General features: G+C 43.8%; 1 protein-coding gene across 6 annotated transcripts; it reads right to left on the reverse strand.

Annotated features, from left to right (window-relative positions):
- Positions 1-14266: 14266 nt before the first annotated feature.
- Positions 14267-52182, reverse strand: tmem196 (transmembrane protein 196). Of its 6 annotated transcripts, none has more exons than XM_078535107.1 (4): positions 51921-52182; positions 48474-48530; positions 46649-46843; positions 14267-14958 (listed from the first exon to the last, which is right to left on the reverse strand). In XM_078535107.1, exons 1-4 carry the CDS (start codon positions 52170-52172, stop codon positions 14890-14892), a joined length of 573 nt encoding a protein of 190 aa, XP_078391233.1. In that variant the 5' UTR covers positions 52173-52182; the 3' UTR covers positions 14267-14889. The 6 variants fall into 6 exon arrangements, with proteins under 6 accessions (XP_078391233.1, XP_078391228.1, XP_078391259.1 ...); XM_078535102.1 differs by having other exon boundaries at positions 46649-46903; XM_078535133.1 differs by lacking the exon at positions 51921-52182 and adding an exon at positions 51462-51905.
- Positions 52183-72089: the final 19907 nt, after the last annotated feature.

Consider the following 72089-nt stretch of genomic DNA (forward strand, 5'->3'; position numbering starts at 1 on the left):
TTGCCAAAGATGTCATAAACAAAAGGTCAAAGGGGTGTTGATGGTGGTAGTACTGGCTAAAGGAGGTGCTAATGGTGAGATTAAGTATAGAAAGCAGAATGTGATAATTGCCAGGCAAGGGTAAGCACTCTGGAAAGAACAACGTGAGCAAGTGACAGATGGCCATTGTAAGGGTGGGGTGGGGGGAGGGGACAGTGGTGGGAAAAAAGATTGAAAATAGGCTAAAAGGTGGGGATAAAACAATGAATAAAAATGAAAATAAATTTAAAAATTAATAAAAATAAGTGAAAAAAAATAAAAATAAAAAAATAAAAATGAATATTGAGAAAAGGGGATAAAAAGGGATGAGGTTAGAGAAGAGAGTTCATGGTCTGAAGTTGTTGAACTCAACGTTAAGTCCGGAAGGCTGTAAAGTGCCTAATCGGAAGATGAGGTGCTGTTCCTCCAGTTTGTGTTGAGCTTCACTGGAACATTGCAGCAGGCCAAGGGCGGACATGTGGGCATGAGAGCAGGGTGGTGTGTTGAAATGGCAAATGACAGGGAGATCTGGGTCATGCTTGCGGACAGACCGAAGGTGTTCCACAAAGCTGTCACCCAGTCTGCATTTGGTCTCTCCAATGTAGACCGCATTAGGAGCAGCGAATGCAGTAGACCAAATTGAGGCAAGTGCAAGTGAAGCGCTGCTTCACTTGAAAGGAGTGTTTGGGCCCTTGGACGGTGAGAAAGGAGGAGGTAAAGGGGCAGGTGTTGCACCTTCTGCGATTGCATGGGAAGGTGCCATGGGAGGGGGCCAAGGTGTTGGGGGTGATGGAGGAATGGACCAGGGTGTCCCGAAGGGAACAGTCCCTACAGAATGCTGACGGTGGGAAGCGGGGTGGGGGGGGGGTGGTGGTGCGTGGGGGGTGAAAGGAAGATGTGTTTGGTGGTGGCATCGTGCTGGAGTTAGCGGAAGTGGCAGGGATGATCCTTTGGATGTGGAGGCTGGCAGGGTGAAAAGTGAGGACAAGTATGTTGCCTTTATCTTTGTAGAAAAATTCTTGTTAGGCAAAGGAATCAAAGGTTATTGGAGGTAGATGGGAATGTGGAATTCGAAACACAAACAGATCAGTTATGGTCTCATTGAATGACAGAGCAGACTCAAGGGGCAAAATGGCCTACTTCTGCTCCTATTTTGTATGTTCATATGTTTGTATAGGTCCTGGTTACCAGGGAAGATGGAGGGGACCAGGGCCAAGCTAAGGAGTTGGGTTTAACTAATGCTGACGTTGCTTATGCCATTGGTGGTGCACACTCCAAGCTGGCTTTGGGAGAATTCATATTAAAGTGGGGGTTGGAAGCGGGTTGCATTTCAGCCTGGGTTTTCCTCTGCACCCAGTCTCATGTGTGGATAGGTTTTTGGGGAGGGTGGAGGGGAGGAAGGGCATATGTGTATGTGTCCCTTCTCCAAGCATCCTTTGTATTTGTGTGTGGTCTCGGGGTTCTCTCTCTGTCTCACACACACACACTCACTCACTCTCACGCACATACGCAATCTCACACAGATGTTCGCTCTCATACACACACAAACTTACTCTCACACTCACTACTCTTATACACACTCACTCTCTCATACGCACTCACTCACTCTCACACAAACTCACTCACTCTCATACTCTCACACTGACCACACTCATACTCACTCACTCATGTGCACACTCTCTCACTCACTTACTCATGCTCACTCTCTCACTCACTCACAGACACTCACTCTCTCCCACACTCAGTCACTCTCAGCGGCCTGGGAGAGGGGGTGCAAACAGTCCTAATCACTGGGGTCAGTTCCTCTGGGGGGCCCGGGCTCACTGGCCAAGTGACATGTCAATCTGGATGGTCAGTGTCTAAAGCAGCCAATGCGGCACGTAGATCATCCTGATTGACAGGCTAATCGACCAATTGATTGCTGTTGTTCTGAATCATTGGTTGATTAGTAGGATGCACCAGATTCCTTTCCCACCTCATGGATTCCTGTTTGGGCCTGGTTGTCATGAAGTACTGTTTCTTTACTCTTTGGCCCTGGCTGGAGCACAAGCAGGTTGGTGAAAGTTGTTTTGAAGCAGGTATCCCTTACACAACCCCGCGGTCCCCATCCCCCACCTCTTTCCTCTGTAAAGTGAGGGCAAGTGGCTCTTGGGGCTCAAAGTACCTGTTTCAAATCCTCATTTCACTGGAATTAACTCCTGGGCCCCAGATACTTTTGAGATTTAAAGCTGGCTCTCTCTGCCTCCCCTCCCAGCTCCATGCGTCTGGCTGGTCTTGATGATGACACATGTCGGTTTGGGCAGCACTGGGTAAGAGAGCGGTGGCGGTGTGAGGTGGCCGGGCCAGGAAGCTCGAGGCTGCCAATTTTTGCCACAATCTGCCTTCAAGGTCCTTCCAGTTAGGTGGAGCTAAAGGTGGTAAATTGAGGTCTGGAAGTCTGATCACCATTGAGAGCTTTTCCTACCTTGTTGTGTGCTGGCTGTGTCAGCAAGTCCTTCTACCAGGTGTCTAATGACAATTTAATTTGGCACAGAATCTACTGCAAGAGAAAGGACTGGAAGCCCAAGGCTGTAGACATAAGTACTGAGAAGCTGAGTAGAATTTCAATGGCATACAGGACACTCCAGCAGGATTATGGATAAAAGGGTACAAATGCAAATGTGCAATCCTGGGCACAAGGGTAGTTGTTGAAACCCTTTAACAGTCATAAAATACATAAGATGTAGGAGCAAAAGTTTGGCCCATCGAGTCTGCTCCGCCATTCAATGAGATAATGGCTGATCTGATAATCTTCAACTCCACTTTCCTGCCTTTTCCCCATAACACTTGATTCCCTTACTGATTTAAAAACCTATCTATCTCGGCCTTGAATATACTTAACGACCCAGCCTCTACAGCCCTCTGCAGTAAAGAATTCCACAGATTAACTACCCTCTGAGAAAAGAAATTCCTCCTCATCACTGTTTTAAATGGACGCCCCCTTACTCTGAGATTGTGCCCTTGACGGCCCCACAAGGGGAAACAACCTCTCAGCATCTACTCTGTCAAGCCACCTAAGAATTTTATATGTTTCAATAAGGTCGCCTCTCATTCTTCTAAACACCTATGAGTTCAGGACCAACTGACTCAACCTCTCCTCATAAGAAAATCCTCCATCCCCAGGACCAACCTAGTGAACCTCCTCTGGACTGCTTCAAAGGCCAGCATATCTTTCCTTAGATAAGGGGACCAAAACTGTTCACAGTATTCTAGGTGTGGTCTAACTAGTGCCTTGTATAGTTTTAGCAAGGCTTTCTTATTTTTATACTTCATTCCCTTTGTAATAAAGACCAACATTCCATTTGCCTTACCTATTACCCGCTGAACTTGTATGCAAGCTTTTTGTGATTCGTGCACGAGGACCCCCAAATCCCTCTGTGCTGCAGCTTCCTGCAGTCTTTCTCCATTTAAATAATATTCAGCTCCTCTATTCTTCCTGCCAAGTGCATAACCTCACACTTTGCCACGTTATATTCCATCTGCCACATTTTGGCCCATTCACTTAATCTGTCTATATCCCTCTGTAGACTCTTTGTGTCATCCTCACCACTTGCCTTCCCACCTATTTTTGTGTCATCCGCAAACTTGGTGATAGTACATTCATTTCACTCATCCAATAATTGTGGCCCCAGTACTGATCCCTGTGACACTCCATTAGTTATAGGTTGCCATCCTGAAAATGCCCCCCGTCTCCCAACTCTGTGTCTTCTATTAGTTAGCCAGTTCATGCTAATATGCTACCCCCAATGCCATGGGCTCATATCTTATTAAGTAGCCTTATATGTGGTACCTTATTGAACGCCTATTGGAAATCCAAATATATTTCATCTACTGGTTCCCCTTTATCTATCCTGCTTGTTACTTCCTCAAAGAATTCCAATAAATTTGTCAGGCATGATTTCCCCTTCATGAAGCCATGCTGACTCTGTTTGATTATATTATGTATTTCTAAATGCTCTGCTATTACATCCTTTATAATAGACTCCAAAGATTAGCATCAAAGTTCAAAAAAACTGTGAAAGCTCTTGGAATTACTTGGATGGTTGTTTTTCGAAATAGAAATGGGAAAGAGCAGGCAGGGCCTGTAATTCTGTAAGAGGTAAAGTGCCGAGTACCTCACCCCTCCAGTCCTTCCCAACTCTCCTCCCTCGATGGTGTGTGGCCTCTGACTCTTGTGCCAGCGCTTCCCAAACCCCTCCAGCCACTACTCCTTGATGTTAATATGGAGTCCCACCACATTGCCATATCCAATGAAAAATTATTTCGCCTCCATCTCATTAATGTAATGAGTCAGGTTCCCGATAAATAATTGCTGACCGTCTGGGTATCGGATTGTGCAGCGTGTTTCTATATCCCCAGGGTTATTTTCACTGTGACCTGGCCTGGGGCTTTGTGGTGGCACACTCTGCTGTTTCTTAATACGCTGATCATGAGGACTTGAGGGTGGAATTTGTATTTCTGGCTTTGTCTCCTGTTGGGGCTGTGGTTTTGGGGCTTTGACAACATGAGGTGCAATTCCAGTGGTGGGGATGATTCCTCCTGACCTCACTTCTCCCTCAAAATTGAGTGCGAGACTGAGAACCCTGAGACAGAGTGAATTGGACACACACACACACACACACACACACACATATCCTGCTCCTCCCCTCTCCTCCTCCCTCCCCAAAAACCTATCCACATCTATCAGGGAGTAGAGGAAAACCCAGGTTGAAAGCCAATCTATTTCCGACCCCCACTTTCATATGAATTCCACCGAGGCCAGCTTTGAGTCTGCACCACCAGAGGTGAACACAATGTCGGTGTTAGTTAAACTCAACTCCTTAGCTCTTCCCTCCTCCTCCCCTGGTGACCAAGTCCTGGAGCCTAGTCTGTCTCTTTATAGCTCTGCTTCTTAAGTTAAAAGGCAAAAAAAAGTTTTATTACTTAGCTCTGCTGCTTGGCACTTTTTAATGATCATCTTCATTAATTAACAATTTTTAAAATTATCAATTTACTGCTTTGACATTGTTTTTTTTTGCTCAGCACGATGTGTATGTTTTCTTCATACCTTAACTTTAATTTTGAAATTCATATTTAATGTTGGCCAGATTTTCTAGTCCGGGCCTAAGTCCTGTGACGGGACAGGAACCGGAAGTGTTTCCTGCCCCAGAGCCTGGTGGGAATTCGCACTAAATTGCGCGATGCTGGGCTCATTAATTATGCAATTTCCTGACACATTGCGCAGCGTGGTAGGCTGGATGGTGCGGACCCCACCATCATATCCTGGCACCATATTTAAAAGGCATCCGATATCAACTTCTTTGTCGTGAACCAACTGTGGAAGGAGGTGATGGTCCAGCAATCCCAGGGAGCTCCGTCTCCCGGATTCAGCAACACTTCCCTCAATGCGCTGCTCAATGCAGTGGAGGCCAGGAGGGGTGTCCTGTATCCTGTAGGTGGAAGGAAAAGGCGGAGCCATGTGACCAACTCTGCATGGGAGGAAGTTGCTAGGGTGGTCTGTGCCCACAGCTTCCACAGGATGACCGTCCTACAGTGCTGGAAATGGAAGAATTACCTCATTCGCGGCACCAGGTTAAGTGAACCCTCAACTGCTGACAATCACCTCACTGAATGGTCGAAGGAACATGGGCCTCACTGGCAAGGGCACCATCATTGCAGCCCGTGCATAAAAGAGCTACTCAATGTGATAAAGTGATGCCTCGTAGCCCCACTGCAGTCCATCTAGTCTGAAGGTGGAGAGACCATTGCGATCCCTGTCCCTTTCACACGGAGAGCTAAGATGCTGTCTGAGGGAGGGCAGGCGGGAGCGGAGGGTGACAGTGTGGAGAAGGAGATTAAGCATGGAGGGCACCAGCAAGCACCGCCAATGACACGCCTCTGTGAAGCTTATCCTTCTGTCTGCATGGGCTCTCCGCTCTGGAGGGTGCTGCCCCAGAACCCTTGTGGACAACCTGCAGTGCATCAATCATATGGCACACAATCCAGTGAGTTATTTGTAAGCATGAGAAAGATGCCTGAAACCCAATTGCTCTCAACCCCCCTTTCTCTCTTTGCGCAGGAAAAGCTACAGCACAACAGGAAAGAGAGAGGGAAGATGGGAGGGGGCCCGTCTCAACTGAGGAACCTTACAGAATTCGAGGAGCAGGTACCCAAGCTGGCAGGCAAGGAACTGCACCAAGACTGTGCAGAGGAAGATGGTGGCGGGCAGCCCCCATCCAGTCAGGATGCATGCATTACATAGTCACATAGAAACCTAAAGCCATGCGTTCTTCCATGTTGGGGCAGCTCATGCAGTCGCTGTCTCTCACTTACAGGTGCTACTGACTCAGAAACAGCCAACAAAAATCAGTCACCAACTAATCTGAAAGTGGCTGATGATTTCTTTAAATAGGGGTAGAGAGGGGGGTGGGTCCTTCTTGCAGCTGAACCCATATTCTACTGTGCAAGGTTAAAAGAGGACATTAGTTGGAGTGTTGAGGTTAACAATGGCACCACTAGGTTTAAATCAGTGTTACATGCTGACTGGTATCATGATCTGCCTACTGTCCATGCCACTGGTGACATGCCCGACATCCATATTAACGACCTGCCTAGAAGGATGTCTGACACGGTCAGCACCAGCAATTCACAAATATAATTTTACCGCTGAGATACTGGGTGTCTTATTCATCTCCCACACTGGCACTGACCACCTGAGGTCAATACCTGTGTGAGGACTTGCAGGTCCGAGTGCAACCCCAGGACCCCGCGTATCTGTCCCTGGAGCTGCCTCTCCATGAGAGTCACCACTCTCTCAATGGAGGAGGTAGTGCGCTCGGCCATGAGGGTCAACGCAGTGCTCATGCTCCGCATGGACTCCTCCACAACAGAGATCATGGCATGCTTATCCTTATGGATCTCTGCCAGATCCTCCCGCACATCCTGCTGGACATCCAGAATCTGCTGCCTAATGGACACCTCCAGAGGCTCATCATCCGCCTTAGACTCTGCATTGTCCTGATCTCCGGCAGTCCTCCGACTGCCGGTGCCCTGGGCACTCTGCTTCCACCTGCACCTCAAGCGTGTGTGAAGTACCCTCACCGCTGTGCACCGACATTCTAGCCAAAGATCTAACACCCACCGAGGTGCTGGTATCTGCGCTGCTGCCTGGTTCAGAGAATGGGTGTGACGCAGGTGCAGCTGAAGCCCAGTGGTCCTCTGGCATCAGGGGTGGATCTTTGGGGTCCTACATTCGAGTGCGAGCTGGCGAATCTAAGGGAGGACAATGACATATCATTAGTTTAAGCCATCACACTGTCACTGTGCATGCTAGGGACCCTGGTGAGACAATGGAGATCTGCATCATTGTGTCATCGTCTTTCCGTAATCAATGGGGACTCCAGTTTTGAGGCTCCCATCAATGAAGGAACTACACAAGAATGTTTGCACCATCCAAAACACTCACCTCTTTGTACTGCACTCTTACTTTCATCTGGCACCCCAGCCTCTTTGTGACCAGCTGAACGAGGAGCATGGCACCTCTCCGGCTCCAAGGCCTCCTGCTCAAACCTGGTCAGGATTTGGAGGTTTGGGGGTCCTTCACCTCTCCGTGACCTCGCAATGTTGTTATGGCTCCTCTTCTCCTGTAAGGAAACAGGGGCATTGATTAGTCCACTCTCTACCTGCAGCGCCATTGCAGCCTGGCCAACCCCACCTGAGGAGCACCTTCCAGGGCACATCCGAGTCATGGCCCTCGAGCCGGAAGGCACTCAGTCTGAGCAGCCAGGGGGTCACCCCCTCGGCCAGCTTCGGCGTCATTGATAATTGGCACTCAGACTCTTAACACCCCTGAGCTCCGCGGAGGGATGGCCAGACCTTAACACTTCACCACACTGATCCATTCCAACATGGTACTCACCCTCCCTGAGCGCAGCAGGTCATTGAATCTTTTGCGACACTGCACCCATGTGCGCCGCACAATGTCGTGGCTGCTGACCGAGGCTGCCACCTCCTCCCAAGTTTTTTGGTCTGGTGTGATGGCCTCCTTCTTCCATCTCTGGGGTTGAGGGTGTCCATCCTGGCAGCCACCTCCTCCAACAGCACCGCGAGTCACTCATTTGAAAACCTGGGGGGCACCAAGTGGCCACGCAGCCTGCCCTCCGGCCTGGCCTCTTCATCCGTTGCTGAAGCCATAGCTTCACTCTGCAGAATGCTCAAGAAATGTTCTTCCCTGGCAGCCTTCAAGGAGCTGCCTGTGCAGTTTTTAAACAGCCAGCCGGGTCGCCATTGAATCTGGCACCCAGCAGGCCCCCACCCGGCCCTTCCTGGCCATTGGGAAGACACATTTCACGCTGGGTGGGCCTTCATTGGCCAGCCAGCATGAAATCATGGTCATGGGCCAATTGCGGGCGGGGTCCTGTTTCCCGACTGTTCCCGGGCCCGCCGATCTCGCACGCCCGCCAAGAGTAAAATTCAGGCCATGTATTCAGCTACACGGCTGACCACCTCCCACCCTCGACAACGTAATTTAAAGGGGTAGTCATTCATCCTTCAGATAGGGTGCTTTTGACTTATGATTGCTGGTGCAGAATTAGCGGGAGTGCTGTTTTCCATGTCATTGGAGGATATGCTCCATTAAGGATGGAAACCTGTAAGTAGTGGAATGCCACAGAGATCAGTGCTGGGGCCACAATTATTTACAATATATATTAATGACTTGGATGAGGGAAATAAGTGTACTATTACGAAGTTTGCAGATGACATAAAAATTGGTGGGAAGGCAAGTGGTGAGAATGACACAAAGAGGCTACAGAGGGATACAGAGAGGTTAAGTGAATGGGCAAAAACATGGCAGATGGAATATAATGTGGGAAAATGTGAGGTTATGCACTTTGGCAGGAAGAATAGAGGAGCTGAATATTATTTAAATGGAGAAAGACTGAAGAAAACTGCAGCACAGAGGGATTTGGGGATCCTCACGCATGAATCGCAAAAAGCTAGCATACAAGTTCAGCAAGTTGTAGGAAAGGCAAATGGAATGTTGGCCTTTATTCCAAAATAAATTGAGTATAAAAATACAGGAGTCTTGCTAAAACTATACAAGGCACTAATTAGACAACACTGAGAATACTGGAGTTTTGGTCCCCTTATCTAAGGAACGATATACTGGCATTGGAGACAGTCCAGAGAAGGTTCACTAGGTTGATCCTGGGTATGGAGGGATTTTCTTCTGAGAAGAGGTTGAATCAGTTGGGCCTGTACTCATTGGAGTTTAGAAGAATGAGAGGTGACCTTACTGAAACATTTAAGATTCTTCGACGGCTTGACAGCGTAGATACTGAGAGGTTGTTTTCCCTTCTGGGTGAGTCCACGACCAGAGGGCATAATCTCAGAGTGAGGCGTCGCCCATTTAAGACAGAGGTGAGGAGGAATTCTTCTCAGAGAGTTGTTAATCTGTGGAATTCTTTACTGCAGAGGGCTGTAGAGGTTGGGTCATTAAGTATATTCAAGGCTGAGATAGATTTTTAATCAGTAAGGGAATCAAGGGTTATGGGGAAAAGGCAGGGAAGTGGAGTTGAGGATTATCAGATCAGCCATGACCTCATTGAACGGCGGAGCAGACTTGATGGTCCGAATGGGCTACTTCTGCTCCTATGTCTTATGGTCTTTTGGAAGGGAGGAGTCATCTGGGACTGCTTTGCTCTGGTTAGGCTGTAGCTAGTTCAGATGCCAGCTCACCGGAGGTAGCTCTGCAGCTCATTCCCACACTTCAGTATGGACAACTGCAGTCTGGGCTGGCTAGCTGAAAGCCCATAGTAAGGGCCCTGATGGCATGGCAGTGGTGGGAGCATGAATATTGTCATCCTGAGTCAACAAAAGGTTTGTGTTCCATGATGCCATAGCCACTCCCCTGGGGTGGCACCTCATCAATCCTAGTAATTTTCTGGAGCACAGATTGCTGGACATCTATGAGACCCTGCTAGCTCCTTTGAGCACTGGTATCAGCAGCTAATATAGCAACAGTCTGACCCTGAATGGCAACAAGCTGGATCTTATGACCTCAGTCCCACCTTCTAACACTCAGGCATTGGGTGGCTCCTGCCTGTGCTGTAATGGAAGCTGAGACATCATTCACCAGATGCTGAATCACAGCTAGGTTCTTTTGGGCTGTCATGAAGTTGGTCATCACTTCCATGTTGGAAAGTATGGACTCCAAGTGCCAGATGGGACCTGGAGTCCTCTATGCTCCTTGACAATGACAACAGGCTGTCTGCAGACTGTTAAATACACAAAACATCTTGGTGTGCATGGTCAGCAACATTTTTTTTTACACCAGCTCATCAAAGTTCTCATCTAAGTCCTCTGTAAAAGAACTCATCCACAGCCTCTGGTGAGCTGTCACATGAACTATTCTTTCAGTCCGGCCTGGCTGCAGCCCACTTGTGCCCAGTGATTCACCACATGTTGATCCTGCATCTATTCTACCTCTAAGGTATGTGCAGTGCCAGTATCTGAGCTGTGAGTGTCAGATCAAGTGATGGTGCTTCTTTATCAGAGGTCTGGTGTTGCTCTGGCCCTGCATGATGATGCTGCCATGGGTATCTGAAAACAGAAATGCAGAATGGAGAGCTTTAGTCTTAATGTTAAGCTTAATGCATTAGGAAACTTGGAGCAAATGAATGCTAACAAGGATGCAAGCAATGTATGCTGCTAAATAACAGAATGTCATTGAGGAAGGGGAGAGGTCCAAGCATAGATCTTTGGAATAGTCCCGAAGTAATGGTGTGAGTAAGAAGTGCAAATATTGGAGATGCTATGGCCAGTATTATGAAATCATAGAATGGTTATAGTGCAGTAGGAGGTCAATTACACCTCCCCCGCACCCCCCCACCCCCAGTCCATTTTGGCTCTCTGCAAGAGCAACTCAGCTAGTCCCACTCCCTTCCCTGTAGTCTTGCAAAATTCCTTTCTAATACATAAAGTGTGGAACCAAGGGCAGTTCCACTGAGCTGGACATTGGTGGGAAAACTTTGAAAAAGGATAGTGTGGATCGAGTGTGTCAAAGGTTGCAGAGAGGTTGAGGAGGGATAGTGCATTACTTACATTGGCTATTCATTCAGGAGTCTTCTATCTGTTGGCTTTTTCAATGTAAGAGTAGCAAATATAATGTAACATTTGACATGTCTGAAAAGTTCAGCTGTATCTTTGTTGAGATTGTAAAACTAAGTTTTGCTATAATTTATAAAAAGAGATTAAACACTGTCTTTTAAGGACATCACATTTTTATAAAAATGTTTATCGTAAACTTCAATGTGCTTTATCTCCTTTCTACTTATTTCTACTACAAATTTTCATGCAAACATTGAATCCTGATCATATGTGGGGCGGGTGGTTGTCGGAGTTGTTACTGAATCTATAAGAAAGCTGAATTAACAAATTGTTTTCCCAGGTTACTTTAAAAGCTTGATCACTTCGATTGTTGATTAGTTTCTTGCCATCATACTTCTTGGTAATTCCACCAGATCAGTCCCGTCAGAGTGATTTTTAAAGATGGTAGTTGTAGTGCAGCTTCCTGCTAAACAATTCAAACCTGAAATTTGTTTACCGTTAAAAGGTATGTACTTGTTTACATTTTTTGGATGCACTGTTGAATTCTATGCATTAAAGCAAGGAATATCTGCACAAGGAAACTGAATTCTTCCTCCATCTTTGTCACCCAGTGGGAGCACCAAACTCTTTGGAAAACTAAGCCCAAAGTAAAGTTCTCTCTTATCTGCTTCAAGGAGATGCTTAAATCTTAATATGAGGCCATATTTTGCCATGAACAGCAAACAAAATGTACCAACTGTTTGTTAAACTTGTTTTTCGACATAGACTTTTTAGAAATGTTTACACTGCAAGTTGCTGTCAGCCAAATATCCAAAAAGTGCAGCATGCTCTATGGGGCATCTGGGACCTGTATAAACAGGGCAAGCAATTGGTTATCTACTTAGCCAATCAGATTGATGAATTGTTAATGATCAGTACAGCATCTCAACCAGGAAAGTTAGTTAAAATGTTAAACTCAATGCCATATCAGATATAGAAAGCAAAATAAAAATTGGGGAAATGGATTACGAGAGCGATTTTAAAAAAGACGAAGGAAAAGTAAAAACAAAATTATTTAACTAATTGTTACATTTTATTAGGACCCTAAAGAGAGCAAAATCGCAAATCCCTTTTGTGGGTTTTTGAAGGAATAAAAGACTTAATTTTCAGTATAGCACTGCTTGTCGACTATTATTTCTTTAGCCAAAAATCTAATTCAACAAGATGTGTAAAGCAACATTCTTCATCTAATTTTGCTGTAGTTTGAAATAATTTTTCAGCATCATCTGCATCAATCTATAATAACAGCACTTGTTTTTTGTCTACCTGGACTGTTTTGATCATTTAAGATGTGTATCTGTTGAGATTATTTGGTGAGTAGTGCTTAGTGTACACGGAAGCATGTGGGGCACAAGGAGGACTAGGGTGCGTATGCATGTGTGGCCACCAATGCTCGGTGGTGGTGGCAGCAGCAATATGGGATGCAGTTGAGAACAAAAACAACAGAAAGTAGGGGGGCCCAACAAACAAGTTCCCCTGACTGGAGAGAACATTTCCCTGGTGGAAATAGTGGAGATGGCATGGAACGATGGAATGGAATGGCATGGGAAGGAGGGGTGACATGAGAGGGGTGTTTTTACACATGGACAGCTTTATATAGCTTTTTCTAGACTGAGAGATTTTGATTCTGTTAATGTCTTTGATGAAAGAATAACTAGAAATCTTACATTTAAAGAATGCAGATACTAATTTGACCGTAAATGTTTTGAGGGTCTCTGGTAGTATTTGAATATATTTTTAAAATCTTTAACAACAATTAAAAACTGAAGGAGTCTCTCTCACTTGTAAAAAATAATTTTCAGTGCCAGAGCAGTTGTTTGCCAGCAATTAAAACTTACCATGCTGTTAAAAATGAACACTTTTTATTGGTGAATGTAGTCCATATCCATGAGGTCAGTATGGGGATCTTTACACAGTTGAATATATTTGAATGGGGAGCCAAACGGCATGATGTCATTTTCAGAAAGTTTACAGAAGAGCAGTGCATTTCAGACAGCAACCTCCAGATTTTTACATTTAACTTCACAAGTGTGGTCACCAGAAGTCTGATTTTTGCATCATAACAGTGAGCACTTTTAGCCTCACCATTATTTTCACAGCAAAATATGACCTTAGTAGATTCACAGGCAGCCCTTGAGCATTTTGACCAAGTGACTGCTCTTCTATGTTTGAATTTTGACAGTGAGTGTTACCAGACTACTGCAGACCATTCATCTAGGAGGAGAACATCAGTGTACAGCTTGATCCTGTCCTTACCCTATGTTCACAAATGCACATTATCCAATTGTAATCATGGGATAAAAAACAGCAGTTGTGACTGGTTTTTCATTCTATCCTAGTCTGGGTACTCAAAGACCAATTGCAACACCTCTACCTCTGACTTGGCTGAAATTAGCTGCTACAGCTCAGCTTAGTTATGGAACTTGAGAATTGTTGGGCCAGGAATTTTCTCAGACCTGGTCCTGCTCTGCTGAGGGGGAGCAGCTCCAAGCAAATTACCAGCCTTGGCCTGTGTGGTACCGCTGTAGAGCAGGGAACCACAACTGGAACTGCAAGCAGCACATTTTAATAAATTTATTAATATTTATTAATGTTGATCAGAAGGTTAAAGAAAGGTATTTTAAATATAGTAATAATGTTTATCATACTGTTTAGCAAACACACATTTTTGCAGTAACTTACAGCATTTGTAGATAATGTCATCATGTTTGAAGTTGTCCTCTCAAAAACAGAAATCATACTTCTTTTTGTCGGCTGTAGTAGAAGCAAAATACCTCATTCTCAAAATAGCCCTACTGGTTCACATTTTTTTTTGCCAATAGTAAACATTTAATCCCTGCAGACTTGCAATTGGAAATCATTTTTCAGTGTCATTTGCATCAAATGTACCTAACAATGTATACCCAGCAGAAAGAAATGCCCAAACAACAGCAAAATGAGTGCACATCTGGAGACAATATGGCATAACAAACCCTACGTATATGATAAAATCCTCACTATCATTAGTTTATTTTTTTTCAATCAAGGCAGGGCTCATTTTGCATTCTAAGAGGCACAGAAATGTGTTTAAGAAACCAAAGTGTCAACTGACGACGCAATGTTTATTTACCATGTTGTTTGTTATGAAGACATAATAACATTTATAGAAAAATAGTGATTCATAATTTTTAAATATAGAATTAAACAATAATTAGTTGTTAAGTTGCCCAACTCTTACTCAGTGTGTACATATTTTAGTTCATTCAGCATAGATACAATAACTTGGAGATTGTTAGATTGTTTTGTTTTAGTATTATTAGCATTTCATAAAAATTACTTTTGAATATCAATAATCTTTCAGTTGCTTTCTTTGAAAGCTAAGGATAATAAGTTCTTGCATGCTTCTTGGAAATCTGTTGAGTAATGTTTCTTAAAGTTTTAGTCTTTGATTTCTCACAAAATATTTCTTAACAGGGACAAGCTTGGCTCTTGAATCTCCTTAACATCTTCCTGAAAACTCAGTACTTAGCATTCCTCTGTAGCCTCCTTGAGAGTGCAGTGCCACTCTGCTAGTTCCAACACCAGGTGTTGATCAGTTTGTTAAATGGTCCTGGAAAAACCTGAACTCCAGACTTTGGTATTAATAATTATGGGATATCTAAAAATATCACATTCATCATGCAGTTAATTGCTGAAAAGTCTTATTCTTCTGAAGTATTCTTTTCTTCATGTTGGTCTTCCATTCTGCAAAATTTGTGGTATTCCATTGCTTATGTTATCTGGAACATCCTGCATCTGAAAAATATCAAAACAAAAAGTTAGTTTGGTGTTACTGCACCATTAGAATGCACCTTTTTATACTTACAAGAATTGGTGAATGTAAAATATTAGTAATGATATGTGGTTGCATTTGACTTGGCTGAAGGAGAGTCATGAAGGAGCATGTTAGGGAAGGGATGTAATGGAGAATGAGGTCAGCAGACCATGCAGAGATTGGGTTATAGTGGCAAAGAGAAAATAAAGCAAGTAGAACACTAGAGCAACAGAAGAAATAATGGAAGCAAATGGATTTGGGCACTGCCCCTTTTTGTTGGGGGGGAGTAACTAGTTTCATAAGGTTCTGATGAAAGAAAGTGAATTATTTGGGATTCTCAGGAAAAAGGTAGTCTCTGTTAATAGATTCCCCAGCCAGGAGAAACATTTTCTCTAACCTACATCTACCCTATCAAACCCCTTTCAATTAGATGGTCTTCTAAACTCTAGGGAATATAGTCTCCTCAATCGCTTCTCATAGGACAACATGCTCTGTCCAGGGCAATATCCTTCCTTAGGGAAGGAGACCAAAGCTCAGGCCTGTTTTAACTCAGATAGCCAATCAATGAAGGATCGTCCTGGAGCCAATCTCTATTCAGCCTTACATTTATTTAGAGTTAAACCATACAAGCTTACACCTCCTAACTCCACTGCACCATAGGTTCAAGTGTCTCCTTTATATGTGCTCAAAGGTAGAAGAGATAAAACTGCCTTTGCAAAGTCTGTTCAGCCTCATGCAGGAAGTCTGAAAAACTGTGAAAAAACACAACACTTTCCCTCCTCTGTTGTTTCTCCCGTCCCTTCCTGCCCCCTTCATTACTTCCCCCGCTGTCTTTGTCACTTCCCCCACCAACCCCTCCTACAAGAGAGAGACTGGGTGGCTGGAGAAGCGGGGAAGAGAGCGGGTGAAGCGGGGAAGGGAGCAGGTGAAGCGGGGAAGGGAGCGGGTGAAGCGGGGAAGGGAGTGGGTGAAGTGGGGAAGGGAGCGGGTGAAGCGGTAGATATGATCAGATGAGGAGGGGCCGAATAGATCCTCACTTTTCCCTCTCCTTGTTGATCGCAACAGGTTTTATGTTAAATCGATATAATTGCCAATTCTTAACTGCTTACGTGCTGTAACCATTTACTTTCCCACATAACCTTGTACACCAGCAAACTTGGATATGTTACACTCAATCTCCTCATCTAAGTCATTAATGTAGATTGTAAATAACTGGGGCCAAGTGCAGTTCCTCGTAGTACCCTGCTAGTTACAGTCTGCCAACCTGAAAAAGTCCTGTTAATTCCTACCCTCTTTTTTCTGTCCATTTATCCAGAATTGGATCCAGAATTGGCTGAGTGGCAGGCAGCAGAGAGTGATGGTTGAGGGGTGTTTTAGTGACTGGATGCCTGTGTCCAGTGGGGTTCCACAGGGATCGGTGTTGGGTCCCTTGCTGTTTGTGCTATATATAAACGATTAGACTTGAATGTAGGAGGGTTGATCAGTAAGTTCGCGGATGACACGAAAATTGGTGGGGTGGTAAATAGTGAGGAGGATAGCCTTAGATTACAGGAGGATATAGACGGGCTGATCAGTGGCAAATGGAATTTAATCCGGATAAGTGTGAGGTAATGCACTTGGGCAGGACAAACAAGGCACGGGAATACACGATGGATGTAGGGCCCTGGGATGTACCGAGGATCAGAGGGACCTTGGTGTGCGTGTCTGCCGGTCCCTTAAGGTAGCAAGACAGGTAGATAAGGTGGTTAAGAAGGCATATGGGATACTTGCCTTTATTAGCCGAGGTATAGAATGTAAGAGCAGGGAGGTTATGCTGGAACTGTTTAAAATGCTGGCTAGGCCACAGCTAGAGTATTGCGTGCAGTTCTGGAATCCACATTATAGGAAGGATGTGATTGCACTAGGGAGAGTGCAGAGGAGATTTACCAGGATGTTGGCTGGGCTGGAGAGTTTTAGTTATGAGGAGAGATTGGTTAGACTGGGGTTATTTTCCCTGGAGCAGAGGAGATTGAGGTGTATAAAATTATGAGGGGCATAGATAGGGTAGGCAGGAAGGAACTTTTCCCCTTGGTGGAGGAATCAATAACCAAGGAGCATAGATTTAAGGTAAGGGGCAGGAGGTTTGGAGGGGATGTGAGGAAGATTTTTTTCACCCAGAGGGTGGCGGGAATCTGGAACTCACTGCTTGATAGGGTGGTAGAGGCAGAAACCCTCATAACATTTAAGAAGTATTTGGATGTGCACTTGCGATGCCATGGCATACAAGGCTATTGGCCTAGTGCTGGAAAATGGGATTAGAATAGTTAGGTACTTGGTGGACAGGCGCAGACTCGATGGGCCAAAGGGCCTTTTTCTGTGCTGTAGACCTCTATGATTCTATGATCAATGCTCAATCAATGCTAATGTCACTCCAATCTCACAAGTCCTTATTTTGCATAATAACCTCTTGCATGGCAGCCTTATCAAATGCTTTTTGAAAATCAAAATACACTACATCCACTGGTTCCCTCTTATCCAACTTATTGGTTATATCATCAAAAATTAACGGATTTGTCAAATACGATTTCCCTATCATAAATCCGTGTTCACTCTGTTTAATCATATTATTTTCTAAGTGCCCTACTATCATATCACTATTTTTATATTCTAGCATTTTGCATATTACTGATATTAGGCTAACGAGCTTACAGTTCCCCATTCTCTCTCTCTCTCCTATATTAAAATGTAGGGTTACCTTTGCAACATTTCAATCCTTGGGAAGATAACACTGCCTTCTCATCTTATATGTAATTTCCTGGAAGATTTTCAAATCACTACGGCAGAAATACTGGGTAAGGTAACAGTTTATGGCAAACGTATTCCTTGGGCCAGATAATACGCAGGATAATAGGGTACTGAAGGAGACATAGAGAGGAAATCAGTGACAATTATCCAGAATGTATCCGTCTGGCATTGCAGCTGTCATCCTGAAAAAACTGATGTGAGGTGCCAGCAATCATCTTCGAGTATCATTGGGCACTGGTAAAATTCCACAGTATCGGAAACAAACAAACAAATTATCTATATTCTTAAAACAGGGGGAAATATGACCCAGGCAACTATTGTTCAATAATTTAACATCAATAATTAGTAAAATAGTAAGGTAAGCTAGAGCAATGCCTTCATAATAACAACTTAATAAGTAACAGCCAATGCGGCTTTAGAAGGGGAAGATGCTGCCTGACATTTTGAGGAAATTATAGACAAGATACGTGCGAAACTTCCCATGGTACACTTGTCCGGTCTTTCACAAAGATCTGACGAGGGTCCACAGAAAGCATTCTAAAAAAAATGCTACAGGAATTCAGAATAACATGTGGAATTGGATAAGAAGTTGATTAGAAGATAGAAATCCAGAGAATATGCATGGGATGGCATTAGGAATGTGCTGGAGCCCCACTGGGTCATTTCTTGGGCCATGGTTGTTCCTGATCTACATTAATTACTTTGGTACAGAAACCAAGGCTGCAGTGTTAAGCACCCCACCACGCCCAACATCCACAATGAGAAAAAGGAGATTGTGGAGGGTTTAAACTCTAAAATATGAGGAATGTGCTCACAAACTGCAACGTTTTCACAGCAGCAAGTAGTGTGATGTGAGTGTTGTGTCTTGGGCAGGAGATTGAGTTAATAAATTTAAATCAGGCTCCCATAATGTAACTGGGACCCTGAAATAAATTTAACTGTCGTCAGCCGTAAAACTGCTGTCAGAAGTTGGCTCCAGGTGTCCTTTTACTATATTTTTTGCAGGCCAGGAGGAGCAGGAGTGCTCTTCCCAGCCCCTCAAGGAAGCCACTGGCCTCTCTTCCCCACCGCAAGCCCTGAGCTGTAGCCTACCATGTTATCCGGTTGCTGTGGATGATTCCTAAGGGTCCCCAGCTGCGATCTCCTGCCACTGTACTGTGTATTGGTTCAAAGTTAATCATATGCATATGACACAGTAGAATCAACAGTGAGACTAAGAGCTAATTGCTAAGAGGTGCGGGTTGGGGTGCAAGCGGGGGATTAAAGCTCTGGAAAGCGGCTTTGGGTTAGAAAGCCATCATGATTCTGCCCACTTCCAGGTTCAACTGGAGCATCTTGGGAGGTGCGTGGGAAACGCCTGTGAAGCTGGCAGGTGAATAATTTCAACATTTTGAAAAAGGCAATTGGGCAAAGATATAACCAGTATTCCAGCTTTAACTGCCTGTACATGGGTTTTCTGAGCGGTGTGTGAACACAGCTGGGTCTACAAGGTGACAGCATGGTGGGAAGTCATTGTTCAGAGAAAGTGACAGGTTGGAAAGCCTTGAAAGAATGAACTTGCATAACTGCTGTCCTGCCAAGGTGAAAAGCTTGTGCTCACATCACTTGTTCTGAGACTGCGATTTCATTGCTCCAGAAGTGACTACCAACCTTGGACTTTACTCACTGATCTGCTCTTTCCTACTGTCAGCCTACACTGCAGCATGGGAGAAACTCATGCAGCTATAGCATGGATCTCTGATGAGGAACAACAGGAGCAGCCACAGCAACACCAGGAGCCACACCAACAGCTACAGCAGGAGCAGCAAGAGCAACAGCAGCTGCCTTCAACAAAGCTACATGTCGCTCCACAGGACAGAAGATGAACAGAAATCCAGCTAGGAAGAGCCAGTATTTCCAGTACATGGCATAAAGATGAAGGATCAGCTTCTCAAGCAAAAGTGCCTCAGGAGGCCCAGGATTTCACAACAGGCTGGTGACGACATCTGCAGGTTCCTGGAACAAAACCTCCTTCCAAGAGGACCATGTGGGCATGCATTGCCACTGACTATTACCACAGCCCTGAATTTCTTTGCCTCGGACTCTTTCCAGGAATCTTCTGATGACATCCCCAGGATCTATCAGTCTGCTGCTCGTCAGTGTATCTCCGAGGTGACAAGTTCCAGGCTTTCCATGGCTGTCACCCATGCTCATTTTCACAATAGCGAGATCCAGAATGCTGTTGGCTTGGCTGCTGTGGCTGGATTTCCATAGATACTGTACAAAATATGGAAATCAAGGCTCGGGTCAGGCTGGGATCCTCATCAATTGCAAAGGATTTCACTCTCTCAGTGGTATCTGATCACCAGGAGGTTTTCATGATTGTCTGTGTAAGATATCCTGAGCTTTTTTTCATTCAGTCATGCAAAGTGGGTGTCACTGGCTAGGCAAGCATTTATTTATTTCCCATCCTTAACTGCCCTTGTTCAGAGGGCATTTAAGAGTGGTGGGTCTGGAGTCACATGTAGGCCAGACCAGGTAAGGACAGCAGATTTCCTTCCCTAAAGGACATTAGTGAACCAGATGGGTTTTTATGACAATGGGCAATGGTTTCATGGTCATCATCAGACTTTTAATTCCAGACCTTTACTGTATTCAATTTTCAACATCTTTCATGGTGGGATTTGAACCCAGGTCCCCAGAGCATTACTCTGGATCTCTGGAACACTAGGCCAGTGACAAAACCACTATGTCACCACCTCCCCTAAGCTGACATGATTCATTTATTTTGTGACAGTCACATCTCCCATAGGTGTTCACAACTCCACACAGTGTGAACAGGTGGCTTCTTGGGGTCAAGGGCTACCCTCTGAGGACCTGGCTGATGTTTCTTGTCAGGAGCCCTACCACTGATACATAGAAGTATAGCAAGAGTCACATGACCACAAGAGTGATCACTGAGAGACCCATTGAGGCGCTAACGATTCAGGTGCCTGGGCAGATCTGGGACTGCCTGCCAGTAAGTGTCTCGTGAATGGTTGTAGTCTGCTGTGCCCTTCACAACATGGCACTACAGAGAGGACTGGAATTGTAGCAATAGGAAGGCGCAGACTGACTGCAGCCGCACACCTGGCTGCCAGAGAAGCCCATGACAGTCTCATACATACACACACACTTGTGCTAAACTGAGTGCGTCAAGCCTTATGGCATTGCTATCATAAACTCTGTGCCAGTATCCAAAATAAATCATTCCAACAGTACAAAATCCTACCATTATATTCACCTCTTTCCTCACCTTCCAACCTGGTCACACCATTGACCTGAAGGTTACTGTCCAGGGTTAATGGAGGATAGAACAAAGTAGAGGCCATGCGAATGAGGTTTTCAAATCAAGTGTTTCATTCATTAGAATAAACATAAATACGATGCCATCAACACTGCCATACACACCCGTGTGAACCCCTTTGTGCATCGATTATGCCTTTCTCATCCGCTCACTACTCCTAAGTGGTGTAACTCCTGTGACTTCAGCAGAGTAGGAGGCAGGCTGCTTGTTCTCTTGTTCTGACAGATGAGTTGACCATGGTGGACGTCCTCTTGGTTTTGGAGCACTTGAGGGTCCTGCCAAAGACTTCCAACCTGCACCCTTGCAGGGGCAGTGGGAAGGAGACAGAACCTGTGGCTGTCTGAGGGGGAGGGGCCAAGGAATAAGGAGTGGGAGCACCTGTCCCCACTGTCATGTGTCCTCTATTTTCCTCCTCATGGCCCAGCTACATTTCCCTGCTAGTCTGGAGCTGAAGAGCACTTTGTTGCATGTCACTGAGACATTGAGCCATCAAGGTGAGGCTTTGCTTCATCTTGTGTAAAGTGACAGAGTATGCAAGCCATTGGTCAGGGACAACAAGGATGTGGGTTGCCTGTCACATCTGATTCTCCATGCAGGTGGTTAGTCTTTCCATGAGTGTGGACATCAGCGTAAATGTCTGATACATTATGGCATTGTCGTTTGAGATGGACTCCTCCACCTTCTCTTCAAGAGTGTGCACTGCCTCTGGAAATGCCGAGAGAAGCACAAACATTTCTTGTTGCTGCTCCACAAGCTCCCCACTCGTGAAGGCCTCCCAAAGCTCAGCATTTTCATCCAGTAGAGCATTGTTTGGTGCATCCTTGACCCTCCGACAGGGACTCTCCACTACTGTCCCTGTCTCCAGCACCTGCTCACATGTGATGTGCTCCTCACCATGTGAAAACCTTGTTATCTCTAATGGAGTCTCCACTGAAGTCTGTGTATCTGAGATGGTGGCAGGTGCGCAAGTGTCATGTGATAGTGATCCTTAGCGTGTTTATCCTCCTCTTAGGACTCTTTGGCTGCTTCCTGCTCCAGCTCCTCTGACACCTGTGGGAAATAACAGACAGTGTTAGAACTGACGTATGGAAAAAAGTTCAAAGTCTACATTATGCAGATCTGTACAGTTCAGTTGTGATGAAAGCAATTCAGAATGAGTGAACGTTAAATACTAAGTGGCAGCATTATATCTAATTCTGTTACCAGGTCTGTGGGCCACCCTCATCTCTCCACTGCTGATGTCTAATGTCGATGCCACTCTGTCAATCTCCAAAGCGGCCTCCTACAATATGGTCAGGGTGGACATCACTCTAGGTCCCGTCCAAGTTCTGCACCTCTCCCTGGATTTGTGGGATCCCTTCTGCAATGAAAAAAAGTAGAGAGTGATGAGTGTGAAAAGTAGAATGCAAGGATGGAATGAGAGCATTTGTGGACAGTGACTGTGAGGAATGTATGCGAGATGAAAATAGGATGAGAGTTAGAGTTGGTTGTTCAGTTGGAGAATTGAGGAGTTGTCTGGAGAGAAAGGAATGTGTGGAACTGCAGGATGTGTTGGGCAGAGGAGTGCTGCTCAGAAAAATGCTAGGGAAGTCAGAGAGTGATGGCTTAAACTTTTCCTGACACCGCATCCAAGTCCTGGACACCTCGCCCCTGCTGCTCACAGCTAGCACAACTTCCAGCCACACCTATTTCACCAGTGATCCTGGCCTCTTTCTTCTGTCTTGTGGAAACAGCACATCCCAATGGGCGCTCACTTCCTCCAAAATTAACTCCAGATACAGAGAACTGAGGGCAGCCTTCCCACATCTCATTTCCATTTCTTAGCAGGTACAAGCCTTCACAGTAAAGGTTAGTTGCAGCCATTCTGAGCCCTTCCAGGGTCCCTTTAAACAGAAGTCCTTCACTGAGTGTTGTCATCACACTGGCACTCTGTGATTAGTTTGTTAACCTGGAAGTGGGATACTGTTGTCATGGCCAGCTGCTGCACCCCCCCTCTCCCCCAGTGCAAGTGGGACAGTTTCCAAAAAGTTCCACCCAAACAAAAGAATGAAAAAGGCTAAAAAATTTCTAATATGTTATGGATGTTCACGGAAGTTATGCTAATGCCTTGCAATGCACTGGCCAGAACACAGAGTACTGCATGCTACAAAAATACACATACTGAAGACCTACCCCAATTATACAAGGGGTGGATGAGAAAACTTCAAGCTCTCTAGCCGAGAAACAAAGTGCTGTGTTGGGGTAGGGGCTAGTTGGATTTGGGTGGTAAGATGCTTCTGACATACATAAAAGATTACGTGTTTAAGATTAGGTAAAACAATATTGCTCTTAAGCAAAGCAGGAAAAAAGGACCAAAAAATGTAAATGTAGGCAAACAAAAAGGGCATTTAAAACTGGTATGAGGGAAAACTTTTAATGTAAAGAATGTTAACTCACTGGAATGAACTGCAAAATGCAGCTCAGTGCTGAAGTGGGAGAGGTAGGGTACTAAACAGTTGAATTTGAGAGGGACAAATGGCCTTTTCTCAATAGCCTATAAATTCAACCTAAGAGTATTAATAGGTAATTTACACATTTAATAATAGCAGTTTCTCATGATTCTATTTATACAGTGGTTTTATTGCTTTTTTGAACTGTGATTTAAAAGAACAACGGCAGAAGAGGAGAGGATGGCTTTTCTCGACAGGTCACTCCAAAACATCCATTATATAAAAAACATCTTTACTAAGATTGATCAGATACAGCAAACCCTTGTTTGTTCTAACTTTCAACAAATAGGATCAACTCAATGACACAGCAGTGACTTTACTTGCATGCCAAAATCAGATTCATGACTCAGAAAAATTATTTAAGCAGGAATTTATGCCATTTTCTGTTTGTTATAATTCTGGCTTTGTTTCATTTCTCTATTTATTTTTTGCCACTTTTTATGCAATTGTAAAACCAGTTGGAAGTCACTTAAGAACTAACGTGAGCAAGACCCTGATAACAATATAGCAAATATACATCCCCAAAGTCAATACCAGTTCCCTGCAACATGGGTTTTGTAGTATTTCCCTGACACACAGATAAAGAGTTATGTAACAAAAAACTACTGAGGCTGGAAATCAGAAATAAAACTGAAAATGCTGAGAACAATTCACAAGGTAAGCAGCATTTACAGAGAAAATTTATACAGAAAGGTTAATGTTTCAGGCTTAATCCTAATTTTCTCTCTCTTCTCAGGCCAGCTGAGTATTTCCATTATTTTTCAACGTTATTTTGGAGCCAAGTAAATCTACCTGCTGACTTCAGCTTTTTTCCCAATAGATTTTGGCTCTGAGAGATGGAAAAATTCAGGTGCCAAAAACAGAGATCAGCAGTACAGTATATGTAAACAAGCCACGCTATTCTGAGAGGACTTGCACTATAAAAGCCGTACTCTCATCACTTTACTCTCTTCATAATGGATGTTACTTTGAAAACCTCATTTAAAAAACGTGGAGTCATTTAATTCCTGTTAGTAATGAGGTAGAAAAGATGGCACTTTGGTCTACTGCAACTTGAAGATCAATTCTAGAACAATAAATCCAATCTGACGTAAATACACAGAATATGCTTTTACCCCATAGATTTTTACATCAACTGCATTCCATTTCTTTGTTTAATTAAAATCATCTGCTAATAAAATCATTACCACAACAAATTTTTATGGGTATGATCAAATCTTTAATTAGCTGAACACTTATTTTATGAATGATAGGTCACTGGAGCTTTTCGAGGTCCGACAAAACCCTAGGACGGAATAGTGGCAGAATAAGAAGTAATTGAAAAGTGCAATAGAAGTAGGAATAGATGAGGTTATAAATTTAAAAAGAGCCCAACAAAGGGGTTAGCATGCAGAAAGGATAAAGGAAGTTTGAGTAAAATCTAACTGATCTGTTATAAACAGCAAAAAGGCTGAGTTAAAGGTTTGGGTGCTAGTGTGGACACAAAGAAAATCAAGGGAAAAGGAATAATGTTAAATATACAAACAGGAAAATAGTAAAGTGCATGCATTGCAATGGTCAGAGCGTAGGAAATAAACTTGGGAATTCAAAGCAATTATGTCACAGGAAGACACCACTGATACCCAGTGGCAGCAGTGTGTACCATTATCAACCTGCAATGCTTCAACAGCTACTTCCTAACCTGCGACCTCTACCACCTGGAAGAACAAAGGCAGCAAACGTGGGAAAACTACCACTAGCAAGTTCCCCTCCAAGCCATACACCATCCTGACTTGGAACAATGTCATTGTTCCTTCACTGTGATGTAATCAAAATCCTGGAACTCCCTTTCCCAACACCAGATGGATTGCAGTGGTTCAAGAAGGCAATTCACCATCATCTTCTTAAGGTCAATTAGGGATGGGCAACAAACACTGGCCTTGGCAGCAATGCTCACAATCCATGAAAGAATAAAAAAAATCTACATTTTAAAATAGTAATAAGAGAAACTTGGCTGTCAACTGGGCAGGAGTGAAATAAAACATTGGGACAGACTTTGCTCTCAGAAGCAAATGAATAGCACCTGCTGTTCTATACATTTACATTTGCCCATAGACTTTCTTGGGCACTTTGCACTGGAATTTACTTAATATAGCCAAAAAGTAATGTGCCTGCTGTGAAACATCTGGAACTTGTGCAAACAGGGCAAGGAACTGTGTATCTCCTTATCAATCAGATTGAAAAATTTTTAATGAACAATGCAGAGTCTGAATCAAGGAATACCAGTTGGAATATAACATTCAATGTCAAATCAGATACACAAAGCAAAATAAAGAGATGGAAAGAAAGATTGGATTAAAAGAGATAAAAGACAGGAAGAAAAAGTAAAAGAAAACTTATTTTTTAAATTCAAACTCCAATAATAATTAAAATCTGAAGGAAGGAGACTCCAAATTTGTAAATGTTAATTTTCAATACCAGATTAAGTAATTAAGACTTAACATGCTATTAAAGATGCTATTACATTGGAAGGAACAAGCCCTAACTTTTTCTGGTGAGTTTAATTCCTATCTGAGGTAAGTACAACAACTTCATATATTTATGGGTAAGTTATTAACATACCATCGATTGTGAAGCTTTTGGAAAGGCAGGATATCTTGGGCAACAACATTGTAATGAGGCTATTCCACTTTAATTTTGAAAGTATGATTTTCAAATTTTCAGCTGACTAGAAATTTTGCAATTTGAAATGAGACAGAACTACTTACAAATGCAAGGCCACCTTCCAAGGCGAAGGTGAAAAAACAAACAAGTCACCCTCAGGAGAGTGCGAAGCGGGAAACATTTCCTATAATTCAGAGACTCATCAAAACTCGTCACATCTAACAAAGTGACATTAAAATGCAAAGTGCTGGATAGTGAAACAATTTCTGCCACAGACAGACCCATCCAAAACCCCTTGGAAATATGCAACGGTTGTAGGATAATTGGCCAGGCTGCAGCCGCTGCAGAGAGATGGCTAGAAAGTTTTCAGCAGAGGAAACAGGCTCTCTCTCTCTCTATCTCTTTTGGAACAAATGTATTACTCAGTTTGCAAAGTCAACTTTACCAGAAACCTACGAGTGAACCGAGATTTTTTAATAATTGCAACTTCTTCTACATTTGATCGCACTCCAAGAAACCAGCTAACCTAAATTGGCCACAACGTTTAAAATCCATGTCTCAAGGACAATCAAAGGACACTCAACCCTATATTCTTTTAACTTTTTTTTATTGTACTCTAACTTCCCTTATTCCAGATGCCTGTGTGTGTGACGTCACATCTTTATTATTTTTTCCCTTGGGTTTAGTAGTTAATAAATTTGCTCTTTGTTTGATCCAAGAAAACCTTGTTTGATTGGCTCTTTATTGCTCACAGCTTAAATAGCAAAATACGTTCTGATTTGGAAAAGGCACAGCCTTATGAAAAAGAAACTCGAATTTTTGTTGTGACCAACTGAGGAGCAGAGCAGAGCCAGTTCACTCCTCCTCATCTGGTCATAACAATTTCCTGATTTATGCATTTAACTGCACATGTGCAGTTGCCAGAAGTTGGTGTCTAATTTTCACATAAATTGCCAAGAGCACTGTTAACCTCACCATTATTTCTATCGCAACATTTGGCCATTCACTTCAGTCTCCACCACAAATTCTGCTGCCTAGCCACTGATTCCAACCTTCACCCTGACAAAAATCTAAGGCTGAGCCAGACTGTTGGTAATCTTGGTGTCACATGTGACCCCAGTTGAGCTTCTGACCACATATCCACGCCATCACTAAGGCTGCCCATTTCCACCCCTGTAACATCCCCCAACTCTGCCCCACCTCAGCTCATCCACTGCTGAAGCTCTCATTCCTGTCTTTGTTACCTCCAGACTTGACTATTCTAATGCATTCCTGGATGACCTCCTATGTTCAACCCTCCGTAAACTTGACATCATCCAAAACTCTGCTGTCTGTGTTCCCACGCACCCATCACCCTGCGCTCACTGACCCACATTGACTCCCGGTTAAGCAATGTCTCGATTTTAAAATTCTTATCCTTGTTTTCAAATCTCTCTGTGGTCTCACCTCTCTGTAATCTTTTAGAAAAACTAATGATCTAGTTGAGGTCAGGTGGAAAGAGAAATTGTAACAAAGGACTGTCGATCACCAATATGTAAGTCATACTAAGGTTATTGTAAAATTGACAGAATTAAAAATGACTGCTTCATATTGCAGAATACAGGGGATGAAACATTAGGGGCTGAATCTTCGGCTCGGCAGACAGGGGCGTAAAATGACGCGAGGTGACGTTGGGCGTGCGTCCCGATGTCACTGCGCATTACTTAGATTTTCAGTTCAGTGGGCGCGCAACCGACTCGGCTGTGCGCCCACTAAACTGTCAAAGGCCTGTTAAGGCCATTAATTACCTAATTAAGCCTATCGAGAAAGCTGCCCGTCCAACCATAAGGTTGGTGGGCAGGCGAAGAGCCCAGGCGGCCTTCGCAGTTTTCATGGGACCTCATCCACGGGCGGGATGACGTTTCATGAAGGGTTTATAAATTAAATAAATTTTTTCATTAAAGCTCATTGACACATCCCAGCTCATATGACACTGTCACATGAGGGGACGTGCCTTAAATTTTTTTCTTTATTAAAATTTTAAAAACTTAAAACTTATCTCACCTCTGTGCCTCAGGGAGATTTTTGTACTCTTTCGCATGCATGCGCGTGAAAGAGCGCAATCCTGACTCAGGGAACCCCCCCACCCTGCCCGCAAAAAGAGCGCACAGCGCTTCTGGGTGCGTGTCACGCTGGGGGCCTTAATTGGCCCGCCCACATAAAATGGCGGCGTGGACCCGATCAGGAGCACCAATTGGGTTTGCGCCCGCCCCGCACAACCCTCCCCCAATGGGGGGAAAATTCTCTCCTAGAAGAAATGAATATTGAAAGAGATGACATATGGCATCTATAGGTATTATATAAATGATAAAAATAAGAGGAAATGCAAGTAAGTTGTCAAAAAAAAGCGGTTAAGAAAGAAATAAGGAAAGCAACGAAGAAGTGTGCAGATGGATAAACAGAAAACATCAAGTACTTTGCATCATTGTTGATAAAAGAGAAGGGGGAAATAAATCCTGAATAAAATGGAATGGGAGGTGTTATAATGATAAAAGGATAGAATGGGAATAGTTCGTTAAACTAAGGGGGGACAAAGTGCTGGGATTTGATTCACTAGGATGCTGCCAGGTAACGGGTAAAGGCAAAAAAAGACTTGGAAGATCAGAACTCTTTCCATTAGGAAATAAATTATGGATGATTGGATAGATTTGTTTTAACTTATGAAGGTATGAAAAAGATGAGATAAAAACAATTTCCAGTGATTGAGTGCTGTAGAATGAAAAGGCACAGATGTAAGAGTAAATGTAAGAGAAATGTAAGAGATTTAGGATCCAGAACAGGAGAAGATTTTTTTGCATAGAGGGTTGAGGTGATGCAGTGCAATTTTAGAGATAGTGGGCAGAAATTTCACGTCTTAGTCCCTGGAAAAATGGCAGGATCTGAAGCAGGTCAGGAACCCGACTTACATGAGAGCAGGCTTTTCCATGGCTGTTGAACTTAACCACAGCATTAGAATTCCACTTCTGGGTTTCCCAGCTAATTAGAGATGGCATGCAGGATATGCGCCAAATCTGTCAATGTATTTAAAGGGACCCCGGCAGGGTTTTGAATGGTTTCAATAAATCTTGTTGATGAAGCATCCAGAAAAGTACAGAATGGAAGGAAGACAAGGGAAGGCTGTCAATGCCCCTCATCCACAGCCATCCCCCCATCCCCCTGCCCCCTGCCACCTCCTGGCTCTCGGACTCTTCCCTGGAGGTCATGATGGAAGTGGTGAGGGCTGGGAGAAAAGTCCTCTCCCCTGAGGATGAGAGGAAAAGGCCAGCCAGCCTAAGGAAGCAAGCATGACTAGAAGTAGCACCAGCAGTGAGTAGCAGGAGTATGGTGCCAAAGACCTGGATTCAGTGCCCGAAAAGGTTTACTTATCTCATTTGATCCAGCAAGGTGAGTTTCTGACAACTCTCAGCTGGCAAGCATTGCTCTCTCATCTCCCGAGCATTCTCCTGCACAACACTCCTCTGATTGACATACCTTGCAATTCCACGCATTCCTTTGTCTCAGGTACCTCCTCAAATCTTCATATGAACAACCAATATTCACACACACCCTCATCCTGTTGCCCTCTCACACCCATCCCTCACAGTCACTCTCCTCAAAAATTTTCATTCTATCCTCAACACACACTCACTTCTCACATTCATAATTTTCTGCTTTCTCTCACTGCAGGGGAAGAGAGTGCATAACTCCAGGGAGAAGCAGAAAACCAGGGGTGGAACTGTTCCCATAGTCACACTGACCACAGGGACGTCCTGGAGATTGACAGCGTGGCACACACACTGGACATAGGCAACAGGGAGATGGGGGTGGCCCAGAGACCTGGTGACAGTGTGAGATGATGTGCTGCCACTTCTCACTGGTAGTAGGAACAACCATTAAAAAAAAGATCCATTGGAAATCTAATTCTGCTTAAAGGGAGAATTCTAGATTTAATATAAAGAGACAATACATGAATATTGCATAATACTTACTGCTTATTGGGCTTTGTAAGCTAATGATAAGTATAATATATTCTATTTTAATAACATTTCACAAACATACCATTTTACAAGTTCTTCTTCAAGCCTATATGCAGAAAATATGAGAGTACTCAAAATGTCAAACTTAAAGACAGGTTGCCTAGACCATGCAGGCATGTATTCCCTTGAGTATGGAAGGCTAAGCGGTGATCCACTTGAAGTGTTTACATGATTAAAGGAGTTGAAAGCATAGATGGAGAGAAACTAATTCCTTTCGCAAGGGAGTCCAGAACAAGGATGCATAACCTTAATATTAGAGCAAGTCCATGCATAGGTGATGTCAGAAAGCACTTCTTCGCACAAAGTGGAAATCTAAAATCATTTCCCTAATAAGCTGTTAAGACTAGGTCAATTAAACATTTCAAAACTGAGATTAATAGACTTTGGTTAAGTGAGGGTACTCAGGGTTACAGAACCAAGGCAGGTAGTTGGAGTGAAGATATAGATCAGCCATGATCTAACTGAATAGTGGAAAAAGATCGAAGGGCTGAATGGCCTTTTCCAGTTCATACATCCCCAACTCCTCAATGCTGGGTTAAATTTCATAGCAACTGTGACAGCTACAATAGGAGAAGCTTTTTATTTTCTCTATGATTTTTAGTAATATAATATACATGTGTACATGTGAGTCAGATCCATATTGGACCTTGTGTGACAGCATTGATGAAAAATGATGCATGTAGCTGGAGTACAAGCATAGAAACATGAATTACGCTTAGGGCAGAAATTTTCACTCGCTGGGCAGGCGCACACCCGACTCGCTCGAGTATAAAATGACGTGCGCTGACATCGGCCGAGCATGCCAACTTCAGCACGCAGTCGCACGATAGTTCGGTCGGTGGGCGTGCGCCAGAGTTGGCAGCGCGCCCGCTGACAATTAAAAGGCCTGTTAAGGCCACTAAATAATCAATTAAATTAAAGTTTTCACTAAGTGGCCTTTGCATTTTTTTGGAAACCTCATCCATGGACAGGATGAGGTTTCCAAAAGCAAATAAAAATAAAATAAAAGCTTTAAAATTTAATTAATAACATGTCCCAGCTCATGTGACAGAGTTACATGAGGGGACATGTTTTATTATATTTTTATTTTCTTCACTTTCTTTTTAAAAAACGCTTCATCTCCCTGAGGCAGCTCCGTGCCTCAGGGAGATTATACAGCGCCCACTCGTGCGCGTGTGCGAAGTGCGCGCTTGGCCTGCTTGCCCTCCCCACCCCCAGCACAAGCAGTGCTCAGCGCTGCCGCTTGCGTTTCACATTGGGCGGGCATTAATTAGTGCGCCAGCGTGAAATCGCAGTCCGGTGCCGATCGCTGGAGGCGGTCAGCTTCCCGACCGCCCCTGCCTCCCCCTTCGAGCTCAACCATCAAGGGCAAAATTCTGCTCTTAGTTTCAGTGCTTCACAACATTACAACTATCCCAGTCACAAAATACAGATAATTAATGCTCCTCCTCCAATCGAACCTCAGCTGAATGGTTATTTTCAGAATGCCTATTTATGTTTTTACACAGGAAAATCTGTTAGGTAATCAGAACAGATCGGTTGAAAGGCTAAAATCTGATGACAGTACAGAACGATAAACTTTGCACTCATGCTCATTTTAAAAAAATCTGTATTAAATGTCCACATCGGTTGCAAAATTGACCACGAATAGTACTCTTTACATGTCTAAGAAGCATATTTGGAATTGTTTCAATAGGCCACTCACCACCATCTTCTCAAGGGCAATTAGGGATGGGCAATAAATGCTGGCCTTGCCAGCAATGCTCACACCTCATGAACGAATTTAAGAAGTCAGTATCGCTATCATTTTAGTCCAGACCATTAACTGGTTTCATATTCTTCAAACTAAGAAGCCACTAAAAGTCAAAATCACTCTGATGTTCCCTCCAATAACATTTAAGTAATATTATACAGATCACGACCACCCCGCCCCTGTAACCAAAAGCGTCTCTTCAATCATGTTACTTCTCCTTCTATCACTTTTTCTAATCGTTTCTCTTCTAACACCATTTGATTTAGATCCTGTATACTGCATCTAATTGTGATAATTTGTCTTTCATTCTTGTTTTTTAACTTAGAGCTCCTTGAGTACTTTCTTTTTTGGAATTTCATATTTTTCCATTAACCTATAAGCTCATGGATGTTCATGTTCAAAATGAAACACTTTTCTACTTCTGTCATTCAGTGCCAAGCTTAAACCCTCCTAAACAGCCAGATGTTGAATTAAACTCCCTGTACTTCCTGTAATGCCTTAACCTCAATCCCAGAAGAGTTGTTGTAGCACAACACAGAGCTATTACCATTTCAATCTGGATCTATGATCGATTACCATCTATTCCGTAATCCTGTAAGTGAGATTAGCAATTTAGAGCCAAATTACACTGCATTATGAGTAGAATGTGCTTAGGCAACAGTGAGCACGAATTTGACTACCCACACCCGTCTCATGTAAGATCCTCACATTATTGCCAGCAGAGAGAATTCCATTCCATCATTCTGGGATGAGTTGTAGCTCAAGTACTAGAGGTTAAAGAACAACCTGTCAACTTACTGCAATAGACTCCCTTCTTAATGTTCACTTGGTTCAGTCTATTTTCCAACCTTTACCTTCCTTTATCATCTGCTCGTGTGCCACAAAATGGAAAAATATTGTTTTGTCTTCCCATTTCATAACAACATAAGAAACAGGATTAGGAGTAGGCCATTCAGCCCTTTGGGCTTGTTCTGTCATTCAGCAAAGCTGATCTTCTACTTCTATTCCACTTTCCCACGTTATCTCCATATTCTTTGATTTTCTTAAAATCCAAAAATCCATCATTCTGTTTCTTGAATATATTCAATGACTGGGCATCCACAGCTATCTGGAGACAATTCCAAGCTGTTTGAGTGATGACATTTCTCCTCATCTCAGTCATAAATGGTGACCCCTCATTCTGTGACAGTGACCACCTAGTACTAGACTCCATTACCAGGAAAAATAACCTCCCAGCCTTTACCCTATCAAGCCCCTCAAGACATATATATATTTCGTTGAGATCACTTCTCAGTTTTCTAAATTCTGGGAAATATGAGAGTACTCAAAATATCAGACTTAAGGACAGGTTGCCTAGACCTTGCAGGTATGTATTCCCTTGAGTATGGCCTAGTCTATTCAATATCCCTTCCTAAGACAATCTCCTCATCCCAGGAATCAGTCTTGTGAACCTTTTTTGAACTCCCTCTAAAGCAGGTACATCCTTCCTTAGGTAAGGTGACCAAAACTGGAATCAGAACTCCAGACATGATCCCACTAAGGCCCTTTATAATTGTAAGAAGACATTTTTCATCTTATATTCTAACCTCTTTGTAATAAAGGGTAACTCCAATTGCCTTTCTTAATTACTTGCTGCATCTGCATGTTAACTCTTAATGCACAGATACTCAGGTCCCTCTGAATGCAAATATTTCCCAGGGCAGAGTTTTGTGTTCTGCGGGAAGATGCGCGCCCAACTCAAACGGGCATAAAATTGCGCAAGATGATGTTGAGCGAGTGTCCCGACGTCATTGCGCATTCGCGTGATATTTTGCTCGGCGGGCACGCACGGCAGTCGGAAATACGCCCACCGACAATTAAGCAGGCAATTAAGCCCATTAGCCACGCAACTGTCAGTGATTTTACGTGGCCTGCCCAACCTTACAGTTGGCGAATGGACCAATCGGCCAGGTGGACTTCACATTTTTGATGAAACTTCATCCAAGGGCGGGATGAAACCTCTGTTCGGAAATAAAATAAAAATAAATATTTGGGGACAGCATTTTATGAGGGACACTTTCAGGTGCTTGATTGCGCTGCATGGACATTTTTTTGCAGCTTTTTTGTGCTTTATTTTATTATTTAGAGGTCTACAGCTCCCTTAGTCAGCTGTCTGCCTTCAGGGAGCTCAGTGGAAGCGCTAACCCATGCCCACGTTGACGTTGTCACCTGCCCTCTTCCCAGCCCCACCCCGGTAGTGCTGAGCTTTTCAGTGCGCGTTTCACGCTGACTGGCCGTTAATTGGTCAGCCCGTTTGAAATCGTGGTCGGGGGCCAATCGCAGTTGGGGACCCATTTTCCGACAGCTCCTGAGCCTGCCAATCACGCGCGCCCGACAAGGGAAAGATTCAGGCCCCAGTCTTACACCATTTAAAAATTGTTTGCTTTTCTATTTCCAAATCCAAATATACATCCTTCCTGACTCACCCTGCTCATTCCAACCACAGAAACATAATTTCCCTTTCCATATTAACTCCGCCTACTCATATTATGATTTTATAAGAGTCCAGTTATGTCCCTGATAACAGGTTCCAGCATTTTCCCTACTACTGATCTCAGGCCAACTGGCCTATAGGTCTCTGATTTCTTGCTCCTGCCTTTCTTGAATATTGGTGTTACGTTTGCTACCTTCCAATCCATAGACACTGTTTTAGAATCTAGGGAATTCTGGAAGATCAAAACCAATACATCCACTGTAGCTGTCTCTTTTAAAGCCTCAGGCTGCAGATCATCAGTTCCAAGAGATTAGTTCATTTTCAGTCCCATCAATCTCTTGTACTATTTCTTTACTAATATTAATTTCTTTAAGTTTCTCATACTTGCTGGACCCTTGGTTCCCCACTATTTGCATAATGCTTTTTTAATCTTCAAATAGGCAGATACAAAGGTTGAGGCATTAACTCACTCAAAACCCACCCACTGGCACAGAGTTAGATTTGGGCCCAAAGTATTTGTTTAATGTCTCTGCCGTATCCTGATTCCCAAATATAATTTCTCCTTTTTTTGCCTCTAAGAGGTCCACATTTATTTTTAGTCCCTTCTTTTATACATACATAGAGGCTTTCACAATCTATTTTCATGTCCCTTGCTAGTTTACTCTCTTATTCTCTTTCCTCTTTATCAATTTTTTGGTCATCCTTTGCTGAATTCTTACATCCGCCCAATCCTCAGGCTTACAATTCATTTTGGCAACATTACTGGCCTCCTCATTTAATCTAATGTTATCGGGTTTTTATTCCTCAAGGAAATGTGTATTTGTTGCAAATTATGAATTAATTATTTTAGGGCAGAATTTTTCCCTCGTCGGGCGGGCACAGGCCCAACCCGAATGGGAGTAAAATAGTTTGTGATGACGCAGGCGTGCGTCCCGATGCCATTGTGCACCCTCATGATATTTTGCTTGGTGGGCGCCCGCGAGAGACAGCAGTGCACTTGTCGACAATTAAGAAGTCTGTTAAGGCCCTTAATCAATTAATTAAGTCGAATTTTTCACTGCCCATCCATTCATTGAGTTGGCGGATGGGAAAATAGGCCAAGTGACCTTTGCATTTTTTGCGAAACCTCATCCATGAGCAGGATGAAGCTTCGACCAGTGATTTAAAACAAATTTTTAAAACTCATTTTTAACATGTCCCTGCTCATGTGACAGACTCACATGAGTGGGGACATGTTTTCCTTACTTTTCAACTCTTCATTTGTAATGTTAAAAATCTTCAGCTCCCTGAGGCTGCACTGTGCCTCAGGGAACTTTCACTGAGCGCTCCCCCGCGCGTGCGCATACTTCAGCGCTCACGCTCCTCCCGCCCCCTCCCCCGCAGCACTGAGGCTCTGAGCACGCGATTCCTGTTGGCTGGCCGATAGTTGGCCAGCCAGCAAGAAATCGCAGTCAAGGCTCGATCACCAGCGGCGGTTGATTTCGCGGCCGCTCCCGGGCCCGTCTGCTGCACCCGCCCGACGAGGAAAAAATCTTACCCTAAGTGTTTGTCATTCCTTATCTGCCATCATATCTTTTAATCTAATACCCAATGTACCTTAGCCAACTCACCCTTCGATCTACAGAGTTTGCTTTGTTCAGATTTAAGACCCTAGTTTTTGACTTAATTAAATCACTTTCAAACTCAATATAAAATTGTATCATATTATGTTCACGTTTCTCTGGAGTCCCCTTGTCTACAAGGTTATTAATTAACCTTTTCTAAATGCAAAACATTAGATCTAACATTTCCTGTTCCCTAGATGGTTCATCGGTATGCTGATGTGGAAAACTATCTGAGCACAGTCCATGAACCTGTCCTCTGCATCATTCTCGCAAATTTGGTTTGCTCTGTGTATATGAAGATTAAAGCCCCCCATGATTACTGTATTAGCTAATTACATGCACCTCTAATTTTCTGATTTATACACTGCCTGACACGACAACTACTGTACTGTTGGGCACCTTTGAAGTACTCCAACCAGTGTTTTCTTCCCTTTATTGTTTCACCCAAATTGATTTGACATCTTGATTTCCAAGTTATGATCCTTTCTCTCTCCTGCCTTTTTCCTGTACTTTATCAGAAAAGATTTACGAGAATAGTTCTGGGGACGAGAGATCCCTTTCCCATGACTCCTCCACCCACACCTCCAACAATAAGTGCAAGGAGCTCATGGACTCCTTTGTTACTAAGATCGAGGCAATCTGATCAGCTGCCTCTGCTGCTTCCCTCCCTTCCATTATTCCACCAAGCCAAGCTTCCTCTGAAGATCCCTCCCGACCCTAGCCCCGAATTAGATATTTCTCTAATATCTCCCCCCACGCCCTCTCCAAGCTCATCTTGACCATGAGGCCCACCTGCTGCTCCCTTGATCCGATTCCCATTAAACAGTTGGCCACCCAACTTCTCCTCCTGATCCCAACGTTAGCCAAGTTTCCGAACAGTTCTCTTTTCAGGTGCTTTAACTTCCACCTTTAAATCTGCCATGATCACTCCTCTCTTTAAAAAATTAATTCTTAATCCTACCGTTCTTGCGAACTGCTGCCCATCTCAAACCTCCCATTCCTTTCGAAAATCCTTGAAAATTGTGTCACTTCCCAAATTTGTTACCATTTTCCTTGGACTCCATGTTTGGATCCCTCCAATCAGGTTTCTGTCTATGCCACAGTACAGACATAGCTCTAATCAAAGTCACAAAGACACTCAATGTGACTGCGACAAAGCTAAGTTTTCCCTCTATGTCCTTCTCAACCTATCTTTGATAGAGCCTTTGAAACAGTTAACTACACCATGCTTTTCCAAGGCCTCTCCACTGTTGTCCAGGCGGGTAGGACTTAACTCGCCGGTTACATTCATTTCAATCTAATCATAGCCAGAGAATCACTTGCAATAGCTTCTATTCCTGCTCCTGCACTGTCACCTCTAGCATCCCCAAGGATCTATTCCTGGCCCCTTCCAATTCTCATCTACATGCTGCCTCTTGGCGGCAATCAAGCAGAATTTGATGGCCTCTCCAGGATGTGTTTTGTGGTAGGGGTGCATTTAATTGGGCGGATGATGGCAGGTATGGACCCTGCTCCCTTCCTGCCTGCGCCCCAATTAAGTTTAGACGACAAGACCTGCGAACGGCCTTCCCACCCCATCGCCAATTGAAACCCTTAACTGGGCAATTAATGCCTATTTAAGGGTCTCATTCAACCGCTGGTTGGTATTCACTCAGCAGTGGGTGGCAGACTCGCTATGCGGGCAGCCCGAAAACCATACTCTGCCGAGGTTGCTTGTAGGTTTCAGGGGGCGTGGGGGGAGGGTCCCTGATTCTAAGGCACTCAGTGCCTGATTGAGGAACCCGGCATTGGGAAAGGGGAGGGGCTCAGAGCCACCCTCTTGCCTTGCTGCCAACCCCCACCCCACTGTGATCCCCACCCCATGCCTGCCGCAACCCTTCCCCCACCACCACCACCATCACTCATCTGTGGCCTGGGTCGCTCAGCAATCCTGGGCCTCGGTGGGTGCATTACTGGCATCAGCCATCAACTCCTCAGTGGCGCTGCCGAGCAATGCACAGCTACCAGCCTCTGATTGGCTGGCAGCTCTCGAGTGGAGATTTCTGTGCCCAGGATCCTTGATCCTGGGCAATGCCCACCGTTCTGCAGTCAAGTGCCTGATTGGCACAATTTAACTGGCCGTCCTCAAAGGAGGTGGCGCGGTGCTGTTGCCAACATTCCAGCTGGGAGTGGGGTGGAGTTGAGATCCCATCGTCTCCATTAAATACCACCCAACATCTGAAATCACAGCATTAGTTTTCACATGTATGCTGATAATACCCAGTTTTATTTCACCAGCATCTCTCAAATCCTCCATCGTTAAATTGTCAGACTGCTAATCCAGATGAGCAGATATTTCCTCAAATTTAAATACTGGAATGACTGAAGCTATTGTTTTCAGTCCCACTCCAAGATCCGTTCCCTAACAACCAATTCTCCCTAGCAACTGTCTAAGACCAAACCAGTCTGTTCGCAACCTTGGTGTCATATTTGACCTGGAGATGAGCATCTGACACCTATCTGCACCATCACTAAGATCACTGTCCATCTTCAAATGCATCCCTCATGGTTGCTTATAACTGTTAAAGAGAGTTAACATTGGCTGTAACAGCTTCTTAGAGTTTGGACCCTGAAACCTCCGTTGCAGCAGTGGGGTATTTGTGAGAGATGTTCTTACTGGACAGCTGACCTTCGCCAGAGCTTCCATTATAAATAATAGCAGTCGGCAATAAGCAGACTCCATGACATTGTTCATCTAGAAGGTGCTGACATCACGAATGTGACATATGGTATTGCATATCCAGGTTTTAGGATGTTCACATTATGCAGGTCCCTTTTCCCTGCCTTCAAAGCAGGGGCAACAAGAGCTGGGATCCCATACAACTGAGGAGGGACATTCACCACGCTGGATCACTGCCCTGCATTAGTCAGCCCATGTTCGGCCTCAACCACTGCTACACTTCATCACCACTGCGCGTTGCCATCACTCTATCAAGAGTTCCTCTTTAGTGTTTAATTACCACGAGATTTGTGCTGGTGATTGATTCAAATATAGATAAGGATGCAAAGTGCTTTTGTGAGTTTTCCTTTTCTAGTTCACTGGATTGGGGGCTGGCTTGTGCTTGTTCTATGAAGCAAGTAAAACGCTTTATAAATAAATAAGCATACGTGTTCTTATGGATAGTGCATTATTCTCACATGCTGTATGTTATGCGTGGATATAAGGTAAGTGTAAGGACATGTTTATTTAACATTCTGCAAATCACCAAGTATTTCGATATTATGGGACATACCATGATTTCTATGCTGCATCCAAGAAGCACAGTCCCCACACCTTTCAAATTCTCTCTTGGAATAGCTCATCAGTAGCTTCCTCATGTAAGTTCAGGTTGTTATGATCTGAAGTTCACCATCTGCTGTAGTTGCTGCCCTCCTATTGTGTGCTGGGTTTGCCTTTAAACATAATGAGGTTTGAGACATCGTGACTCAATCTCGGCACTATATACTCTCTCCTTCAATTGCATGTATAACGTAATTTGCATAAACCTGTAATTTGTAGCTCTAATATTAAGAGCATGAGAAACAGAAGCAGGAGCAGGCCATTCAGCCCCTCGAGCCTGCTCCGCCAGTCAATAAGATCATGGCTGATCTGATGTGGTCTTAACTCCACTTTCCTGCCTGTCTCCATTGCCAATCAAAATTACTTGCTGATGGGCCATAATTTGTTGTGGCAGGGCATTTAATGGTGTCTGCAATTAGTTAAACTTGCCCTTGCAATTTATGTTTTTAAATTTTTTGTGTGCAAGGATGTGGTACTGTCGCAGCGAGGAAAACAGGACATCTGGAACCTGAATGAACAACTATGTATCCTCCTATCTAATCAGGGTGAAGGATTGTGAAATTACCAGTGCGTGGACTGAGAAAGAAGTATAGATTACAGTGGGTGAATTGAATGCCAAATCAGATACAGAAAGAGAATTAAAGAGACGGAAAGAAAGAAAGTTTGGATTATGAGAGAGAAAAAAAAAAGATCAAAAGAAGTAAAAAATAAATTTTACATTCTTTAAAACTCTCAACAATTAAACCTGGAAAATGAGAATCCACAATTTGCACTTGTTAATTTTCAGTGCCGGAGACATTGATTGACAGTAATGAATGCTTATTACGTTGTTAAAAGGGTTCTTCGACTGGAATAGGCAGGACTTAACTTTCCGTGGTGAGATTAGTTCATATCTACTGCACAAATACAGCAACTTCACGCCATTCGATGCATTTCACTGGTGGGGCAGACAACAAGATGTCATTATCATGAAGCTAACAGTGAAGTACTGCAACTCAGACAGCAATTCCTTAATTATTAAGTTTAACCACACTTCTGGCTCCCATCTGAAGTTACTGTACGATTTGTGCATAACTAGCAGCAAAAGCCATTAGCAGTAGCACCGTTATTTTGACATGAAAATCTGGGCTAATATTTCTCAGTCATTGTAACTTATTTTGTATTTATATTTTATGGTTGGGAATTTCCATTATGTGTACATTATAGTAACATTCACACCTTATTTTTGTGGCTTTCCTGTAGAGAAAGAGTTCACAACCTCTCGTGTATATTTGGTGGCTGTCCTCCCCTACCAGAAACACCTTTACAACATTCTATTGAAGAGTTCACAAGAACTCACAGAACGACATCGTTAAACTAAGATTTCCTTTGTTGAGGCTAAGCCATAATCCGGGACAATTGTTAGGAATTTAGTTGTAGTGCTCTCCAGAGCCGGATACGCAAACTGTCAATATTTACAGCAGACGTATTAGCTGCCTGCAAAGTATTAAAATATTATTACTATAGGTGTGGCTGGCACCTTTTGTTCTTACTGTGAACAATCACTTTCAGGAACTAGATGTGTCAAAACCATGTGATTTTGTTAATGATTAGTTCATTCTGACCTGATACAGTTGCTGTAATCTTCTAATGTTTGGTGCAATCCCAATTTATCTACATTTAAGCAACTCTGACTAACCGTTATATACATTATATCTTTCGCTTCCAACAAAAATAGAACATTTGTTTATAGTTTAAATGAAAAAGTTGAACTAAGATTACAGCTGATCATTCATAACATTACTTCAATCTTCACACATTAGTCCATACAAGTTTCTTCCGATTGCCCTTATCAATTAAATCACCTGGTGATGGGAATCAGTCTTTTAGCCTTCTTTACAACAGCTCCATGGTTTGATTAAAACAAAAAACTACTGCGGATGCTGGAAATCCAAAACAAAAACAGAATTACCTGGAAAAACTCAGCAGGTCTGGCAGCATCGGTGGAGAAGAAAAGAGTCGACGTTTCGGGTCCACACGACCCTTCAACAGAACTGGTTCTGCTGCCAGACCTGCTGAGTTTTTCCAGGTAATTCTGTTTTTGCCATGGTTTGATTGTTCTGACTGAGGTTGGGCTAGATGTTAGCAGGGGAAACAAAGTGTGGTCCGATGAGTACACTGTGTAACTTGCACATAAAATGAAAGGAAATTAAACTCAAAACATGATATCAGCCTTGTGAAGGGACATATCATGTTCAGTATTGAGGCTAGCCTATCAACTGATTCTGTAGTTTGTTGGGTGATACAAAGAAAGACAAGCAACGTGCCATGCCATGAAGTGGTGGGATTAGGAGTCTCACCTGTGATTCCTCACATGGTGAATTATCAATCTCACCCGGACTGTCAGTAGGAGGCACTGAACAAAGTGTGGTGATTCTGTACAAGGAAAGAGGAAAAAATCAGGGGGCAAACCAACCTGTGCCACTCTAACAAAATTTGAGCCTTATTTTTAAATAGATCTAAGACCCAGATCTATAGTGGAGAACATGACAAGGGTGCAAAAAGTAGAAGAGGAGACATAAATTAAAACAAATTAATGGTTATGTTACACCAAGCTTGGTTGTTAAGAGCCAATGGCCATGAAATTCTATAGGGCTCAAAAACAGGTGCAGGGGTCACAATGCACAATTATACTACGCCCATTGCTTCAAGTGCAGCAACACACAAACTTTGTGCTGTCAGCTCAGCATGAGTTCAAGCTTGCCTGCACTACTTAAAACCAGCCTCTTAATGGGAGGTCCATTTTGACTGGAACACTTTCTAGAAGTCATTCTAACCAAGAATTTGCCCTGAGAAAGAAACAAGGATGGCACATCATGTCAGACTGCAGGCCCCAAGGTTATCCAATGTAGCACTGGAGACTTTGGGGCAGCCATTGGTCAGGAGGGGAGGGGTGCTCCATCCACATGGAACTAGGAAGCCTTTCAGACAAATGTTGCAAAGGCAGTAGGAGCAACTAGCTGCATGGTCAATGCCAGCAGTGTAGTTCTGCAGGACCTTAGCAGTGTTACAAGATGCTCAGTGACCTCAGACGAATGATCAAGGTCAGTGAATGCATGTTCAAATGTTATGATCTAAATTTTCCAGTCCTACCCGCCACGGCAATCGTTGTGGGCGGGGCGGAAAATTTGATGTACCAGCAGAAGGTCTGTTGACTTTGGGCAGGAATTTCCGGTCCTGCCTGTCGCAGGACCAGAAACTCACGTCCTATATCCTTACAATTGAACCACCAGCCTCACACTGTTCAATGTACCCAACCCCTTAATAAACCTACCAACAATCTCAATCAACCACAAATCATGCTGCACATTCATAGTTTCACGTCATCCTCACACACTGCTGCAAGCCTCATTATCACTTCTAACTTGCATGAATTGCCAGCTATTCAATCATGACAGGCACATTGCCTAAACATTTTAACACACTCACTGAAGCACACCTCTTCTTGCGGGACACAAGTGGCACACAACTGCGGGCAGTAGCACATAACCATCAAGGGAATGGCATGGCTGCATGTTCCCACGCCGACGGAGGAGACAGTGCTCACTATCACTGGAACAGTCATCATTGAGTCTGTGGCCAGAGATGGGGCTGAAAGCACTGACGATGACGGTATGCTTATAACTATTCCTCCTCACATCCTATTTCCCTCTCATCCCAGAATCTCTTTTCATACACAAGTTGTAGATGGTGTGAGCATGCAGCTCTTGATATTTTCCTTCCCCTCACCGCAACCCTACCCTTGTGCCTTACTCCTGTCAGATACCCAAGAACTGCAACCTGGTCAGGCAGGGGTCAGCAGCAAAATATGGAAGAGGGTGAAGAGACTGATGAAGATTAAACACTGTTACTCACTCTTACACTCACAGCTACCAACTCAGATACTGACGCTGCTGCACACTTTACGGGCTGGCTTAGCAGTGGGACCTGCATGTGGTGAGACACTGGGCATGAGTGAGAAGCAGCGCAAGCAGGAATAAAGGAGAGTATAGGTGCCAGCTGAAGGATGAAGTCACAGAAGTTCTGCTGCAGAGGACTGAGATGAGTACTTTGATGGAGTGACATACAAAAAAGGCTGATGAGTGTGCACAACGATTTGCTTTGTGCATTAGCAGGCTGGCCAGAAAGCCTGCAGTCACTGTCAAGGAACTTGGAGGAGTTCGGTGCCACCCTTGCACATAGCTTTGTGCAGAGACTGGAGCCCGTCCTTTCCAACCTCCATCAACACACTTGTGGACCCAACCTTGATGCAGCATCCAACGGCCAATGTCTCAGCTCTCAACTTCCGTTGCTGCACAAGCAACGTCTGACACCCAACATCTGAGCGCCGCAATGGAATGTCAGACTGAAGTCTGCAAGGTCAGTTTGTTGCCATGCAGTCTCAGACTGCTGCCATCACAGCTGGAGATACCAGTTTTCAAAGGGGCTTGCAACAGCTCACAGCAGTCCAGCAATTCGTCCTCCTACAAATTACAGAATCACTGAGATGTTGACCTGGGTGAGTACAGAGACTCTGTATCGCATGCAACTGCTGTTCTCCTCTCAGGATTACAGCATTTATCCTCATATCACTGCCACTCTGCCAGTGCCCTTGCTATTGACTCTCAGCCAGCCTGCCCATGTTGCTGCTGCCCATGACAAGGTGGCCTTCCAGGGCCAGAGCAGCCCGAGGTCATCCTGCAAGGCCATATGCAGTTCCCCTAGTGAAAGTCAGCAGCCTTCCACCAGCCATGCTGCAACCACTGGGGTAGCACTGCATAGCTGCATGGGGACAGGCAAAGGCACATGAAAAACAGGCACTGAGGGAATATACAAGGGTGATGAGTTGTTACTTTATAAGGAATATTGGATCATTTCTTTTATAAAATTGGTTTGGAGTGTGTTTTGTTGTGGCTTTTATTTCAATATTGTGGTTAAAAGCATAATGTGATAGTCTGCAACAGAGGGAAGGTAGAACTATTGATGAATGGGGAATTGAGGTTGTGTTTACTAGAACTGTGATCAGATAAGCTTTTCATGTACAGCGTGGCTGGAAAGTAAAGTTGTGTTGATTGCCTCCTCCTCGTTCTCCACCTTCTCTTCCCCTCCTCTTCTTCCTTAGCTGCTTGTCATAAGGTTGTGTAGGGTGCAACAGACTGCAATGAACTGTGAGATACATACCGGAGAGTACAGCAGGGCTCCTCCAAAGTGATCCAGACTCCCCTAATATGAATCCTGCTCCCATGTGCCCCTGAGTCATGAGCCAGGTGATTAGCAGATAGCTACTGACATGCAGTAACCACCTTCTAATGGTGCCTCAAGTGCTGATGGTACAACAGATGGGTGCAGAATAAACCATCCTGACTGCTGCCGGGGTACCGAGCATTAACCTGCATGATGTGCTGAATATGATCACGCAACAACTGGAAACCGATGGCGTGAAACTCTTTGCAGTTGTAGCACCTTGATGACATTACATCAGATGCCCTCGTGGTGATGTGAGTGCGGTCAATGGCACCCTGCAGCAAGGGGATGCCTGCTTTCCTGGTGAAGCCGTATGCTCGTGCCATCTGATTCTCCCTGGAAACAGAGGATGCAATATATTCTAATGTCTTTGCATGCAGAGTGTTGGTGGCTTCTCTGATAGAGCAGTGAACAATGAAATGCGAAATGTTGCAGATGTTGCCTGCTGCAGCCTGGAAGGATGTTGACACCAAGAGGTTAATGGCCACGGTCACTTCTCCAGGCACTGGTATTACTATCCTCACACTGCTCTTGAAGGTCAGATGCAAAAAGTGGAATGTTTCAATGAGCACCTTACTTGTGAAAAGGAGACTGAGCACACACTGTTCCTCACCAAGATTGAGCTATGAGAAATGCTCCCTGACAACCTTGGGGAGATATAGCCTCTTGCTGAGAGCTCATCTTCCCATTCTTCTCCTTCCTTTTCGAGCAGGTTGTTCTCCTCCCTGTTGACACTCCTCATTCTCCCTGTCATGCTGCTGGCCATGGGGTACAGACATTACAGCACCCATCATTGGATGCTGTGTGGTAGGCAGGGCCCTTGAAATGAGAACCAAGGCCATCATCACGTGCCACACCACTTCATGCAGACTTTACTAACTTTAAAATAACAGTTAACTGACACCAACACTTGCACTAACGCAGAAACTGCCAGCAAAAATCTACCAGCAACTAATCTGAAAGCGGTTGACGATTTATTTAAATGGCACTGATGGTGATGTGGGGCAACTCCTTCCTGCTGCTGAACACATGTTCAGCTGTGCAAAGTTAAGAGAGAGTACTAGCTGCAACACTGAGTTTGAAAATGGCACTGCTGATGGTAAATTAGTGTTAAATGCTGACTGATGTTGCAATCTGCCTACCCTACATATTTTTTGCTCCTTGCGCCTGCACCAGTGACCTACCCAAAATGCTATCCATGTAGCCAACACCAGAAGAGCATGTGTGCAGTACAGGTGCCATTTTGGGTGTGAAATGGCACCCATAGTGCTGAAAATATTACACAATCTAATTTTGCCACCTATAAATTTTAAGAGGAAAGGGAATACCACAGTTTTGGAATTCTGATAACTTTGAGAAGATAGAAATGAATCATAATGGTGAAGGAAGTGGAAGAAGCTTGTAAATTAGCTTGCTGACTATCAGTGGAGGAATAAATGCTGAAAGGAATCCAAATAAACTGAGTAAGAGAAGAGAACTTGAAAAGTGGGAACATAAGGAATAAAAATGGTTCATATACATTAATGTTATTTGATTTGATTTGCAACAAAAGGACAGTAAGTGTGATTAAGAGACTGGCATAAGCACAATGAGCCAAATGGTCTTCTTCCATACTGTAAAATTCTATGACTCTACAACTGGTTTCCTATAATGCTACTGATTTGCTATAACCACAACATACCAAATTTAATGGATTTAACTGGCCAGTTTTAAATACACATACTTGCTGTTTTCAAAGATCAGCTAGTTTATACAGGTACAATAATAATAAAGTGAACTATGTAAAATGCCTTAAAATTCCTACTAACACAGTTGAACTGAAATGTCTAGGGATCTAAGCATTCCAATGTCAAATTTAAATTTCTAATTTATGAACCTACCACCCTGCTACAGTGCTGAGAAAGCAAAAATAAAGTTCATAAAATCTATGATATCAAATATTCTCGATTGCAAATCTTACATACTTTGTCTGTCATTTCGTGGGAATGATGCATTGAGTGGTCTCTTTCCAGGAACATCCTCTGCTGCTCATTGTTGGCCAGGCGACAGGTGAGCCAGGCAGAGAGTGTGCAGCCCACGATGCCCAGGCATGCCATTGACATGGAAGCGACATGTATGGGGAAAGCAAATGCTGTCCTTTTTGCTACTGCCCGCAGAAACTGAAAATTTAATATTCCTCCGATCAGTCCACAGATACAACAGGCAGAAAATAATATCATCTGGCAGGAGACAGGAAGAATTAAAATCAGTCTCCACATCAGCAAACTAGAAATAAAATTAGAAGGCAAAATAGAAATTAAACTATTTGATACAATAAAGAAGTATTTAAAGTAAGTTTTTAAATTAAGCAGAATTACCCAAATTTAAATGGTTACAACTGTTTGCTTTCTTGCCCACAATTACCTTCCATTTTTAATTGCATTTGTTGTTACAGAGGAATCCCTCCCAATAAACTGTATCCGAAACTTCCCAATGGAATAAATGACAGCCCCATCTGAAGCATCATTCTTGACAGTGTATAATTTTCTATGTCAATGAGATAGTGTTCTGATTCCAGGAATGCTTATGTGGAAATACACTAAATAAACCACTATTCATAATAATGAGATTACACAGTACATTTCCCAAAACGCAAGCTCAATGCAACTGCATTTGAATAGATCTTTGATCATAATATCTACCCAATTCAGGCAAAATGAAATTATATTAGTTTATACATATCTTCCATTTTTTACCTGGATATTGGGAACTTAACCCTGTGTATACAGTTTAGTTATTTCTCATCATTATATGTATTATTTTTATTTGAAACTCAGTATGTTTCAGTGCAGTTTTTGTTTTATTAAAACTCCATTTTCTTTTACATGAATCTACTGAGACACCATATCAGTTATGTCAGGTAACTAAGCTATGATTCTAATCAAGTTTAAGCATTAACCGTCCCAACCACCCAAAATTTAACATTCTGTTACATTATTCAAAGAAATATGTCCCTAGCTGTCACAAACGATGGATGGAATTTTATGCCAGTGGGATTTCATGGTCCACCAAAGTCAATGGACTTTTGAATGCCTCACCGCAAGTGGCCCACCGTGACAGGGCTGTAAAATTCCACCCATGAGCTTGCAAAATCAATATATCAAATATCAAGCACTTGCACTATAATAATTTTCAAAAGAGCACAACTATTATCTATCATATATCAGGAATGTGACACCATTACTGCCATCGCTTAGGTAAAATAATATTATTAGGCTCCTATATAGCTATCCAAGAGTGACATAATTATTGAAATGATTTTAATTTAGTATCAAGGGCCTGCACTTGTATCAATGGTATTTACTTAAAATCTCCAAATATTACAAATCCACTTGCTGGATGGTTTGAATGGGCTGCAAACGGCGCATTGTCATAGCATCAAGCACGCATAAACAGGAATCAGAATGCAGCAGAAAAACTGTCATATCTGTTTTGCCTTCTATTCACTTTTTAGTGAAACAAATTACAATGCCAAAGCAGAGCCTTTACTTCTTTATAAAAATCTAAATTACACATTAAAGGTGAAACTAGTCAGTTTCTACAATTACACAATGCAAAAGCATTTTCTCGAAGAATAATTCAATGTGTGGAAAGGAAGTGAAGAAAAAGAAATGCATGTTTATTAGTCACTTCGCATTTACTGTGGAGAAACTGTAACAGGAGTGATGGCAAAATAATGATGTAATGGCTGTTGACATTTGTAGTATTTGGAGGACTGGTGTTGAACGCTTGAAAAGTAAAATCACTCACTATGCGGCCTGATTTCTTTTTGGCGCAGATAATTCCACATATTCCACAGATTAAAAACTGGAAAGAGGAAAAGGCATATTAGATTCTTAAAATCTTCAAGTTTTTGTACTGCTGCCATTCTGAATATAACTTCCCATTGTATTCTCTGTTGCAATTGTGAGAATACACTGCAGTGATTAGTCCCCATTGAATATGTTATAACCACCTCGGCAAAATTCACTGCTCTTTAATATAAATTTTGTTTTATTGTAAGGGCTATTGCACTAAAATAGATTATGCCTGCCCTGCAAGTGAAAAAGGTCTTTTACATAAAGTAAAATCCATTGTAATTTCAATAATCTGCAAATGTCACGTTAAATTATATGGTAACATAATCAATAAGGACAGATTACTGTGATGTATTCTCACAAATTAAAACAGGCATATATATATATGGTTAAAAGAACCTAACAAGTGTAGTGGAGATAATGTGTTTTCAATAAACTGTGGTTGGCATAACTTTTTTGTACGCCAAGGCTGCGCTTGATAAAAACATAACTATTCACTTCTACCGCTTTTCATCTCTCGGCCCACTGTTTTAGCATGCAGTTTCCATGGGTGTGAAAGGGTCAATAGGAGCTGACTTTTCCCGGTGCCTTGGTGGCAGGCTTGGAGGTTGAGGGGCCAGGAAGATAGTGGGGGGAGCTACATTGGGACCGCTCCACAATGCATTCCCGCTACTGGGAAAGTTTCCCAAGATCACCTGTGCCCTGAGTGGGAGTGGGCAGATAATTTGCGTACTTAAGGCCCCAATTGGGGTGATTTTGTGACACTGCTGACATTTTGCTGGCTGCCCCTCCACGTGAGGAGGCCACCAGCTCCATGGAGCTGGACTCCCAGCAGCAGGCTGGGAGGCCATCTGAACTGGAGACTCCATGCCGCAAAGAGGGCCCACCAGCAGGAAAGGCCCCACCCATGGCCCAAACATTCCCACCAGAGGGGTTTCCCTCCTCATCCGACTGACATGGCCCCTCTGAATTTGTCATTTATATTTACACCTCGAGGACACCTCCATGTTGAGGCACCCTCATGGTCCCCAACCCACTGCAGCAATGCCCACTCTCCCAATGGGCATGCCAAGGCTCAAGAGCTGTTGGCCCTCTGAATAGGGTACAGCATCAGGAGCCCAGCAACCACCCTTAATAGAGCAGTGAGCATGGAGGCGGCCAAATAAGAGACCATCTCCAGGAAGATTACTCCACTAATCTTGAGCCTGAAAAACGCAGGCTCAGGACCTCCTTCGGTCCCGATGTAAACTTTGGGGAAAATCCAGCTCTATAGCTCTGGAACTGAGCCTCAATTTGGAGCGTGGGACTGCAAGAGGCTCTTGGGAAAGCTGTGTCACCATGCATTTTAACACATGAAAGGTGCCTGCGTTAAAAAGTGGTGGAAGACAACCATGTATTGCTCATTGCCAATAGGTACTAATTTCAGCATAGTGGCACAGTGTAACTGTAACCCTTGATAAAAACCGATGACTGCAGTTCATATTAGGTGCCGGGAATAAACATTTTAAGTCCATTAAAGAACCATTAAACATATCAGCCATTGTATCATGAAACTGTCCTTCTCTGTCCTCAATGATAATTAAACAGGACACTACTGCCCCTACAAAATACATTGAAGAATCCTGAATGCTTTCCATCAACCCCTCCCCAATGGAAAACTCAGCCCTCCCAAAAAGGATTGCAATTGAAACAAAATTGGTCCAAAAGTAATTTCTCAGATCCATGAAGTAATTGGCATTCTGTTCAATAGATTTAAATGAGAAACAAAGCACAGGCCGAATAACATAGGATTCTGTCCAATAGAGAATAATGCAATGATCATTACAAGGCAATACAAACACAAAATACTGCAGAGGCTGCAGATAGCAAATTTCTGCAAATACTGCAGAAATCTGAAATAAAAACAGAAAGTGCTGGAAATACTCAGCTGGTCAGACAGGGTCTGTGGAGAGAAACAGAGTTAACGTTTCAGTTTGTGATGACTCTTTCATGGTTACAGCTCTTGGCCATTCGATGAAGGTGTCAAACGGGGGCTCTGTTGAGCAGAGAGAAAAATCACATCCCTAGTCCCCCTCCAACCAGGTTCAGAAGTTAAGATGTTGCTTCTGTTTTACCCGAAAGATCCATGTCAATGTGGTTAGAGGTTTTAAAAAATTAACTGAAATGTTCATATCTAGGCGGCTTCCGACTTTTTCCAGATGTTTAAAACTTCTTAAAAAAGCAAAATAGTCATTCATGTTAATCTAATTAGATACGGGGCAAAAGTTTCCAAGATGCCAACTACATCTGCAGACAGCAGTTTTCAAACCAGACATATAATCCGAGATGTTCCCAGCAAATATAACGGTTCCTTCTGGTCTGACGAGAGAGGTTGTGCTAATGGTCAGGGCTGTTTCGGGTTGGTTTCAGGTGTTGTCCCAGGCAGGAACGACATTAGTTCCTTCTTTGTAGTATTAATTAGACACTGTGAAATACAATCCTTCGGGTGTTGTGCATCAATTTCAACTCATACTGGCTTGCACTGAGAGGGGGCTGCCGGAGACTATCGCACCGTTTTACATTTGCATTACACATGGTGCACGAGGTTTGTAGCTGGCACTTTTTAAATTATACATTACCATCCATTTTACATAAAACAAATGTAACCTCTTCCCACCCCCCACTCCCCCCGCGTCCGCCTCTGGTTGTTTGAACTTAATAAGTGAAACGCAATAAAAACACGTGGTTGACAACTCGGTTTGAGCTTTCCAAATTAATATTCGCTTTAATTTGTTATAGTTAAAACTTAACAACCCAAGTGGGCTTCCAGTGTTCCCCTCTGATTACCCTTGTTGCAAGCTCGTGGACCGTGCAAAATACCCAAAGCATTCCCCGAGACTAAACGCAAATGCAAGCAATCCAAGAGAAACAGTTTGCAACGTACACAAACCCCGCTCCATACCGGTGAAGAGTCCCCGAGCTGGAGTTGGAGAGCCCGGTTCCTCCCGATGCTGACTGCACCCAAAGCCACGCTGGTGATTCCGAAGCCTATTTCCATAGCAGAAAGCACGAAGAGACTGGCAATGATCTGACTCCTGGTGCACATGGTGCTCCCACCAGCATTCTCTCGAGAAATACCAACCAACACGCCTGACACACAACTGAATATGAAAAATCTCTTTTACAATGATGTATATCTTTAAAGAGCCTCCATTGGTCTCAGGCAACCTTCCTCGTCTGATGGAAAGAAAGCATGTCCAGCTAGAATAAGTAATCTCATTCTCTCATGGTGAAGCGCGGGGAGTCTTCCTACAGTGGAGACTGTCTAATGCGTTATTTACTGTGCACGGGCAAATCAGATGTCACCTTTGTCCCAGCCTCTCGTCTTTCGCATTGCAACTGTGACCTCACAGCTACTTACACACAGACAGGCTTTCGATCCGGTCAGCCTGTAAAATAACAACCGCAGCCACTGTCTCCTTCCCCCAACAACTTTCACTGAAGCCAGCTCACAAGCTGAGGCGTTTACGCGACCTGACGGGGTAATCGGTTGGACAGATGCAAAGCTTATGGAGTAGCGACAGCAGAACTCTGCTAAAACAGTAACGTGCGCAGAAACATTTCCCATACTAATTTTTTCTGGGTTGAACCAGGGTGTTTGTATACCTCTCATTCTTCCCGCGCTGAACTCCTGGCCCTATGCTCTTTTTATCATAAAGGCTGTTTACATCAATCGTAACACCCCTCAACCCAGTCGCTGTTCAAACTCTCATCCAAGTCTTCGTTACCTCCAGCCTCCGCTATTTCAACTCTCCCCTGGTTGGTCCCCTATCCCCCACCTTTGTAAAATCCAAAATTCTGCTGATCTATCCTGTCACCAGCTCCTTGTTTACTGGGATTCAGCATTCAGCGCTTGGCGAGGGGCAATCCACCACTCCTGTCCTTGATCTACATTGGCTTCTGTTTCCCCAGATCCTCAAATTGAAAATTCCCATTCTAGTGTTTAAACTCCTTTGTGCTTTTGTCTCTCTCCTACAGACCTAGAATCCTTCCATCCTAAACACTGTTCCTCCAACTTGTGCATCAATCCTTGTTTTCCCTCATCATTGGTGGTGATGTCTTGAGCCAACTAAACACCACAGTCTAGAAATCCCAATGCCAAACCTCTATACTTCTTGGCCTTCCTTCTTTAAGGTCCATTTTAAAACTCTTAAAACCCACCTGCTTGACAAGGTATTCCCAAGTACCTCTTTCTCTGGCTTGGCATCGATTTTTGTCTGATTGCACTTCTGAGATGCACCTTGGGAAGTTTTATCTACACTTTAAGTGCAATGAAAACAGAAAATGCTTGAAACACTCAGCAGGTCAGTCATCGACCTGAAACATTAATTATGTTCTTCTCTCCATAGATGCTGCCTGACCTGCTGAATGTTTCCAGCATTTGCTGCTTTTATTACAGATTTCCAGCGTCCACAGTATTTTGCTTTTGCATTACGATATAAGTTGCTGCTGTTATAGTTGTTTTAATGAGCTCCAGAGGTCAAGTTAGAGTCAATATCAAGTCAGCATTTGACCGAGTGTGGCATCAAGGAGCCCTAGTAAAACTGGAGTCAATGGGAATCAGGGGGAAAACTCTCCACTGGTTGGAGTCATACCTAGCACAAAGGAAGATGGTTGTGGTTATTGGAGGTCAATCATCTCAGTTCCAGGACATCACTGCAGGAGTTCCTCACGGTAGTGGCTTCAGCCCAAACATCTTCAGTGCTTCATCAATGACCTTCCTTCCATCACAAGGTCAGAAGTGGGGCAGTTCACTGATGATTGCACAATGTTCAGCACCATTCGCGACTCCTCAGATACTGAAGCAGTCCATGTCCAAATGCAGCAAGACCTGGACAATATCCAATGTTGGGCTGACAAGTGGCAAGTAACATTCACATCACACAAGTGCCAGGCAATGATCATCAACAAGAGAGAATCTAACCATTGTCCCTTGACATTCAATGGCATTACCATCTAGGAATCCCCCGCTATCAACATCCTGGGGTTACCATTAACCAGAAACTGAACTGGACTAGCCATATAAATACTGTGGCTACAATAACAGTTCAAAGGCTAGGAATCCTGCAGCGAGTAACTCACCTCCTGACTTCCCAAAGCCTGTCCACCATCTACGAGGCACAAGTCAGGAATGTGATGGAATACTCCCCACTTGCCTGGATGAATGCAGCTCCTACAACACTCAAGAAGCTTGACACCATCCAGGACAAAGCAGCCTACTTGATTGGCACCCCATCCACATTCACTCCCTCCACCACTGATGCACAGTGGCAGCAGTGTGCACCATCTACAAGATGCACTGCAAGAATTCACCAAGGCTCCTTAGATAGCACCTTCCAAACCGACGACTGCTACCTAGAAGGGCAAGGGCAGCAGATGCATGGGAACATTCCCCTCCAAGCCACTCACCATCCTGACTTGGAAATATATCGCCATTCCTTCACTATCGCTGGGTCAAAAACCTGGAACTCCCTCGCTAACAGCACTGCGGGTGTACCTACACCACAGGGACTGCAGCAGTTCAAAAATGCAGCTCACCACCACCTTCTCAAGGGCAATTAGAGAGGGGTAATAAATGCTGGCCCAGCCAGCAATGCCCACAATCTACAAATGAATAAAAAAAGGGTCATTATTAACTTGTCATTAACAATCTTTTGACCACCACAGGAATTTATTCCTTCATCCTTGAACATAGTAAAGTGATGAACAATCTACCATTTGTACCATGTACATATATCCCTTCCCAATTTGCCTTCACTAGCTTAACCTCAATCCTGGCTATTTCAGCTCTGTCATTGCTGTGGATCTTTGAGCTGCAATTTAATGTTAAGAATAATATAGAGGTACCTTACTTAGAGGTTATCTAGTTTTTAAAATGTACTAACAACATTGTTCAAATTTCAGAGCTATAGATCAAGATACGATCATGACTACAAAATAGACTGCAAACTAAAATCAAAGTCTAACACTATTTTGACTAAATAATCTTTTCCCATGTCTGCTGAAGGCAACATTAATCTTCCTTATAGTCTATCACTGAATACTGCATGCTCATTTGAATAAACTTTACTACAGGGTTCAGTGTAGAGTATATTTTCTGCATCAGTGAAGGTTAAGAAGTGCACAAGCAACATAATGAATATCTCCCTCTTGATCTTGATCTCAAACTGGAGAGTCCCATATGCAGAGGACCTACCCCCATTCCCACCGCCGGCTATTTTGATTGGCACAAGAAGGGGGACATGCATGTAGCACTATCAACGTTGCCGGCTCCATTGCATGGGGTTGGCATTTTAGACCCCTCGCAATTTTCATGGAGCCAGACCAAATTCCAAAGGCAGCTTGGTTCCTAATAACTGAGAGGTGTCATGAGCAATGGGGGATCCCTCATCTGGAGTCGGGAACCTTTTAACAGGTAAGTTCAAAAAGTGTTGACAACTTCGCATATCACAATGCTGCGTAATAAGCTAAATATGCTTTTATTACAGCGATTAATGAAAGGGCTTTGTTCTTTAAAGGTAAGTGACCATTATATTGAGAATGCGGGAAAATGCTCAGAAGTACATTATCCAACTGGTGAACTGCTTTTCTGTATTAAACAGTATTGACATTCAGATTTGATTGTCAGTTGTCCCCTGTGATTTAATCTTTTCATTGAATGATACCTCAGACAACTGATCCCATGCTTTTAAACTTGAACAGATGGCTGAAGTATTTTAATGACTTCAAAGGTTTTAATGTATTCAACTCTGGAGGCTTTATTTATACAGATGTGCAATTGAATCCCATGATGAATGCTTGACTGAGTTCAAAACCCACTGATGGATTCAGTTCAGCAGGGATTGTTGACATAGTTGTCAAGGGGACTGAGTTTCTTTATGTTGGCAGTTTTATGACTACTTAATAGGATCATGTTTTTTGAAGTCGATTTTGAACAAGTGTTTGTTTATCTTTATAGTTTCATGAGCATCTCAAAGATTTCCCAACATTATCATAGGGCTCAAGAGTTCTATACGTAATGGATACTGGGTGAGTGGACATGGGGGTGGGGGTGAAAGGGTGTGGGGTGGCATGGGGGTGAGGGAGTTGGTAGACATTGAGGTAAAGGGGCATAGCACCATGGAAGGTGAGGGGGGCATCAGAAGTGATGGCTGGTTTATGTGAGTGTTAGAGGGCCTCATACTCATCAAAGAGCTGGGCTAGTGTCCCAACGAATACAAGTGGACTTCTAACCTGGCTGCTTTGCCAGCTGCTCTCCTCCTTCCCCACTTCCACCTTGCTTTAGGAACTCATGGCCCCGACTCTATCCTGCCCCTGATGCTGAGATAGGAAAATATGACGGACGGGCATGGCCACTCAGGAAGTGGGATCACGATGTCAGGAAATGGCCAAAGTCCTGATTCCCACCAGAAAGGGGAAAATCTGGCCTCGTATATATTGAACAGCTTTCTTCATCAGAGCAGCTGATATCTACTCCTTTGGCTTCAGTGGTCCTGTGGAACATAGTCACAATGAAGACTGGGATGAAGGACAGAATTTCATCATGCCTCAAAGGCTTTGCACTTTTATGTGGATATGACTCAGAAATAGAAACCAATGAAAATTAGAAACTGACTTTAGTCGATTGTATTTTTAAAAATGGCACAAACATCAAATTAAGCTGTGTAGGAAATCTGAATCTCTGTGAGGGGAATCTAGACTATCTGGTTTCCTTCAGTATAACTATTGCCAGTAATATAAGTTATTTGCATAAGAAGCGACTTCACATCTTTGAAATTATACATGAATGAGAAGTTTAACAGGACCACCTTTCCATGGTGTTACATATCCACACATTTTGGTCAAAGGTGACTCAAAAAAAACAAAATTGAAGAAAATTTTAGTGTCGATTTTTTTCAAAGGCCTTGAATTTGTATGAGTTTTCTTGAAGATATGGAAAAGGTCCTTTTCCACCGGGATTTGCTCCTGGCACACTTTGATGCCTGCATCATGTGAATGAACTTAACATTGCGGGCAAGTGAGATGAAACTGGTGAGATTTTGATGGCTAATGTCATCCTACAAGTTCCAAATTCTTCCAGTGATTCCTGCATGGAGTGGGGATTGCAATTAATAGAAGAGGAGCCCACCTACAATACTGGTGAATTCTCATAAAATCAAAAATTCTAGCCCACAGTTTTGTTTGTGCTTTTGTGCACCAAATCCAGCCCAAGTAATTCAGGGCCTTTATCCCTGATTGCTGAATCATCAAGGAAATTTTATGTCACAAACAAACAATTCACCAGATAGCCAAAAAAATGATGTTCACACTTTATCTATTTCAGTCCAATAAATAATTAATATTTTGACTATCTGACTTTTAAGAAAGCATCTGCCTGTTCTTCATTGAAACATGCCTTCACTTAAAAAAGACAGGTTTATATCCGAAAAGCAGCTATAGAATAATTTCTTCCATGTTTTACAGTTTATTTTTACTTTGTGGCAGTGAGGATGAATTTCTGAGGAAAATCTTTGTCATGTAACATAACAAAGATCCCGTTTAAAAGTTCTGCTTAGAACCTCATGGATGCTCTTTTTCTAATAGAGCAGTTGAAATATAAGTCAAATATAAGAGTTTTGCTTTGCTTTTGTCCGTGTGCGCTTGGGGTGAGGCAGAATCTACCCCAACATCTTCAACAATTAGAACAGCAATCAGCAAAGCAAATTGAAAATTATACAGACAAAACAGTAAAGTGCAAGTTGAAAAAGTAATGCTCAATGATACTGTTGTAAATTTTACAAGTAGAGATGCTGTGCACCTATTTTTGACACACCATTTTATGCATTTTGCGCTTTATTAATGTTAAATTTAGAAGTAAATATATCAAATGAAGTGTCCTCCCAAAAATCTTTGACATTTTATTTGGCATACTTTACAACGCTTAGCAGCAGAATTTATTATATCATTCTTTGTACAAGATAATAGGAACCACTGAACTGAAGAAGGAACTGCAATGGTGACTCTTGTACGTTGAGGTAATTATCTGTTGGCTTATTGACATGTTTCAAATTGTGTCTTCTTAGAGCAATAAAATCTTTTGTAAAGTTTCAGAATGAATCTTTGAACAATTCACCTGTCAGTTATTTTGTGTGATCAGAACAAATTTTTCAAAGGCCTTGAATTTGTATGAGTTTTCTTGAAGATATGGAAAAGGTCCTTTTCCACTGGGATCTTCTCCTGGCACACTTTGATGCCTGCATCATGTGAATGAACTTAACATTGCGGGCAAGTGAGAATAACCATTTTCTGTTCATTTATCGACAAATCATTCAGACAAGAAATAATGCATGATTTCTTTTTATTACAACTGCCACAATGCCTTACTGTCTTTAACATAAGATGTGTGCCCACATTACTTTGTATTATTTGCTTCCTGTACTATTTCCTTGATTCTCTACAGAAAAAAGGGGGACCAATTCAAGTTTGCAAACAAAGGACCTACAGTGAGCATAAGAATATAAGAACTTAATAAATAGGAGCAGGAGTAGGCCATACAGCCCATCAAGCCTGCTCTGCCATTCAATGTGATCATGGCAAATCTTGGGCTTCAATACCACTTTCCTGCTTGCTTCCCATATCCCTTGATTCCTTGAGAGACCAAAAGTCTGTCTATCTCAGCTTTAAATATATTCAATGATAGCACATTCACAGCCTGCTGGGGGGTTCCAAAGATCCAAAACCCTTCAAGTGAAGAAAATTCTCCTTGTTTCAGTCCCAAATGATCAGCCTCTTAGCCTTAACCTGTGCCACTTTGGCCATTTTCTCATTCCACAATGGTAATTTCTCCTGGCTCTGCTTTTAAGGGACCAACATTTACTTTAGCCAGTCTTTTATGTACCTGTAAAAGCTCTTACAATCTGTTTTTATATTCCTGGCTAGTTTACTCGCATACCCTATTCTTTCCCCTTTATCCACTTTTTGTGGCCCTTTGCTGGTTTCTATAACACTCCCAACCCAGCTCATCAATGCTGAGCCAAAGTTTCTTGAACTGTAGACAGTTACTAAAATGTGGTTGCCATGGATCACACTGGTGTCCAGCAGAGTCCATATGCTACAGCTGCAACACATCACCTGCCCTGCTATCTTTATTGTGCTCTATTTAAGTAATTAGGTTTCAAGTTTAGAAATATTACTCAACTGTTATCTGTAGTTTTATTAAGTCTTTTAGCTAGTTAAGCTATAAATGTAATCCAATGTTACATTTTACAATATTATATACATTTCCCCAGTACTGCTTTAAACTACTGCCCCTGTTTAGAGGGCTAAGATCTCAAAACCCATCAATCAATACCTTTGAATGCTCACCAGCTACTGGAGGCTGCAAAATAAGGTATAAAAAGTAGCCCCTCCTTCCCCCTCAGTACCGAATTCCTACCTGCACCAAATTCCCAAGTCAGTACTCATTCCTCGAAGCACTCAGTGCTTGTCATCTCCACCCACTGCTCTCACTCTGTGCAATTGGAAAAACCTTTTGCTTTTAATCAAAAACTGAGGCATACCAATCAAAAACTAAGGCATACAAAGTGGTGAAAACTAATGGCAGGCCAAAGAATTGGGATTTTTTTAGGAACCAGCAGCGGATGACTAAAAAGCTAATAAAGAGGGTGAAAATTGATTATGAAAGTAAATTGGCAAGAAATATAAAAACAAACAGCAAGAGCTTCTACAGGATATAAAAAGAAAGAGACTAGCTAAAGTAAGTGTGGGACCCTTGGAGGATACAACTGGAGAATTGATAACGAGCAAAAGGGAAATTATTTAATATTTTGCATCGGTCTTTACGATGGAGGACACTATAAACATCACAAAGACATCAGATAAGCAAGGAGCTAATGGGAGGAAAGATCTTGTAACAGTCTCTATCATGAGGGACAAAGTATTTGACAAACTATTGGGACTAAAGGCAGACAAGTCGCCAAGACCTGATGGCCTGCATCCAAAAGTTTTAAAGGAAGTCGTTGCAGAGATAATGGAGGTATTGGTCAAAATATTCCAGAACTCACTGGATTCTGGGAGAATCCCAGCAGATTGGAAAACCGCTAATGTGATGCCCCTGTTCAAGGAGGGAGGGAAACAAAAAACAGGAAACTATAGGCCAGTCAACCTAACATCTGTCATTGGGAAAATGCTAGAATCCATTGTTAAGGAAGAAATAGCAGGACATTTAGAAAAGCTTAACACTATCAGATTCAACATAGTTTTGTGAAAGAGAAATTACGTTTGACAAATTTGCTAGAGTTCTTTGGGGATATAACAAGCAGAATTGATAAAGAGGAACCGATAGATGTAGTGTATTTGGATTTCCAGAAGGCATTCGATAAGGTGCCACATAAAAGGTTAATGCACAAGATAGGACCTCACAGTATTTGGGGTAATGTGTTAGCATGGATTGAAGATTGGTTAACACACAGAAGACAGAGAGTCGGGATTAATGGGTCTTTTCCAGGTTGGAAAGATATAACTAGTGGAGTGCCACAAGGATCAGTCCTAGGGCCTCAATTATTTATTATCTATATTAATGACTTGGCAGGTGTTTGAAATTACTGGGATTTGGGGTTTCTACAGAAAGTTCCTCATGTCACCAATGGCTGTGTACCTAACTGAAAGTGGTGACATGGATGGCACACTTTCTCGTCACCATGACTGATTTCATGGAGCACAAAGCCATTTAATGTTGTGCAGTGCAGTCTGAACTGTTAGGACCTCAGTGCAGATCATGCTTTAGCCATTGTTTTATATTGTGTGAGCCTTTGCAGAAGCTGCAAATGCTGCTAAGTTTCCAATTTTCCCTGAGAGATAAAGGGTTTATCTCCCCTGAACTCTTTCAAAGTTCCCTCAAACTTTTCTCCTGGCATGGCTTTGAAATAACTGAGGACTCTCAGAGCTCTTTTGATTAGGTGCTTTGCTTGTGGCAAGATCATGGCATGGGTATGAAGCTTTTGTAACAAATTTGATAGCTCCGTAGCACATCATAGCACTGAACAAGGTCAGGAAGTTGGAGCTTGAAGGACAAGCAGCTTAGACCCTCATAATTCTTACATCCATTCCCATGACTTAATTCTGGCAACATCTTAAAATGCTGACAGAGGCATTCATAGGACAGTCAAATCGCTTATACTGTACTGAAATTGCTCATCACCCATGGTCCATGTCCAGTGGATATGGCCAGTGCATTAAATTTATATTTCATAAATAGATCTCCATGTTCACACTGATTTTTGCTGACAGTAGATGCTTTCCATAAAAGTTTTTCAATGATTACTGTTAGTAACGTCATGTACAGTATCGGCAATCGCCAGCTCAGGATGATGGTTTGGACAGCGCCATGAGGAAAGAAGTCACTACTAATTCACAAAGACAATTTGCCATTCCTGTCTGTCTTCCTAACATCACAGTTGCCCATCACTGATGAATGACGCCCAATTTTCTTCCAGACAGTGCTCATGGCAAATAACTGACTTCAGGCAGATTGAGACGCTGATTCAGTAGCTTCAGCAGTTTATGCCTCAAGCTCATTGAGTTCCAGGAATGTAAAAATAGAATTTCCCCTCTCCCATTTCAGACGTTATGTGTTATAGTGGCACAGACTCCTTAGGTGGAATTGCTGATTCATTCATCAGCACTGACAGCTTTGGTGAAGTTTTCACATGTTTTTCAGTTATTTTCTTTACAACTTTGGTTAAATGTAATTTACAATAGGTTTCACATCATGTAGTGTATACAGGGTGATTCCCAAGTTAACGTTATTCAGCTGCTGCAGCTTTATCTGCTTATTGTAGCCATTGATGCAAATGCATTCTTTTACAAACTTACAAGCAGTCCTGAAAACTGCCACAGTGATTACATCCCTGGCCCCTGTTTATTTCCTTTATCCTGTTCTATATCATCTTTACTCTCCTTAGTTCTACAATTTCAAAAACCATTGTGTGTGCTTTGGAATCCTGGTGTTCTGGATTTCTGCATGAAGCGTTTTACATGAACTGTGTCTCTTCTTCTTCATTTTGTTGGCTTTCAATATATTTCCAATTACTTACAACAGTGGGTGTAAGAGGCAGCTTGTGTTTCTGGCATCCAGCATTGCTATGGGCAGTAAGGAGGTGGGGAATTGGCTTAATTTTTAAATTCCCAGAAAGGAGTTGAACTGATCTTTAGTAAATTTATTAAATTTTGTTGACAGTTCAACAACCTTAAATAAGAAATCTGCCTCTCTTCAGCTGCCTCAGAGTCTGTCAGCTCTGCTTTGCTTCATCATAGACTTTGAAGCTTAAAGCAACTATTCTCTGGCCACTTTATTTAAGCATCACTGATCCTGAAAAACACAATTAAGGCCAGGGACACCTGTAGTGGGCCATAAGACCATAAGACATAGGAGCAGAAATTAGGCCATTCGACCCATCGAGTCTGCTCCGCCATTCAATCATGGCTGATAAGTTTCTCAACCCCATTCTCCTGCCTTCTACCCGTAACCATTGTTCCCCTTACCAATCAAGAACCTATCTATCTCGGTCTTAAATACTCAATGACCTGGCCTCCACAGCCTTCTGTGGCAATGAATTCCATACATTCACCACTCTCTGGCTAAAGAAGTTTCTCCTCATCTCTGTTCTAAAAGGTCTTCCCTTTACTCTGAGGCTGTGCCCTCGGGTCCTAGTCTCTCCTACTAATGGAAACATCTTCCCCACCTCCACTCTATCCAGGCCTTTCAGTATTCTGTAAGTTTCAATCAGATCCCCCCGCATCCTTCTAAATTCCATCGAGTATAGACCCAGAGTCCTCAAACGTTCCTCTTATGTTAAGCCTTTCATTCCTGGGATCATTCTCGTGAACCTCCTCTGGACCCTCTCCAGGGCCAGCACATCCTTCCTGAGATACGGGGCCCAAAATTGCTCACAATATTCTAAATGTGGTCTGACCAGAGCCTTATAAAGCCTCAGCAGCACATCCCTGGTTTTATATTCTAGTCCTCTCGAAATAAATGCCAACATTGCATTTGCCTTCCTAACTACCGACTCAACCTGCAAGTTAACCTTAAGAGAATCCTGGACTAGGACTCCCAAGTCCTTTTGCACTCCAGAATTCTGAATTCTCTCCCCATTTAGAAAATAGTCTATGCCTCTATTCTTCCTACCAAAGTGCATGACCTCACACTTCCCCACTTTGTATTCCAGCTGCCACTTCTTTGCCTATTCTCCTAACCTGTCCAAATCCTTCTGCAGCCTCCCCACCTCCTCAATACTACCTGTCCCTCCACCTATCTTTGTATCATCTGCAAACTTAGCCAGGATGCCCTCAGTTCCATTATCTAGATCATTAATGTATAAAGTGAAAAAGTTGTGGTCCCAACACTGACCCCTGCGGAACTCTACTAGTCACCGGCCGCCACCCTGAGAAGGACCCCCTTATCCCCACTCTCTGCCTCCTGCCAGACAGCCAACCTTCTCTCCATGCTAGTACCTTGCCTCTAACACCATGGGCTCTTACTGAGCAGCCTCATGTGCGGCACCTTGTCAACGGCCTTCTGGAAGCCCAAGTAGATAACATCCATTGGCTCTCCTTTGTCTAACCTACTCGTTACCTCCTCAAAGAATTCTAACAGATTTGTCATGCATGACCTCCCCTTGATGAAACCATGCTGACTTTGCCCAATTTTACCATACTTCCAAGTTTTCCACCACACCCTACATCTGCCAGCATTATGACCAAGTGGCAGATCCATGCTCCCATGTCTCGATCACTTCTCTGCCTTCACATAAATTATAAAACTCAAATTGACTTTAATTGTTTTTTCACCCCAGTTAAAGCAACCTTGTGTTTCTTTCTTCTTTGTGGATAAGTACGTTCAAATGATTATTGAAAAGCTGGTGATGAGACTGAAATCTGAAGGTTGGCTCTGGGTCTGGTGGAGATCTGAATGGGAGCTCAGAACCTGTGTAGAGGCCTGGAGGAAAACCTGAAGTTGGGATCTTGGGTAGAAAGCTTAAGGGAAGATAATCAACTTTTCCTGGTACTTATCATAAATCTCTCTACTAAATTGCAGAGTACAGCTACTGCTTTTTATAAATGCTAACTCAAAGCTGAGTTGTTTGCTGAGCTTCCCTGACTGCTGTGTGCAGCACTATCATAGGGACTTCAAAGCAGGGGTGTTGCTATGGGGACACAAAATTTAATTAAGTGCTGCACTGCTCGCTTTGCATTTGGACAGGGAGATTTGTTGTAATAGAAATAAAGGAATAGCAAACAGAACTGATTTAAAAGTTCTAACTTCAGAACAGTAAAGTAGAATATCAAAATAAAAACATCACATCTATTATTGATGTTTGTGACTTACTAATAACATTTCCTGGGACCATTAAAAATAGAGTACAAACGTGACAAGATGTTCCATCTGTTTGTGAGCACAGACCACGAGTCATGCAGGTCTCTGCCTGGTTTGCTGCCACGATGCTTTCATCCTGCACCATTTCTGAACACACGCTTTGATCAGAATCATTCCCTCCTGCCAGCAGTGGAGTTCATGGTGGGCAAGGGTGCACAACATGGCAGCAGCTGAAAAATTGGTTTCCTCATGGTGGGAAATGACTGCGGTAACTTGCGGTCCTGACCATCACAGCAGGATAATGGTGGGTCGCCATTCCCGCCAGAGACCGTCAAGAAGTGTTTCGCATCTTATTGTCAGGATTCAAATGAACACCTGACTGGAATTTTGACCCCCAGCCCTTCCCCTCTAGCAGGATTTCACGCCGGCCCGGAAAACGTCTCGACCAATGCACATGCTGGGACTTACCTGGATGGAGGCCTGGACCAACTTGTAGACCCTGGAACAGATGGTGAAGTCTTGCGATGGCGAACCCTGGGCCAGCATGTAGACCATTGAGCAGCTGGAGCATCGAGCAGGCGTACGATGGTCAATGGTCTTTGTGGTGGTGTGGAGGGGGGTCGGGAACAAGACGGGGAGGAGAGGCACAAAGGGTGGAGCAGGTGTGGAGACCAAAAGGTGGGGGAAGAGACTGAAGTCTTGCAGGGGTATTGGATGATTGCGGTGGGGGAATGGAGTGGGAGTGTAGGAAAAGCAGTGACGGAAGAAGGGGGCCATGAGTGGGGGATGCAGGGTAGAAAGGGACCGTGAGTGGGGGTTTCAGGTGTAGAGGGGACCATGAGTGGTGGGTGCAGATGGAGAGGGAGATCATGAGGGGGGAGGGTGCAGGTGTAGAAGTGGACCGTGAGTGGGGGGTGCAGGTGTAGAAGGGGACCATTAGTGGGGGGGTGCAAATGGAGCAGGGGACCATAAATGGGGGGTGTAGGTGTAGAAGGGGACCGTGAGTGGGGGGTGCAGGTGGAGAAGGGGACTGTGAATGGGGGGGTGCAGGTGGAGAAGGGGACCGTGAGTGGGGCTGTAGAGTTCAGAGGGAGGACCTGTGGAATCGATTGATAAATCCTGGGAGGGCGAAAAGAAGGAATTGATTTTAGGATGGAATTGTGACTGTTAAAGGTGCAATGGTATGTGGTAGGGTGGGAGGGTGAGGGTCCTGCGATGATAGGTGAAGATGCAGTTAAGGTTATTGGAGGGGACACAAAATGATGCACGGACCTTTGGGGTGGGAAGGACAGGGTGGGCATTTCCATGGTGTCTAGGGTGGGCTCTTTGGGCAGAGAGAGGCCATGGACGTGGAATCTATTAGGCCAAAGGGTAATGGGTGTGGTTCAAGGGTGATGTGAGGAGGTTGACTGTGACATCAGGGGGGTCAATGGTGATGGTGGGGAGGGTGTGGGTAATGGGTGGAGGGTAGAAGATATTGGAGAAACTTTCAAAGGACATGCGCAACATGGCTCCTGCGAACCTACCCAGTGCCTCGAAGGCCAGATATCAAAATGCTGGATGGGAGTTGGGTCATTGGGTGGGCAGAGCTGCAGATCAACTCAACTGAACAACTGAAGGCAAACCCCAGCATGTAGTTCTGACTATGCAAAGGCGTTTGGATCGAATAGGGTGCGAAAGGCAATGGACTAGCGTGTGTGGGAGGCTTCTCGTAAGTGGCAAGGGCCTTGGCAAAGATTGATGCCTCCCTGCGCACGCATGATTGCGGGGGCATAGACCCAGCCTGGGTTGTTCCCTTGAATATGGGGTTGTACACAGGCTTTAAAGCTAACAGACGCAATAAAAACACATCAGACCTCCTTAAACTGCAGTCGTACATATATTAACAACAGTGCATCAACAATGAACAATGATAGTGCACCCATACTACCATAGTGAAATGAGAACTTCTTTTACATTCCCTGCCACTGCATCTAAGTCGTTCCCCGATGGCCGCAGTAGGGGTGGAGGCAGCCGTCTGACCGCTATGCCCTGTTATGTTTGATGATTTTGGCAGGTATCCTCTGGATCCTCAAGAGTAATTGGGATGCAGGTGGCATTCACAGGCTGCCAATCTTCACCATCAACCAACTGGCAACAGTGTGCCATGTGAAATATGCACTGCAGCTAAACCACAAGGGTTTTTTGGCAGCACCCTCCAGAGCGGTGAGTACCTGCAGCTAGAAGGACAAGGGCAACAGAGGCATGGCATCAGCAGCAAATGCTGTTGCTCTCTATGCCAACCACCCCCCACTCTCTCCCACCCTCAAAATTTGAGCTCTTGGTGTGGCAGGGTCAGAGACCTGCAGTCGCCTTTCTACCTGAAGAGTACGTGGACTGCATTGGGCGCGATGAGGCATCACCGCAGCACACTGAGACTCTCTTTTATGTTTGGGCACCACAGATGGTGGCCTTGCCACTGAGGCCCATGTCCCAGTTCCCATTCAGTGAAGTGAGTATGGGGAATAGAGGGTTCACTTATCCTGGCAGCACAGATGAGATCATTTATCCTTTTCCTGCACTGCAGGGCTGTCTTTCTGTCAGTGGAGTTGGCACTCACCACCCTGACAACTGCCTCCCATGCAGGGGTGGTGAGATGGGTGGGCCTCCTCCTCCCGTCCCTTGGGTAAAGGACATCCTTCCTGTCCTCCACTGCATTCAGCAGTAAGCCCAATGAATCATCACTGAATCTGAGGGCTGGTGTTCCTTGGCTTCTGCAGGCCATGTCCTGGTCCATTGTAAAAAGTGAGGTAAAAGTAGCTGTCTGGCCGCCTTTTAAATATAGTGCCTGGATATGCTGATGGGATGTGTGACACCCTGCCCGCCCCACCATGGGAAATGTTGGGAAACCCCCAGCTGCATTATTGATGAGTCCAACATCGTGTGATTTCCTGCTGGGCTCTGCAGTGGAAAACATTCTCGCTTCCCACCCACGCCACAGGACTTAGGCCCGGAACAGATGATACCGCCCTTTGTTCCCCCCAGATCATTGGGTGGCAGGCTGGCTGTTGAGAGACAAGGGATCTGCTCTCAGCAACTGGCTCATAATTCCTGTCAGGAACTGGGCATAAGATATAGGGCACTAATATCATCAGAGCCATATGACTAAACAAATCATTGGTGTGCTGAAACAACAATTTCCCTGAAACGTTCAGCCAAGGGAAGTAGATAATGGTAATGTAGACATTGGGACATACACAGAGCATGAGGGAACTGAAGGAATGTGGAACCTTCCCAGAGTTGTGATCTCCTCACCCCTCCAGTACGAGCAGAAATAAACTAAATCACCCCCCCTCATTATTGACAGACACCAGGAATTGAATTCTCGGGCCCCACTGATGCTGGGAATGGAGATGGACGGGGCCAAAGATTACGAGACACACAGGCTCCTTGACCCCATTCCTGACATCACCCATTTTGGCTGAGGCAGGCTTGGGACTGGGGAAGGCCGCGCAACCCCATGAGGTGGGTAGGCAATTAGTCTTGTTAAAAGCCATGTTAAAGATAGGTAATGGAGGCCGACTGGAAAATACCAATAGGCTTCTAGTTTCGCAATCCTTTACCTGAAGGATGGGAGGAGGAGGCCCACCCATCTCACCACCCCTGCATGGGAGGCAGCTATCAGGGTGGTGAGTGCCAGGAGGACAGTGCCATATTTCACAATGCGGCCGGGAGCAGATGGGTTCTCCAACATCGAGAGCCCACCCACCACCCAATAATTCAATAGGGAACCTGTCTCCAAGCCTTGAGGGTGCCCACATGGAAAACCTTGACTTTAATCAGTTTCTCACTGGAAGCAGTTTCGGGACCCGAAAACAGTCTCGGATCATGTTTCCTGCCTGGGTGGGGAAAACTCAGTCCTAGGAATCTACCTTACATTCCACCATTTTATTCCAAAGATTAGGATTGGCCTCCACAGCTCTACAAACCCCAGGTTGCCCCTCCGCTGTGGCCCAAGACACAAGGCTCCCATCCATGCTGCCACCATGCTGGAGTCTCACTGCTGTGCTGCCAAACACCTGGAATCCCAATGCAGTTTGTCAAAGCTCAAGGCCATTCTTCAGTACAGCCAATGTGGAGAACAACCCTTTACGTAGTTAAACCCTCCTCTCCCTACTCAGTGCTTCTAAATATCAGGGTCAAAACATCTTGAAGCTCTGTGTCACCAGTGGGTCTTCACGCAGCAGGCAGGATATCAGAAAATTACAAGTTAATTGCTCACACCCAAATGCACATTGTCAATGGGCAGCCAATCACAGGCAAAACACCTGGAATTACAGGACTTGCTGGGGGGCGGGGAGGGATTAATTTGGAGCAGCTCTTGGGTTAGGTGTGGATAGGGGGAATGAGGAGCTATTAAAGTGGCTGAAAACGTGGTCAGATTCAGAAGCCGCTTCCAATGCACTGATTTCCTGTTTTAGCTCAGGCATGCTTGGCTTGGCATTGTGTAACCCTCTCCAGAGAGCTGGGTTAGCAAAGTAAGTACATCGATCAATTCTAACAATACTTTAACCTACATTCAAAGTTAATGGCACATGCACAGGTTTCCCAGAATTTCTGAAATTCACCATTGAAAGCAAGGCGAATAGAGAACAGCAATTCATGGGGCTCATTAAAAGGCAGACAAATAACAACAGCCAGCACTCACAGCTGCTCGCTTACTTACCACTCAGAAAGGCTTTGTTGAGTGTACTTGTGGTAAGAGACTAGTTTGTGCATGTTGGACGGATAGAGACTCAGATCAGGATGGGTGCTGCCTTTGCTGCTACAGGTTGGACCTTGGATGAGGGGCATGATGATCATAAACTGCAGCAATCACCTGCTGTGGAGTAAACCGCAGCTGAGTAGGTGGGAGGAGGGAGAAGCAGAGAGATCAAGCTCGGAGGAGGCACTACTCTTTTACAGGCAGGGCCACGGCTTCCTAAAGCTCTTGCAAGAGCAGCGCTTGTGGAGGCTAAGGTTGGCATATCAGGTGGTGGCAGATATCTGCAACATCTTGCTGGACCTGGTGACCATGTATTATCAGTAACTGTGAAAGTGATCACTATCTTCAACATGCTATGTGACTAGATTTCTCCAGAGCTCTGATCAGGATCTCCATTTCAGCAAATGCATAAGGCTGATGAGTTGTTTGTCAGTGCTGGCAATTACGTGTCTGTGATGGCACCAGTTGGAATAAGGGAACGCTCAGGTTTGGGTTTCTGGCTAGCTTCCCACAGGTGCAGGATGTCATCGACTGCACACGCGTGGCAATCATGTACCCCCAGATCAACAAAGAGTATTTTAAAACTGCAAGGGGTTCCAGTCCATCAAAGTGTAGCGAATGTGAAGGTACAGTAAAGGTTTATGAGTTGTGTGCAAAATCCCCAGGGAGATACCATGATGCTTTCATCTTGTTACACGCCAAACGTCTCGACAGTTTTGGAGCTAAAAGGTTTAATTGGTGACTGCTAGGAGACAAATGATATCCCCTTCAAACCTGGCTGATGAGACCAGTGAGAAACAGGGGATATACAGCACAAACAGGCCATTCGGCCTAACCATGCAATGCTTGTGTTTATGCTCCAATCAAGCCTCGTCCCAACTTTCCTCATCTAAATCTACCATTGTAACCATCTACCTACTCAACTGATGAAACCTAAGAGTGGTACACTGAAAGCCATATCACCACCAGATGCATCACTGAATAAGTGATCAACAAGCTCAAGATGTGTTTTGGGAGCCTGGACACATCTGGAGGCACCATTCCATGCTCACCAGCCAGGGTCTCCAGAATGGTGTGCTGTGCTATGCTGTGCTCTGCACAACAGTGTGCAGCAGTGAAGTTGAAGCTCGAGGAGGAACAAGATGTTGAGCACACATTGTCTGCAGACAAATCCAAGGAGGAGGAAAATGCCAACCCCAACCAGCAACTGACAGCGCTCAGGCGCCAGGCATTCCCTGACACCTGTAAGGTTCAGCTATTTACTACCATGGGATCAATGTTACAACCACTTCAAAAGGGCACACTCACCACATTGCCCACCTTTCCCCTGTGCCAGTTGTAATGATTGTAAGTTAAACCATTTCTTACTGTTATGGGGATCATGTGACTGTATAGACAAATCAGCCCGAAGCGTGGGGAATCTTAGGGGTGGAGCATTTGAGCCTTGGTCTTGGAACAAGCATATAGCCTCGTCTGGAGCCTGTAAATAAAGTTTACTGTTGCTTACAAGAAACCAGTCACAGAGTCATGTAGCCATAGAGGTCTACAGCACAGAAACAGGCCCTTCGGCCCATCGAGTCTGGGCCAGTCAAACAAGTGTCTAACTATTCTAATCCCATTTTCCAGCACTAGGCCCATAGTCTTCTATGCCATGGCATTGCAAGTGCACATCCAAATACTTCTTAAATGTTATGAGGGTTTCTGCCTCTACCACCCTTTCAGGCAGTGGGTTCCAGATTCCCACCACCCTCTAGGTGAAAAAATTCTTCCTCACATCCCCTCTAAACCTCCTGCCCCTTACCTTAAATCTATGCCCCCTGGTTATTGATCCCTCCACCAAGGGGAAAGGTTCCTTCCTGCCAATCCTATCTATGCCCCTCATAATTTTAAACACCTCGATCATGTCCCCCTCAATCTCCTCTGCTCCAGGGAAAATAATCCCAGTCTATCCAATCTCTCCTCATAACTAAAACTCTCCAGCCCAGGAAACATCCTGGTGAGTCTCCTCTGCACTCTCTCTGGTACAATCACATCCTTCCTATAATGCGGATTCCAGAACTGCATGCAATACTCTAGCTGTGGCCTAACTAGCGTTTTATACAGTTCAAGCATAACCTCCCTGCTCTTATATTCTATGTGTCGGTTAATAAAGGCAAGTATCCCATATGCCTTCTTAACCACCTTATCTACCTGTCTCGCTACCTTAAGGAACCGGTGGACATGTACACCAAGGTCCCTCTGATCCTCAGTACTTCCCAGGGTCCTACCATTCATCGTGTATTTCTGTGCCTTGTTTGTCCTGCCCAAGTGCATCACCTCACACTTATCCGGATTAAATTCCATTTGCCACTGATCAGCCCATCTGACCAGTCCGTCTATATCCTCCTGTAATCTAAGGCTATCCTCCTCACTATTTACCACCCCACCAATTTTCGTGTTATCCGCGAACTTACTGATCAACCCTCCTACGTTCAAGTCTAAATCGTTTATAAATACCACAAACAGCAAGGGACCCAACACCGATCCCTGTGGAACCCCACTGGACACAGGCATCCAATCACAAAAACACCCCTCGACCATCACCCTCTGCTTCCTGCCACTCAGCCAATTCTGGATCCAATTTGCCAAATTGCCTTGGATCCCATGGGCTTTTACCTTTGTTATCAGTCTCCCATGTGGGACTTTATCAAAAGCCTTGCTGAAGTCCAAGTAGACTATGTCAAATGCATTGCACTCATCTACACACCTGGTCACCTCTTCGAAAAATTCAATCCAATTAGTCAGACATGACCTCCCCTTAACAAAACCATGCTGACTGCCCTTGATTAATCCCTGCCTCTCCAAGTGCAGATTAATTTTGTCCCTCAGAATTGCTTCCAATAGTTTCCCCAACACTGAGGTTAGACTGACTGGCCTGTAGTCCCCTGGTTTATCCCTTCCTCTATTCTCGAATGACAGCATCACATTGACTGTCCTCCAGTCCTCTGACACCTCTCCTGTGGCCAGAGAGACATTGAAAATTATTGCCAGTGCCCATGCTATATCCTCCCTTGCCTCACACAACAGCTTGGGATACATTTCATCCGGGCCTGGAGATTTATCTATTTTTAAGCCTGCCAGACTACTTAGAACCTCCTCCTTTTCTATGCTAATTTCTTTAATTATATCACAGTCCTTCTGCCTGATTTCCATACCCATGTTGTCCCTCTCACTTGTGAACACCGACACAAAGTATTCATTTAGAACCCTACCTACGTCTTCCGGCTCCACACACAAATTACCACTATGGTCCTTAATGGGCCCTACTCTTTCCCTAGTTATCCTCTTACTCTTCATTTATTTGTAAAATAACTTTGGATTTTCCTTTGTTTTACCTGCCAATGTTTTCTCATGCCTCCTTTTTGCTCTCTTAACTTCCTTTTTAAGTTCCC

This window comes from Cetorhinus maximus, chromosome 3 (genome assembly GCF_964194155.1).
Source record: "Cetorhinus maximus chromosome 3, sCetMax3.hap1.1, whole genome shotgun sequence".
Classification (NCBI taxonomy): domain Eukaryota; kingdom Metazoa; phylum Chordata; class Chondrichthyes; order Lamniformes; family Cetorhinidae; genus Cetorhinus; species Cetorhinus maximus.

What these genes read in the sequence shown, in the direction of transcription:
- tmem196 (XM_078535102.1), bottom strand. Translation starts at nt 52,172, where the DNA reads ATGAGAGGTATACAAACACCCTGGTTCAACCCAGAAAAAATTAGTATG. An exon ending in GATCGAAAGCCTGTCTGTGT is followed by an intron (nt 48,531 to 51,920) that starts GTAAGTAGCTGT and finishes TCCTCTTTCCAG; the next exon opens with TTTTTAATCTGTGGAATATG. An exon ending in AAAAGAAATCAGGCCGCATA is followed by an intron (nt 46,904 to 48,473) that starts GTGAGTGATTTT and finishes GTCTCCTGCCAG; the next exon opens with ATGATATTATTTTCTGCCTG.